The sequence below is a fragment of the Uloborus diversus genome, chromosome 10 (assembly GCF_026930045.1).
Source record: "Uloborus diversus isolate 005 chromosome 10, Udiv.v.3.1, whole genome shotgun sequence".
In the NCBI taxonomy this organism is placed as follows: domain Eukaryota; kingdom Metazoa; phylum Arthropoda; class Arachnida; order Araneae; family Uloboridae; genus Uloborus; species Uloborus diversus.
This window is the reverse complement of record NC_072740.1, coordinates 19,145,229-19,217,317: the sequence shown is the minus strand read 5'-3', so window position 1 is coordinate 19,217,317 and position 72,089 is coordinate 19,145,229. Positions and strand designations below refer to the sequence as shown.

Below are 72,089 nucleotides of genomic sequence, written 5' to 3'. Positions count from 1 at the left end.
GGGGGCGTCCTTAAGAGGCCAAACTGTACAAGAAGAAAAAAAAACTGGGTCTAAGACTTATTAACGTTGCAAATATACACTACTGGCCTCAGGGGAGCTGCCCTTCAGATTTTGTTGCAAGGGCGCACGAAATTCTTAGATCCGGGCCAGCATGGGAGCTTTTCTAAGTACTGCCGTAAGAAGGTTAAGGAAAAATTTTCAAATGTTTCATTTTTCTTTTCTTCTTTTTTTTTTTTTTTTTTTTTTGCATTTTTGTCATCTAACTTACTTTCCCTTTATTGTAAAAGCTTGCTTTTTTGGTTTCCGCTGAAAATAAAGCACGAACAAAGCGTCAAATACCCACATTTTCCTATTGTTAGTGTGAAATCAAAAACGCGTGTCTTCAAATATTTCAACTATATCAACTTATTTCTGCAGATACTGCTCTTTTCAAACCCTCAGCAAAGTAGTTCATGATATTCCCACTGGATACAGGTTTTAAACCGGATCAAAACCCCCATTATTTAATAATGCTTGACTGTTCCGTAATACCATCTTCTCATTTATACACTTAAAGCTTAAGACATTAAGAGATTAATGTCGCTCTTTGCTGAATCTTTCTATGAGTTACAGAAGAGAGTGGTTGCAAAGAATTTACATTACTAAGAGGACTACAAAAGTGAAAATTATTTTTTCCCATTATTTATTCTAACTCAAAACTGTATTATGTAGAATATGTTATTATTTTAAACATTAAGTTACCGCTCTCCTCGGGTAATTACTTCTTGTTTATTATCTACTAGTGGCACCCGCACGGCTTCGCCCGTAATAGAAAAATTAAAGGTCTTTTGGTTTGCCTGTATATTTACAAATAATGTATGGTGAATTTTCTCGCCAATTGGCTTGTACCGACGTTACAGTTCCACGTTATGATAATTTCGTATCTCGCCAATTGGCTTGTGCCCATGTTACGGTTCCACGTTATGATAATTTCGTAATTTATGATAGTTTTTTTCTTGAAATTGGAATTTAAAAAAACCACATCGAATTTTCGAAAAATCGCTTCGAGGTGCACACCCCCATGCTACAAACTAACTTTGTGCCAAATTTCATGAAAATCGGCCGAACGGTCTACGCGCTATGCGCGTCACAGACATCCCGACATCCAGACATCCTCCGGACAGAGAGACTTTCAGCTTTATTATTAGTAAAGAAGCTATTACCTTCAATTTACAAGTTGATATTTACCATTACTTGTGAGCTCTCGCTGGTGTGCTAAATTTGTTTTAGCTACCAGTTTTCTGGAAATCTCAGCTTCAATGAGAGGACATCTGACTCCAGCTCAGTTATTGACTAATCTGGACTGATGAGTCCATTACAGGGACGAAACTGCTGTCTCAGGATGTCGTAACCGGGCTGTTGTTATTGATTTGCTTTTGTCTCTAAAATATGACGCGTTTTAGCTCTCGTGGAGTCAAGAACACTCACTCAGTGTAGGGGGCAGCGAGAATATTTCCAGGTTTTTAGGAAAGTCACAATAACTGTAAATTTTCACCTATGCCTTATGGTTGAGAGCCGACCGAATGGCATAAAAGTTTGGCGGTGACCTCAATCCTCGTAGGCTTTGGGTGGTAGATTCAGAACCTGCGGTCTAAGTAGTTCGTAGGTGGATTTTTGAAAGACAGAAAACCGTCTGCGCCAATGCAGCATAATTATGCGACATGTTAAAAATTTCTTGAGTGCCTATTTAGCTTAGGTACTCCTGGCCAAATTATGTTCCTAGTGAAACATTGCATCTTTAAAATGGTGCCAACCATCTGGCCAGATTCAGGGTGTAAAAATTCTCTGTGTCATTAACATCGACGCATTAATGGTAGCCCACGAAAGACTGGATGCAGTATTAAGCGATTGCAATTGATCTGCAAATGGCTAAGGCCTCTTACGCAGCCCCGATGAGAAGAAAACAAAATGGTTGAGAAAAAGATTAAATCTGATTTTCGTGGACCAATGATACGACAAATGCTGGATTAATTTTGCAAAATAATCAACAGAAGATTTACCAAATTGACTTGTCGATCAATAGTCTTCGTTTAAAAGCAATCTTTGCAATCTAAATAAGCGTAAAACCCCAAAGCTCAGCTTAAAAGAAAACGAAACAGCATCGCTTCTCGTAAAAAAGGATTTGACTCTTTTCCATTTCGTCAGCGAAGGGAACGTAAACAGTTCCCTGAAGAAGAAGCAACCAGATAACCCATCACCTCACATCTAATCTTAGATTTTATATTCTATGACCCTCCGTCGTACTACTGTTGTCACACCTAAATGTGTGGATGGTAGCAAAGTGGGAGAAACACGTGGTAAAATCCTGCGCGCGCATCATCACCCCATCGGAAGTTGTAACCCATATTGTCGTTTCTTCTGTCTGAAGTCTTGACAGTCTGCTTTAACTGTTTCTGACCTTGTGTGAAAAGTAATTGCTAAATATCATTCACCCCAAGCCCGGCTGGGCATTTAGCCAGGAAAGTCTAGGACTTTTGTTGCTTTTCCGTCTAGACCAGCTCTTTCTAAAAACAATGTCTAAAAAAAATAATGCTCTAAAAGTGTAAATCGATGCTACTGTGTGATTACCATATCTTCCATTTTTCACAGTAACTGCAGCTTTGTACATTAGTTTCTTTTAAGAACGAGATTTCAGTTGTTGTTTTTTCCGAGCACTAAAACTTACCGTGCTTTCTGTTGACTGTGCCAAAAGTGACGTCTTCAACAACTAAGACAAGCAGGAAACCATTTGCTATGATACAAAACATAAACACTGAAAATATTTTCCGTTGACTGCTTGCATAAAAACGATATTATATGCAACCTGTTAGCATTGATCTTTCTTCAAGGTATCATATGACAACAGGTTGCTCATTTGATAAATGCTGCATGAAATAATGATGGATACAGGTTCTTTGACCTACTTTGTCTTAAGTTGCCTGAAACGTAAATCAGTAACTTTATGCAGCATGAAGTTTGAGCGAAGAAAAACGTACTTGTGGTCTTCGCATTAAACCTTCTGTGCACATACAGCGCCGGCAAAAAAAAAAAAAACAATCTTTACATGTGGGTGGCAATAAAAACCTGACATGCAAACTTCTTGTCACGATTTTACTTTTCATGCTCACCCTATGGTATGAGACGACTGGACTGAAGCACAGTGTAACTGGCCAGTCATCTCACACCACTAGGGTGAACATGCAGCGTAAAATCATGGCAAGAAGTTTGCATGTCAGGTTTTTAATTGCCACCCACATGTAAAGATTTTTTTTTTTTGCCGGCACTGTAGATAGATATTTACATGAAAAGTTTTAACAGGAAAGAAAAGAACATCTCACGAAGAACACTACCGTGGGCAAGTAAAGGGCAGTAAGTGCTAATTTTTCATTTTTCACTTTTCGCGTTTTTGCCATCTATTGTAAGTTAGCATTATTGTACAAGCTTGCTTATTTGATTTCCGCTGAAAAAAAAACGTCTAATTCCAGCCTTTCCCTATTTTTAGTACTGAATCTAAAATGCGTTTCTTCAACTATCTCAAAAAGTCATTTCTGCAGATACTGCCGTTTGTCTGCCCACGACAGAACAATACTAACCATGAAAGTCATTGTCAGAATTCTTTCCGAAAGAACGTATTGAGAAAATGACAAAAACTACGACTAGGGACATATAATCATTTTGATTGCATAAATCTTTGAAGTGTTTAATGTGAGAAAAAAAGAACGATCCCCACGTGTGAAGATCAAGATCATGAAAATTTGCCAGTTGCAATAAAATATTTTCCTTTTCCATCGCTCTCAAGTCTTGTAGTTTATATAATTTTTCTCAGTCTGTGGCTAAGGAGGTGTGAAGGTGGTTTTGTCAGTCAAGATACCATTATAGAGCAACTTGTTGCTCTACACTGCTTCAGTCTGTTTACAAAATGGGTGTTACATTTTTTTTTTTGACATTTTAGATCTATAAATATAATCTTCTGAAGTACGTTTTTGTTCTCATTACTATTGAGCTATAACTAAAAATATTTACATCCTAATAGTAGTGCCCTTTGTCGTTATCTTTCTCTTTTTGATTCTTAGTGAGAGTATGTAAAAAAATATTTGAAGAAACATCAAAAACTCTGCATCAGTGTTTAAAAATCCCTTCATCACCAAAATCTGACCCTTCTTTACAACCATCTATCCCTCCACTACTCTAGAGATCAGTAATATGCCTTACCCTTCTCCCAATGATTGGGAAATGAATCATCGTTAGGTTTGCTCTGGATCCAGCAGTAGAGGAATACAAATAGGTTAGGAGACGTTCGATGGCTTGCTATAACTGTCAAGCATACGTCGAGCAATCTGAGGAAATGAAGATTCATGGAGAAGTGAAACTAAGAATTTAATTGTTGGGGAACTTTTACGATGCAGGGGCAAGATTGAATAAGGAAATTGCTCCCCCTCTCTCTTTCTCTTTCTGTGTGGGCTAAGCATTCATATTTTGCTCTCAGTCTGCAGGGGATGCCATTTTTTAAATATTTTCTTTTAGCAAGTGAAATTTATGTGATAAATAGGAGTAAAGAGTTGAGGATCGCTAAAACTCATTGTTAATTTCACCGTTAAACTTTGCCGTTCGACTCACCGTTAGATTCACCGTTAGACTGTCTTAAAATATTTTAGATATTTCTTATAATCTTCTAAGTTTTATAAGCACACTTAAAACCGAATTATAAGTTATTTATAAAATAACTTTTTTCCGCAAACAACAACGGATAGATTGTCGAAAATTGAAATTATTGATTGAATCAATAAATAGTTAATTCATCAAATAATGTGTTACAAGATCATAACATAATCATTTTTACACACACCATAAATTCGACATGCAGTACACAGTACACGCAAAGCTTATATTGAGAAAAAAAAAAACTCGTTTTACTAAGCCACATAACGTAATCTTGGTTACGCAAACGCGAAAATCTTACACATTAAAAATTTGTGCTTCTTAATTCCATAAAATTTTAAGAATTCATTAAAGTATTTGAAGTAAAATTATGTTTCAGAAATTGCATTTGAATCACTGACGGAAGTATAGATTGTGTGGTTCGTACATTGCGGACGTGTTAAAAAAGCACTCAGTTTACTGCATCTTTTGTAAAAAAATCCATCACGGAATCAATGGAAGTTTTCTGAAAAAAGAGTGCACTTGAAAATAAACAACAGTATGTACCCTTGAAGGGTTTGTAAGCTATAAACATTTAGTATTAGAAATTAAGAAATATTTTTACAGCTCTTTTAAAACGGTTTTCTTACTCTGCCGAACAGCATAAAAAATATATGTTTAACTGATATTACTGTCGAACTCGAGGAGCCCTGATTTTACAAGAACCCGAATTTAGCGAGGAAATCAGAAATACTTGGTTGGCACAATGATAAGTCTACAGAAGCATAACTTGCTTTTAACGAACAAACCCCGCTTAAAGCGAGCGATATTTTTGTAATTCATAAAAGTTCTATTGATTTACAGCTCAGCTTACCCTCTTTCTGGTAAATTTTCTTTTACATTCAAAGTCAACCAAAGTTAATGATAAATCATAAATCCTGAAAACAAACGATAACAGCACTTTTTTTTATTTTGTGGAGTAAAGATTAAAAATTATATATGTTTGCGAATGTGTATTATTCAAAAAAAAAAAAAAAAGACATAAGGAAGAGACATTCAGCCAGTTCAAAGCAAAGTAACCAGCTTGTTTAGTACTGTACAGTAATTAAAAAGAAGAAGAAAAAATAGCAACCATGAAGAGTTTTTATCATTTTTTTTTCACAAACTTGTTTTTTACGAGTGCTCGGTTAAAACGAACAAATATCGTGGTCCCTTCGCGTTCGTTATAAGTGAGTTCGTAAGTATAACGTCATCAAAAGCTTTATAAAACTATTGTTGTTGTATGCATAAGTAGTATTGAAAAAAATAGACGCAGCATGTTTTGAAAAAATAACTTCATTTAGTATAGTGAAGAAATCATATGTAGATGAAGCATACTCCTCCTCTCCCCCCCCCCCCCGGGAGTGCGTATGCTCCCTGTATTTTAAAATTAAGGTATCAAGTAGTAATTTCACTTATCTGTTTTATAAAGATACTACTTAAAGATAACAAAATAGTTTAAGATGGTTACTTAAATTAGATGAATTTAAAGGAAGTTATCTCTCTTTGCCCTATAAAAGGCTAAGACAGCTAGGGTTCAAATCTTCTTCAAATCTGAAATTTATCTCTTGTTTCTCTTAAACCAAATTAAAATACACATAAAATCTTCTGTTAAAGAGATGAAATTAAATAAATGATTTTATTTCCGCTCATGCCTTCTATATGTAATTAATTATCAATGCTCTTTGGCTACTTTTTATGTTGTCGAGATCTGTTAAACACTCTACAGTAACGGGATATACGTACAGTTTATGTTTTTAAATCATCCGGTTACCTTACTTAATATCAGGGAAAAGTTATGAAGTTCAGACTAAAAACATCTCGTTTTCAATGCCTGAATGTTTGTTTTGTAGTTATACGTGAGGTACGAAGCAACTCCGCAAAAAATTTCTGTAAATGTAGCTTTACGGTCTCGCACTCAAAGCATTACAGGTAAACATGTTACTGAAAGACTAGCATTTTTCTAATTGTTTGGTCAATTCATTAGCGTATTACAGCGATTAAAAAAAGCTTAAAAATGTTTTTTAAACCTTTCTCGTTTGCTTGTTTAAACTGGCATTTAATTAGCGGTTTTTTTTTTTCGACTTGTTTGGGCTCAAGGTCCAAAGTTCGCAGATTTAAGCAACTAATTCCCTTTCAGGGTCTTCATACAGACCATTGATGATTAATTAATATTAATTTCAAAGAGTACATGAGAGTTAATGTTTTAGTAGAGTGCTTTGAAAAAAAAAAAAAAAAAACATTGAATTAACTAGTTTTCGGTGCTGATCAAAACCAATTTTCGGTTTGAATATTCACTTTTTTTTTTGTTCTATTATTATCGTTGAACACGAGATAAATTAACTATGCCCGCCTTTAATAAGAAAAAAAACATATATAGACTGCTTAAAACATTTTTTTTTTAAATTCCCGCAGACATGGTTCTTCACCGTCTAAAGGCTTCCTTTAGCTTTGTAGTGGACGAAGAGCTCTAAAATTCCAGTTCTGATTGCCTAAGAGGTAGGCCTGTGAAAATTTATTGCTCCTCAATTGGTTGAATATGGGGGGGGGGGGGGACATATTTTTAAGCGCTTTTTGGCGTTTTCGCCCCACTGTGTGGCGCTTGTCTGGTTGATGTCTTGTTCACTCGTGACTTTTCTGTTGTGCGTTGAGCTTTTGCACTAATTAAGGAGACGACACTATAGTATTTATTCCTTTTATATTCATATTTCTAATATGCTTCACAAATAAGATTCTTACAATTTTGAAATACCTATTGGTCAAAACATTAGAGTCTTATACCGGTTCTTTTCCGGTTGATGTCATGTTCACTCATGAATTTTCTGTTGTACGTTGAACTTTCGCACTGATTAAGGGAGCTATTACATTATAGAAATAGCTATTTCTAATAATTTCTTTACAATTTATGCTTTATTTTCGGCACTTATTAGTTTTAGCAACATTTCTGGGACATACCTTCGAAAATTCATTTTCTGAACATGTATCTTTTCAAGAAAATAAGATATATCTAAAACTCTTTTATATCATATTTATGAAGTATGACTTTAAAAGGAAGTTTTAAGAAAGGTTTATGGAAAGCCTTTTTTACAAATTTCACTCTTATTTTAATACTGCACAAGATATGTTTTTCAAATGAAATTCTAGTTCATTCGGAAAAATATGTTAAGAATTATCTCAACCCTTCAGTATGGAAGTTTTCAAAATTGTGTCACAAATACTTTGTTTAAATGCATTAAATAATAACTCAACTGTTCAATTAATAAGTTTACATGTGTTGTCATAAACACGCTGCTTAAACATATTTAACAATAACTCAACTCTCCTCTACATATATTTTTTTAGGTTTGTGTCATAAATCAGTTGTTTTTAAACATTGCATTAATAAGGCAAACTTGAAAATTTATGCATTGAAGAGTTGTTTTTTTTTTTTTTTTTTTTTTTTTTGAACATGTTTTTTAAAAAAAATTACAAATCTTATAAAAACACACTACTTTGTGTCACTTCAAAGCAATACAATAATTGGACTGCGTTATGCAAAAATGAGTTAACCCACGAAAATTACAAAAAATGAGTTATTCACTGAAATTGGTAGATACACTGACATAATATAGGATTCAAAAAAAAAAAAAAAAAAAAATCAAATTCTGCATTACTATGCCATCACATGTATCAAATGTCAACTAACTTCTATAAAACTAGACATTGATGCTCAACTTTTAACTCAATATAAAACCAATATTTTTGCATAACAATGTCCAATTAGCCAAAATATTTCTTTAGAAAAAAAAAAGATTATTATTTTAAAGATTATTAGACGTATTATCTAATTTTATGCAGCTGAAATTACAAGTGTATGAATGAATAATAATATTGAAATGTTTGATGATGAAAAAGGGGCAGACAGAAGCATATAGTATGATAAAAGAAGAGCAGTGTTTAGCTTCGAAAGACATATTTTGCTCCTTCAAAATTCAGGGAAGTAGCTTACTTTGTTTCACTACCCTTTTTCGTTTTGTAATCTTAAGTGTGGAGCTAAGTTATAAGGTTTCAGAGCTTATTACTTCAAGCTTGCCCCTCCGAATAATAATCCCTCATAATGAATCTCTCAACTATTTTCTTTCTTTCTTCCTTTCATTTTTCTTTCCATTGAATGTTACAACAAAAGTTGCGTTTTCGGTGTTTTTCCCGATCGACATATTTATGACAAAAATACGTTTAAATAGGCAATATCAGTGTAACATTTTGCGAGGGGAAGAAATGAGTCATAAGTGTCAGCTATCTCCTTCGCGTGGACTTTAGGCTGAAGAAAACTAATATGGGGAAAAGGTTAATAAAATTACATATACATGCTACGAAACCGCCATCTATACTTTCGTTACTCGCTAGAATTAGATCTGCGTACAAACACATCCAACTCACACACTAAAAAATCAATGAGAAAGCATGTTACTCAAATGTAGAAATTAACGCTGCTGTTACGACACATTTCTAGCGTTTGTTGAGCTTCCTAAAACAGACAGAAATTTTCCTGGCTCTTTTTTTAATCAAGATGCACATGCATGGAAGTCCCATACTAGGTTTTCCGAAAAGCATTCACATGTTTACACTGTAAAAAAAATCCGGAACGTTACTGGGTATTTCCGTGTCACGTTTCGGGATTTTAATGGTTTTTATCCACTTCCTGGAAAAATCAAGTATCATTCTCAAAACGTTTCCTGAATTGCTACTAGTTGCACGAATGCAGACTTTTCACTATTGTGAAAAATATTTTTAGCTCCCAGTTTAAAGATTAACTGAGCGTATTTATAAAGTGTATCGGCTTCGCTTCAAGTACGGCCCGTCCATGCTATTTAAGCTTCCAAAAGGAGCGAAAAAGTATGGACTACGTTGCTTTGCAAGAATTGCAGGCAAGTAAAATTCTCGTTACTTACTTGCAATTCTGACTTAGCTTTGTCAATGTTTGCAATGAATGCTCTTTTAACTTCCTTGATAAATCAAGAAGATGTCAAGATATTATTTCCAGAAACACGACTGGCTTTAAACGGGAAGATTTCTGAATTTTTCTGGAGGCTTCCAGGATAATATCAGGAAGGTTACTGAATTTTAGCGGAAAACGTTCCTGGATTTTGCAAGATATGTTACTGGCAGAAACTGGGCACATCAGCTGCCCATTATTTGCCAGGATTGTTTCTGAATTGTTTTTACTGTGTAGGAACAGGTTAAAGTCGGCCTTCAACTTTTATGATACCCTTCGTAATCATGATGCATAGCCGCACACCAAACAGTCGTACTTCCATTTTTATTCTAAAAAGCAACATAATTCTCTCAAATCTGGCAGGTTCATCTGTATTGTGTATGCTTAGAACAAACTGCAAAACCATTAATTGAAAAATTAGTTTCAGAAAAATACTTTTCAAAAGTTTACTTAACAGTTTAAAACCAGCTTTGGTGAAAGTTCACTGTGCAATGCTTGAAGGTATGAAAAACTACGTGGAAGCTAGAACTAGAATGAAATGAAACTAAAACTTCATGAAAATCACAGACAAAAACTAGAACTACAACACGTTTAAATTGTCAATCGATTAACTGTTGTTCAGGCCCTCTTACACAAAGACAAGTTTCAGCCAATAGATGACTCCCAAGAGTAGTAGTGAGAAGAAAATCTTCTTTCCGGCTCGTTGATTTGATGAGACCTTTGGGAGATTTGAAGACCTGTAACTGTTGATAAGGTGTGAATAGAACTCTTTCGTAGAAAATGTTTGATGGGTTAAGAAAAGTCATTATTTAAACGATAGATGTTTGTATAAAATATTAAAACTTTAATTACGTTCTATGAATTACTCTGCCGAGGGCAGGTAAGTGGCAGTATCTGCAGAAATGAGTTTTCGAGATAGTTGAAAAAACACTTTTTAGATTGAATACTAACATTTGGGATAGGTTGGAATTAGACGTTTTTTTTTTCGCCGCTTTTGTTTTTTATTTTTTATTGGAAACCAAATAAAGAAGCTTGTAATAGTAAAGCTAACGTGCAATAGACGATAAAAATGTAGAAAAAGGAAAAAATGAAAAATTTGCAGTTACTGCCCTTTACCTCCCCACGGCAATACTCATTAGCAGATTTTAGAAACCACCTTATTGAATTGAAAATTTGTTATAAATGTATAAATTCAGTTGTAACAACGTCTACAGCATGTGTCAATTAGATACATTGTTTAGAGACTTTTATACTGGCACGATATTTCTTGACGAATCATTTCTAGTGCTGCTATGAAAAGAAAATGGTATTTTCAATCCTATGATTTCAAAATAAATTTATAATATTTAAAGAGACTAATTGATGAAAAGATATGAAAAGAAAAAAGTACTGACATTTACCTGCCCACGGCAGTACTCATTAGCATATTTTAGAAACCATCTTATTTAATTGAAAAATCTCTTATAGATGTATAAATTCAGTTGTAACAACGCCTACAGCATGTGTCAATTAGATACATTGTTTAGAGACTTTTATACTGGCAGCAATACTTCTTGATGGATAATTTCTAGTGTTGCCATGAAAAGAAACTTATTTTCAATCCTATGATTTCAAAATAAATTTATAACATTTAAAGAGACTAATTGGTGAAAAGATATGAAGAGATGGAGGAAAAGATGGAAGAGGCTTGGAGAAATTGTCATTATAAATATAACTAAGCATCAGTTAAAGCATGCTAAAAAGAGTTTTTAAGGTACATACATCCTGAAAGCTCTAAAACCCAACTGAAGCATTTTATATAGCTAAATGTTAACATAAACCCGTTGCCCAGAAACTTTAATGCTTATAGAATTCTCTCTCATAAATTATTTTCACATTATTCTGAATATTTGCAATGATAAGATAGTTTTTTTTTTGTGCTGTTACATGGTTAAATCTCAGAGAAGAAAAAAAAAATTGTTAGCAATAATGAAACAAAGAAAGAAAAACTCTTTTGAAATGCTTGACAGCGGAACCGAAAGAAGTTTTCAACATCTATTATTTATTTATCGCTCAAACTTTTAAAAATTCAATATATGCTTTGTGTTTTTTTCTTTTAGGATGGTCTCTCCTGCCAAGTGTTATGAATGTGAACAAAGATGATATGCCTTTAGAATTATTTGGTAAATTTTGAATTTAGTAACTTTATCTGGTTTTCTTTTATTCAATTAATATTTTGTTGCAGCTCTATTTTTGTCTTTGCGGCACCATGTTTTTATCTTAAAAGAATTTCTCCTGTATTTCCAATCTCAAAGAAAAACAGTGAGCTGCTATTTTTGGTACAATAGGGAAGTTCTGACCATTAAAATATTCCTTCCTTGTCACTTAGACATTGTTACAATTGTTACAAATCTCTAAAATCCATGAAGCGTCTAGTTCTAAAAATTAAACCTTTAGTTTCAATTATTTTTGTTGCATGGCTTATCGTATAGATTTTGACGTCCCCAAGCCTATGATGCTTTTGCTCTACGTTGTTTATTACGTTCGGCTCGCAACAGTTTTGCTTCCGTTTTAGTTTTAGTACAATAATGCTTTAAATTGACTAGCATAATTATGAATAATCATGAATTTTGCCTTTGCAAAAGCTTCATCAAATAACATTCTAAAGTTAAGTGGATGATGTTTACTTCTTCGGGAAGGGAGAAAAGATTCCATTTTTCAAAAAACTAGAGGAGTTAAGTTGTTTTCATTATTAATACTGTAGAACTACTTATATAAGTATAGAAATACACCCTGTAAAAGTTATCATTATTGTTTCTCACGTCAAATTTATTGTTTCAATCAATATGATGCGTGTTTTACTTATCATCAAAAGCCATTTGTTGATGAGCAACTATTTTAGAATTCGAAAATGTTATGATACCGACTTCGAAGAATGACTGTTAAAGAAGCTAAAAAGTAATACACATTTTCTATCCTTTTTTTTTTCGAACTCATTGGAAAACATGGATAGTGAATTCCTTTCGTAGATGAAGTCAAGACAGTAAAATTTCCTTATCTGTCAAGAGAAAAGTTGAAAAAAATGGTATCAGACTTCTCATTATGGAGATATTTCCATTACAGCAAATAAATGATGTTGTTTTTCAAACGTAACTGCACAATATTATTAATTCAGGTGAGACTCATACTATTTATATTGTCTGCTATCAATGTAAAAAAAAATGCTAATAACTGAACGCAGGTTTTTCAAACTATGATGCCACAAAATTTACTTCAATTTTTCCCTGCACTCCTAGGATGAAAGATAACAAGCCATTTTTTCCCTAATATTCATATCAATAAATTAAAACATTTTACTTTTTTTTTTTCAAGCACTTCAATTTAAACCAACTACCCTGGTTTTTGTGATTATTAGTACGTGTCATCACATTATCTGTGCGCTGCCTTACTCTCTATTATGTGCCTTTCGAATAATGTTATCTGGCTTTCAGGCATTAATATAAATCAATCATTACTTAATATGGCATGTGCGGTGGGGGGGGGGGGGGTGTAGACCACTTAAACTCTCATTGCACCGAACATTTTATCTAAAATTTGACCTGGTCAAAAAAATTCGAGATTTCTAGAGTAAATACTATTTTTACGTATTATATTGTAACATTAGCTCATTACAGTGCATTATAATGACTAAACTAGAAGAAAGAATAGAAATAAAAATTTTCTTTCTACAAATGAGTTTGCATTTGCAGCTTGTAACCACTGGTAGGCGATATTAGAAATCCCCTAATCGGCACTTAAATAGCACTCTCTAATAACTATAGTAAGAAATTATTAACAATTCGGTAGTACTATAATAACATTCAATCTATATTACTCCTAAAAATGCCTCGATCAATGTCTCGAAAATTAGTACTTTTTTTTTTGTATGATTCGCGGTATCAAAATTATTTACTTTATGTTTAGATCGATACATTCACACACACTGACTTTGTGTGTGAATGTATCGATCTAAACATAAACTGCTACTAAGTAACTTACAAATTGGATAAACTTTCACATCCTGCTTGTTTGCTAACACGTGCGGAAGCGACCATCTGCCACAAGAGAATCCAAATGAATTGGCATCAAAAATGAATAAAATGAACGAATCTGTTCAGCACACGTTTTTCTTATTCATTTCTTTTTATCTGTCCATGGCACAAAATCCAGTTCCGTTGGCCCGTTGCAATCCAATATCCTGCGACTAGAACTTTATTATGCTGCCTTTGTTCCGAATTTCATCAAATTTGTCCGTTCCCCCTACATTTACGGCATATCAGACAATGTTCTTTGATGTCATTATCCCGGAATCGATAAAATTTAACGGTTTTTCAATGCTGGTTTGCTTTTTCCTCTTCGATGGATATATATGCAATATTTAGCAGGAAATTCCATTTGCAACCAAACAAGGTGCAGTGATTTTCCATATCCTTTCCGATGTCTACTATCATTAGATTTCGTCTAATGCATTTATAATGGTTTTATCATAGAAATTTCATTTTTATGGGTGGAGCTCTTGTAGCAGGTAATCCGTATTACTTTCTCAGAAATATAGGAAGACTGCTAGTCACGGAATGTGTTTCTAGCCAAATAAGTATACGCTTTAAAAAGCATATGGGTCTCAATTTAATTTGCAAGATGAAATTAAATTATGCATTGAAACATTTACATACGTAAAAATTGAGTAAGATTTTTTCCATATTTTTGATTAAAAAGATGGAAATGACAGTCTTACAGGAATAACTACACGCAAGCTGACTTCGCGTAAGGGGACAATCCTTTGCTGAAATATGAAGTAAGGAAGCTAAATACTATACCATCAAAACATTAAGCACTTTATACAAAAGTTAATTAAAAGGTTATAGTACACTACTGGTCATTAAAATTGCTACACCAAGAAGGAGTTGTCAGAATGAAACAAAATTTTGCACATGTGATGGCAACATTGACACTAAAAAACGATTACAAAATGAAAGCAAAATGATCATTTATTACTGGTAAAATCTCACATGAATGGAGGATAAGTGCCCTGTTGCGCCACCTCTAGCTGGAATATAAGATTCGATGCGGTCGAGCATTGAGGTACAGCCGTTTCGTACGATGTCCTACGTCCCCTCGTACCACAGTTGCTGTAAACGTACCGCTTGTTCGATCAAACTTACCGGCTGTCCAACTTACCGTCTCAAGTGATCCCAGATATGCTCGATTTGTGACATATCAGTGCATCGCGCAGACCAGTGAAAGTGATAATGTGGAAGAGGAAGTCCCTTGACACCCTTGCCATGTGTGACTGAGCATTGACATGTTAAAAAATGGCTCCTGGGAGTCCCGTCGTGAGTGCTAACACATGCGTATGAGTTTGATCGAATGAGTGGCACGTTTACAGCAACTGTGGTATGAGATGACGTAGAATATCGTAGGAGACTGCTATGTCTCAATGCCCGATTGTATCGCTTCGTACATCGTACATTCACGCTAGAGATGACTTAACAGGATGCTTAAACCTCCATTCATTTGAGATTTTTCTAACAATAAATGATCAATTTGCTTTCATTTTGTAATCACTTTCTAATGTCAATTTTGCTATCACGTGTGCAAAATTTAGCTTCATTCTGGCAATTTCTTCTTGGTGTAGCAATTTTAATGACCAGTAGTGTACAAAGCATCTTCTTGAATGCGTATAAAATTAGAATGTGTCCCCCCCCCCGCCTCCTCGATCTTGAGTTTAATCTAACATTTGTCAATTCCCTTTTTATTTCAGCAGAATTAGATGTAGTTGGAAATACTTTCTTTAACCAATCTTTGCTTTCATTTCTCAGAGATTTTCATCTTTTCTGCATTTATGTATTTTTTTTCCGTTTTACTGGTCCATTTACGACTTATTGTTGATCTTGATTTTAGGCACACTAATCTTGCAGAATCTTTAACGTCTTCCAATAACAACTCTTTAGGTGTATGTTGGTTGTACAAATTAAAGGAGGAGCTTCATCTAGCCTGAAGAGAGCATTATAGCAAACTTAACACTGGAGCGGAAGACATGGTTAATCTGCATGTACTTGTTTATTTTAAGGTAAAGCCCTTGTATACTACTCAAAGTTTTTTGCTACTTAAGAGTACTCGGTTGATTTGGGTTAATTTCCTTCTTAAAAGTTTAGTAGTTGAAATTAGCAAATAAAGAAGGTTTACCCCCCCAAAAAAAAAAGTTTCACACCTTGGTATGCGTGGTAGACGTTTGATTAATCTGTAAACTAGAAACTTTTCTCAAAATAAATATTTAGGAAACAAAATGACGCCAGTTTTAATCAAACTGTTGCTGAAAAAAATTTAAAAATAATAATTAGAATAATTTTTTTCTATAAGGCAACTATTATTTCCAACAAAAATTAAATCGTTCATTGTACTTTTTTACACGCCCTCAAAAGTTTTGGATTTCTTATTTCTACTTTGCATAAATCTTAAGTCGGTGAGAAAAATTTTCCCACATTTTGTTCATAACTTCTATTCTCTGACTAAACAACATTAAGAGCACACACAAAGCTGATTAAGTTGTTTTGTAATTCTTCGTGAAAAAATTAATTGAACAGCAACCTAGATATATTTTAGATAAAAGGTTTTTAACTGCAACAGCAGAAGTTTAGGTTTAGCACTTTAATTAAGTTTAACTTCTCCTTAAGAAAATCAAGTGAGAAATGTGCTTTCAAAAATCAAAGAATATTTCTTGAATATTTTATTCAAACAGGAACCAATGGATTGAAATTTTCGCAAAAAATGTTTTGGTAATTGATTTTTATTCATTTATTTATTTATTCATTCATTTATTTATTTATTTATTTGTTTCGTTGATTTTTCCTATAAAAAGTGGAAAATAGTCACAGAAATGAAGCGATGAGACGGGGAGTTTTCAATAAATAAAGTGATATCCAATTCTAAAAACTCGTATAAAAATTATGAGGGAGGAGAAATATAGAAACGGAATGACTGATATTTTCTCAGTTTAATCGCCGAAATTCAGTTTAATTTTGCTTTGAATCACTAGTTATATTTTTATTTGTTGTTTAGTGATGTTTTTACAGGAAACAGCTTTCAATTATTTTATTCGGTTTGATTCATTTACACTCGCAGAAAAGTGAGCCGATGTTTGAAATGTTAATTCAATGGTGCTGATCAAATGAATGAGTTATAGCAAAGGAAGAGAGAAAAAAAGTATTTCCTTTTGTATTATCAACTATATATTACTGGTTGTGTACAAAGTTATTACACACAATATACACCGTTAAAAAATTCCTGAAATTTTACGGTTAAAGTTACTGGCATCCATGTTGCCAGTAAACGTTACCATGCGTTTACCATAAAATCCTATGTTACTGTAAAATTTTGCGGTAGAATAAACGAGAGTTAGAAAACACAAAATTCAAACTGCAGGTTCGATCTCGAGACCTTCGGGTTGGCAGTTGGCTTTGCTACCCACCATACGAGTTAGGACACATGAGGTAAGAGAAATACGGTGTTGTCCGCTTTGCACTGTAAGTCACGTGGGTATCAATTGGTGCTGCATTCATTTATTTTTTTCGGTACAATTACTGTAATTTTTTCTGTACTGTAAACGATCCGTTTTGCAGTAATATTTACCATTAAAGTTTCCTGAATTTTTAACAGTGTAGAAAAAAAAACTGTAGAAACCAGAGAAAAAATTATGGATCGCAGCATAATTATTTAACACAGCCCTAAGTAACATTTCAAACCTTTAAAAAATCTTTAAAAAATAACTATTTGGGCGTTTCTACGGATGATTGAATTTATCTACTTTAAATCGTTTATAAATGCAACCTATAAAACCTATTACAATGGCGGCAGTGAGAAGCAAAGGGATGTAAGTGGAAAAATTAAACATTTGGAGATAACAATCTAAGTATAAATAGTAGGGGAACCTCGCCTCTGTCTTGGGGCAAGTGATAGTACTAGTAGCCCTGGTAAATGTTGCTGTACAGCATGATTTAGGAAAAAAAGTCAATAAAAGCTTACCAATTACATTATCTTTAAACGCGTTTTACTCAAAACTTGAAAATGTCCACTTACATCCCTTTGCTTCTCACTGCCTCAATTTATTTAGTAACCTTTTTATAGGGAACGCAATGTTTAGTGTTGAATGACTAATTTAAATGTGCAAAAAGTTTTTTAAAGAAAATTATTATTTACGTTGATATCTTTTAATTGGTAGCTCTAAAGCCTTTTTTACTTTTTCGCTATGCTATGTTTTAGATACTATTAAATAATAGAATGCTACCAGATTTCCTACTTTTTCTTCTTAAGAAAAAAAACGATTCAAAACATGGAATTAAAGTAGACACTTTACCGGATGAAAAAAAATGCCAAAATCACAGTTTGACAATCTTCTATCCGGTCCAGCTTAGAAATTGTAGCGTGCGGAAAAATAAACATAATACTAATATAACTTCCGGACACGGTATTGATTTGGATTGACACGAACATTAATAGATATTGAACATGAAGGGCAACCCCAGATTTCATATTTCGTGTTCACTTACGTAGCCACCCCCAAAGTAATGTCCTTGCACGCGATACTGGTGAAGTGTATTTGGAAGTGTCATGTACATAAGTTCAAATTCCTGGATATCTCTGAAACGAATTCTTGTCTGAAAGGTGTCATTGGTTTTCTAATATTTACGTAGTGATATTTTTTATGTGTTATATGTCACTACCGACAACTTTTCTGATGAAAATGGAAACAAATATCAAGCAACGGTACAGCATTTTAGGTGGATGAAAAACAGTTCTTTAACGTCAAGATGAATTGAATAGCTTTGTGAAATAATGTCTGAAAAAACAGTTTGTGAGAAAAATCAGTTTTGAAATTTTCAACTTGCTATCATTTTCAGACTTATAACGTAGCATCAGAACAACAGTAAGATATCTAGCCCCAGAAATAACACTAAGATGTTTTACTGTTGGTCCGAGGCGACTATATAGTTAGTAGTTTTATTTAACTGGATCTCGTATTTCTCGTAAGTGCACAGAAGCGATTGCTTCCTTTAGCAGAATATATTTTAGATCCATGTAGAGAAGCGTTATTATGATATCCAAGATGAATCGAAAATTTTTATGGATGTATAGATGAAAAAATCAATTAAAAAAAAACAGTTTCAAGGATTTTGATTTTTTCTTCCATCAGACATAATTAGCCGTTTTTACTACAGAAGTCTACACATAGAACTTCTATAAATGTTGTCGGACTTCTGTTGGACGATGTCATTTCCTAAATTCTTATACAATCGACGAAGCAGAGATTTCTTCCTTAAGTCAGAAAAGGAAATCACGTGAGCACACCTTCCGAGTTATCGTCCAGAATCTAAATAGTATGCGTACTTGGAACGCTTATAGTTTTTGTGCTACTGAAAATATCTGAATCGCAAGTATCATCTCAAGTATACCGCCTATAGCTTTGCTACTGAATTTTTAAGAAACTCATTAAGGACTTCCAACCGTGTGTGCTTTAAAAAGAGAATGTGAATAAGTAAAACTTCAATTGAAATGAAACCAAGCTTAAAATTCAAAACATTGTCAAGACCAAAGGGGTGCAAGGTTCTCAACACTGTAGCTTATAAGTTAAGATGTGACGCTGAAAAATTTTACTTGTTTTTGTTAAAGCAAAGGCCTAAATACAGGAATACGTGAAGTTAAGGCAAAACGACTGATCGTTTTGGCTATTGGAGGGTATCACGTTCGAACCCGAGAAGAGAAAGTATAGTTACTTTGCCGTTTCTTGTTTAATAATGAAAGTAAGGAATTTGATTAAGAGCAACTATAAAGTAATTGGTTGATTATGTTAGGATTTTTTTAATTTAAATCTTCTCGACAGAAAAGACATAAACAAATACTTCAGAAAAAAATCATATTTTATGACATAAAGCATGACTTAAAAGTTTTGACAAAATTTTCCTTACGTGTTCTATTTTAGTTAGGGTGTCAAAATATGTTTTAACACTTTTACTTTCATAATTGCTATTAATTAGAAGAGAAAATCGGTAGGTAACTATGAGCATGATTTCCTTTTTTACTGATATTCCCCCCCCCCCTCCCCCATTTTAAACCTGTTCACGCCTTTTATATCAACTGTATTTATTAAAAACTTTTGTCGATTTCTTGAATAGTAGTTATTTTCTTTTAAATTATTCATTTGTTTAATAACAAAGAAAAAAAACCTATGTGAGCGTTAAGTTACAAGTCCTGACGAACGGGAAACCAACCAAAAACTATTTAAAATCATTCGTAACTCCATAACCTACTGTTCCAAGGCAAGTTTTTTTTTTTTTTTTTTTTTGCTTTAATAGAAACTTGTCAAAACAATTTCGGGTTCATATCTTGATCCAGGGACTACAGTGTCGGTTAATTTGTAACACATCACTTGCTTTTGACCCATGCTTTTTAATTTAAGCTTGATTTGGCTTCATTAAATTATACAGGTTCACGTTTCCCTTTCCAGGTATTTTTTCAGCAAGCATTCAATGAAAATTATGAAAACATAGAGACAATCTTATTACTAAAGAAAACAAATTCTACTATATACACTATAGACAAGTATGTAAAAGTCGGCTGTTTTTCAGCCACACTAGGAGAAAAAAGAAGTCATGTGAACTAGAATTTTTAGGAACTTTTTAATCAAATTTTTCTTTTCTTAATAGCATTTTAAAAAAATATCTTCAATCCTCCATATGTGCCCCATTAAGCAGGCACGTGTTAATACGTATGGGGCACATATGAACAGGATTAAGAAAACAGAACATTAATCGTATTTCAAAACAAAAACTCTTCAATGTGAAACATGTACACATATATATTATTTCTCAAAGGCTTTTTTTTTTTTTTGACCGCTCCATTACTTTATCAATACTTTATCAAACTTCATAAGTTAAGCATTGTTGTAAAGATTTTTTCTCCACTTTCGGAAAAATTCACACATTTTGGTGTTTTTCTTTTTTTTCTTCTAAAAACCAATTTATTCTTTTTTTAGTGTAGCTTAACAGAAACCAGCAGAAGCCTTTGACACATTTTAAAAGATGAAATAAGTTTTCCTTACTTGCTTGAAACGTAAAAAAAAACACATTTTTTTTTTCAAAATTAAACACTACAGAAAGAACGTTGTAATAGCAATATTTTAACAATTTTTTTATCATAATTCCATAAAAACTAAGAAAATAAAAGCAAACGACTTTTCCTCAACAGTTGAAATATTTCAATTTAAATCGTTTTCAATAAAAGAAAAGGATTGATTGCCAAAATAAGTACGTTTTTTAAAATGTTAAAAAAAAAATCAAAATGAGTAAAAAAACGTAACCATGGTAACATACAAGTTTAATTTCCACTTTGAAAATAATTTCCATTTATCTTTCATTTTTGATTCTATTCTCGAGCTTAATCATTTAGATTCGTTTGGATTGCTGAAGGTAAGCCTTGGACTTTGGTTTTCTTTAAACGGTTCCTACAGCTCTCCTAATGCTCGTAGAAATTTCGAACATATTCCTTCTTACCCAGAAAATTCCAAGTTTTTGAATTACTTAAAACTTTAAAATGTGAATGAATTATTTCTCCCCCTTATTGTCAAGCTTTTGTGAAAATGGGCTTAAAATTGGAACAGAAAAAGAACAGAATCGATTTTTTGAAAAATCACTTCGAGGTGCACACCCCTAAGCTACAAATTTATTTTGTGGCAAATTTCATAAAAATCGGCCGAACGGTCTTGTCGCTATGGACGTCACAGAGATCCAGACATGACACATCCAGACTTTCAGCTTTATTATTAGTAAAGATTTATTCATTTATTGATTCATTTCCTTTTCATTTATTCTAACATTATTTTATTGATTCATTTATTTGATTAAAACTATCTTTAATAAAATCGAATAGAAAATATTTCATTAGAAAAATATTTTATTTTTCAGTTTGCCCCCTGAAAAAAAGAAGTGAAAATTTTCCACCTTTTTTGAAGGCATAAATTTACTGCCAAGAATACAAATAATGTTTCAATGCAAGTTTTATAATAAAATGCATTGTTTTTTCTTTATCTACCGTAATTTTCAATTCAAATTTCTAACTTACTTATTTTGAAAAAAGTAAGTAATCTTAGCTATTTCACTTTGTCTCACATTCCCCTACTACTTTTAAGTTTCATACAAGGTATGATGATGTATCTTAAGCTGATCTGAAGCTTACGTTTTTAACTAAATTATATTATTGTGTGTCTTTTTATTTACTGTAGCAGTTCCAGTGCCGGATTTAGAAGTGTGGAGGCTCCGGGGCAACGAAGGAGTGGAGGTCCCTAATCAGGGTTCGAAAAGATCATCATATTTTCGAAAATATCCGATACTTTGATATATATCCGAATATTTTGATATATATGTATATATCCGATATTTTCGACCCGTGAAAGTTAGGATATTTTGTAAAAATTTTACTGTAGGGCCCCTTTTTTGTGGAGGCCCCGGGACAGTAGCCCCGCCTGCCCTCCCCTAAATCCGGCCCTGAGCAGTTCTATAACACTGAATCTTTAACTGATTAATTTTGGAAACAATCTTCAAGCATTAATGAACAATAAATTTGTAAATTTGTTATAGAAAAATGATAATTGTATATGTTTACAAATTTTTAAAAACTTATCATATATATAACAGTAATCTTAATATCAAAAAGAGGCACATGTGAACTATTTACATCTACCATAGATGCTATGTTCACAAATACCCCTTTAGGACAAACTTGTAAAATAAAGAATTCATAATTCCAAAAAAAAAAAAAACTAAACATTGCCATAAACGTATCAGAATGTTCATACAATGGTTTGCAACAATGAAGTAAGCTAATTAGTTAGCTAAAATTGTGTCTTCACGTGAAGAAAACAGTGATGAAATTGTATACAACACCTGCCAAAACGAAGAAATTACCACCACAGAAACAAAAAATGGCTCATAGCTCTTAAGATTTTTCAAAGAATTAGGACTGATACTGCTATCATTTGAGGTAATTCACTATTTTTTACTTCAAATTATTTTAGTACAACGCACCATGCTCACATTTGCCCTCTTTCTCCTAACTAATTCTATTGTACGAAACGTTTTACACTGTTATGTTCTATCGTGAAAAAGAAGTTCATTACAGAAACTTGCAAGGGACCGACTCGTCGTGTCCCTTGCAAGTTTCTGTAATAATGGGTTATGTTGGTTATAACTAAAGTACCGGAGTATTAGAAAATCTCAAAGTTCATTCTTTATTATTACAAGTCATCAAGACTAATTGAACAGGTAATTTTATTTTTTCTGTTCATATAAAAGATGAAAGTACAATCTGATAAAATTTATTGATGAATCAACGTTAGATTTTAAAAATGCGCAAGAATTCTCGCCTTATCTGGTCACACATATTTAACTCCGATATTTCAAAAAGTATTAATTTTAATAAGATACGTCTATATACTTCCAATTTTGAAAATTGAAATCATCATTACCTCTGAAGCACTCACTTATAGTAATGAGACGAACTTCCTATCAGGTCTCTCATATGCCAGATACCTCATAATCTAAAAGCTCTCAATTATATGATCAGACATAATATCGATTTATCGAAGATATTTTGTCCTCCACTAAATGAAACAGCACTTTCATAAAAGATAGCCCCCAAATGGTCAACAGTGCACTATTTGTCTAAAAGCGACGTTTGACGTCGACGTTCTTCACTTCCGTCGACAAGTATCGATCCCTGTTCTTTTATCCACGAACGCGTAACATACATCTAACTATCCCTAAATCTTTTTTTTCTTACATTGCAACAAACAGCGAGGGAAAGTCATATTAGCGTTGCAAAAAATCAAGAGCGAATCGTCTTTTTTGTACTTAGAGATGTTCTTGTAAAGCTTTCTTTGCCCCCAACCGTTTAACAAATACCAGAGTTTGTTGTTTCGAGAGCAATTGCCTCACTAAGCTTTCAATCTATTTTAAAGAGTGACTGAATATGTTTTCGCGTTCTTGGGATCCAGTGGTGTTTTATTTTGCTGCAAATGAATTTCATAGAAAATTGATGCTCGTTCCGATTTTTCCTTTTTTTATATTGAGCAGCCAATTTCTTTTTATACAGTATTAGGATTTCTTCTAAGAACAATATTATACATGTACGCTGAAAAAACTTCTGCCCATGTCAAAGAAAAAAGAAGTTCTGTCCAAATTGGAATTTTCTCAAGTTTGAATTTAAAATTGAACTTTCTTCAAATATTAGTGAACAAAATAAAAGATTTTAACAAGTAACGCATGGACGAAGATTGCTTTTATTTTGGCTACCACACATTCGTTTTTCTTCATAAATATTTGATGGAAAAATTTAACTTTCAACTCAAGTTGGTGAAAATTTGAATTTCGGAATCAATTCTTGATTTTTTTTAAGGGATCAGGCAAATTGAATGATGTCAACTCTATGTAACAGCAATTTAGCTTCTTCCTTTACTTATCTATTTACTTATTTGATGTATTTATTTATTTCATTTATTTGTTCATTTATTTATTAATTTATATATCTATTTATTTATTTAATGTATTTATTTATTTCATTATTTTGATCATTTATTTCATTTATTCATTTATTCATTTATTAACATAGTCAAATTTGAAGGAGTGTTGGTTGCCCTCAAAATTTCATCATAATTTCAAACAGCAAGTAATATTTTATGCGCTTTGTCAATAAAAGCTAATGTTTTGAAGTTACTAATATGTATGATTTCATATCTGCCAACATTGAATAGCACTCAACAGATAAAATGAAGAAGTGAACTGGATGAATCGGCCATGTTGAATCTCAGGTGTGTACTTGTTGTGTACATTTTAATCTTGTTCCATGTTTCTTGTTCTGTTAAGGTTTCTATTTTAAATTATACCTTTGAGAATAAATGTAATGTTGTAACTAAGTGTCACCTCTCTTCCCACAACTTCGATATATGGTATCCGTTACTTACTTTCCGGTAATTTCAAAATACGTTTCGTAAGTCTCGTATAATCAGTGCCGCTTTTACGTATAGTACTCCCCCCCCCCCCAACGAGAAGGAACCACATGCCACTATAAAAAGTGAACTTTCAGAAATAAGTGCATTATAATTGAGTTCAGAGTATTTTTGTGCCAGAGGGCCCTTGGGCCGTTGGATGAACAAAGAGGATTTTAATTACTTTAATGAAAAAAGAGGAAGTGCAATATTACTATCATAGTAAAGAAGATAAATTACTACTGCGCTGTCTTCTTCAGCAAAAAAAAAGCAAATCTCAAGAAGAATTTTGACTATGAGCTTTTTCCAAATTTTGACTGCGCATCAGTTTAACACTCACTATTTTACTCCTGTCAACTAATAGTTAGGTTTTATTAATAATATTATTTTTTTAATCTATTATGTTTATGTCGTAAGTCTAATAGATGATCTTTAGACGAAAAGAAGTGTTTCTCGAATAAATCGAAACATGCCTTTCTCGTTCCTTTTAGAAGACAAAATATTGGAGGAGAGAAAACTATTTATATTTGGGAAATTGCATTGAAATAAATAGTTGAAAATTAATGCAGAATAACTGTTTGCACATGTAGCTTTTATCTTTTTGAAAGCAGTACAAAAAAAAAATCATTAAAACAGAAAGTGGTATAGTATATAAAGGGGACGTCACGATTGGGAGATTCAACTAAACACATTTTTTTTATGCCATGTGAAAGTAATAATAATATGCAATTTTTCCCTTTCCAGTTCCATTCTTTATCGGTGACTGAAAGTGCAATAATTACCGCTCAATCGAAATTCTATTTAGAATATAGACTCTGACGTTGTCACGATCTATTGGGCATCATGTAAAATACCACCAGGAATGATGCGCCAGTTGGGCAGCGGAAGCACCCAAGCGTCAAATGACAAGCATGTGGTTGAGGTTTGCCTGGATTTCAGATGGGGGGGGGGGGGGGCACATCACGTAAGTGGAGTATCTTTGGGAAGAATCCATTGGTGATGTATGGATTCATTAATGACGCTGTAGGGGTCAGCTATTATGGAAGAAGGGGAGGAGTCGAGGGTCTGTTTTGCTAACGGTTCTCTTAAGGGTTGCTATAATGGATTAACCGAAGCAAGTGAATCTGAGCAGCTATTGGGTAAGAGTCGCCATTATCGCAAATCATAAGATAATTTATAACATAGTTATTAGCTTTATTTTTTTTTAACCAGCGGGTATGAGCTTCTGATGCAATTGGCTGGAGTTAATTACACACTGCCCGTGACCTTTCGAATTTCAAAGCAAGCATTTGTTTTTTTCCCCCTGTAAAAAGTTTATTTTTTTTTACAGTTTTTTTTTTTTTTTTTGATCGGAGAAAAACCATTTCCATAAAATATTTTTACACTGTTTTCTTTATCAATGACTATTAATAAGAATAGTGTAAAATTGGATTTGATGGCTATAGACAATTTATTTACAGAAAAATTGCACTTGCTAATGAAGAACTGTATAATGTTAAATCACATTTGCTAAAGACAAGCTATAAAGTATAAACTCGTGTTTAAGGTAACTGTATTGTGATAAGTCGCATTTGCTAATCACAAACTCTATAATGTAAATTAAAATTTGCAAGGACAAACTATATAGCGTAGAATCGCATTGACTACTTACAAACAGCAGTGTAAAACCATATTTGCTTATAAGAAATGTATAGAGCAAAATCAAATTTGTACATGGCAAGCTATGCAATACTGGTAACATAAGTATAGCGAAACGTAATGAGGACTTATGTTTGCAGATGAAATCTCAATGAGAAAAATTAATTTCTCTATTCAAAATAAAAGTTAGTCAAGTAATTAAGACAAAGTGTCCTAAATTAAAATGCAAACTTCCTTGTTGGCATTAGCAAAAAAATATAGTTTAAAAGTCATGAAGTATTCTTCGAAGAAGGTTAACATTTTTTGGAAGCAAAAGGCAGGTTTCAAAGCCACCAACCAGAGCATAAGTCTCTTTGAACTTAAATGTCGGAACATGATGATATTTGCAACTAAAATAAACATCTGTGAGCGTAAACGCGGTATATGTTACAACGTATGTGTTATTTCTTAAAATAAAATGAATGCTTTGTATAATATTTACTAATATATATGCCATTAGCGGCGATTGGAGGCATTTTTTTCCTTTGCAGAAAAAAAAAAGCCCTCCCTTAGTGACATTTTACCTCTACTTGGCAGCTTTGTGCTGAAAAAATAAATTACCACAGGAATAAAACACAGAACTTTCAAACAATTGCATATAGGTTGTTTTAAATCAAAGGCCTGTTTAGAGGTTCCAAGGAATTTTTTTTACAATGCAAAAGAATAGGAGGTTTTATGGAATAACTACTGTGGTTCGAAAAAATATTCTAATAAGCGGGATATTCCATTGCCCTGTATCACATTAATACGCCGAATATATTTCTATTAGCATTTAACCCAAGCGAGCAAAAATTATTACCTAAACCTTTAGGCATATTTAAAAGTAAGGAACACTTTAAATATATTAAAATTTAGAAATCAGATGAAAGTACTTCAGTTTATTTTCGCAAAATAACTACAGTTATAGAAACTCATTTCCTACTAAATGAGTCGGATGTTTCAGATTGTAATCTGTTTTCAGAATTCAGTAGCTATTCACTATACTGTATTTTGCCAAAAAAAAAAAATCTTAAAAGAAATCGAGAAGGATCGGCGCTTTCAAAGATAAAAATAATTCATTCAAGTCGAAGAGATTCAAAGCATAATAATAGATTAACTTGGAAGTTTAACACAGAAACAAATTACTTCAGTTTGGCGCATCAAAAATTAATTACAATAAGCAGGACGTTCTTTAAACCGGTACCCCATTAAGCGGGCACAACTGAAAATCGCGTAATCTCGCTTTTTCTTTTTTTCTCCCCCCCCCTCTTTTTCCCCCCAAGTTGAAGAGCTGGTATCCAATCCACACCGCCGGCTAACTGATTTCGGAAATTACAGATACCATATTTATAAGTTAAGAATGTTACACATAAGCAGCATAGTTGAATCACAAATGCATACCAGCATATCACTTCCATACACTTTAATATAGTTTATTATGTGTTTTATTGATTTATTTTTTGATTTTTTTTTTATACAAAAAAAAACATTTTTGCAGATAAATATTATTTTACAGTCTTAGTATGTGATAAAAATGGATTCATTTTTCAGCGGTAATTTAAAAAAAAATTCTTAGAAGAACTAAATTTACATTTTTGAACAATTTTTAAGCCCAGGGAAATAAAAAAATGGAAGGAGAAAGAGGAAAAAGTCAACGTTTAAAACTTTCTTAAAATTTTAATCACACAGCAGAATTACATGTTCTGCTTTTTTAACGACAATGAATTTTGGAGAAAAATGCCAGCTCATAACTGACTTTCCTGTGAAAACCTTAAACTTTTTCAAAAATCAAGTTTACTTTTGTAAGTTTATTCTCGAAGAAAGAAAAAAAAAACTACTGAATAATTTAAAAGAAATAAAATGTAAGTAAGCATCGTAAAAAGGCTATTAACACGCAATATTAAAATTTAATTTGAAAAAAATCTGATCGCTTATGCTTACGAACCAAATCAACACTCATAATACAATAAGATTCAATCCGATCCGTCAACTAGGCCTGAAAACAGTAATTCAAAACTGAATTAACTTTCGCAAGCTGCTGTATTCTGTTTTCAGCGAGGCGTGCGCAACGGGGCTTGGCTACAACGCGACATCTGGGAGTAGCAGCTTGTGATGATAGCTCGCTTTTGCTCCCAATGGCCATGCATGGCTGGTCCCGTTGAGGTGTTACAGCCCAAACTTCGACTGACATGAAAAAATGGATAGTGTGCGAGCTATCTGATACTAGACAATACAAAGCTAGCAAATGTTCTGACCTTATGAACTCAAAAAAAAAACAGAGCAAAGTGCTCATGCTGTATTTATCCCCCTTCCCTCTGACTTTTTCCATATTGCATCTTTCAGGGATGCTTTGAGCATGTGGAACACTGAGTTCACTCAATAGGTACCTCCTCGCACCATACCATGAACGGGAAAACAATCATATGGGTGAGGGGTCGCTTATAGGGTGCTTAATTGTGACATGATTATCGTGCACGCTGAAGGTTTCTCGCATACGTCGAATGTCCTGTTTTATACTGCCGTGGGCAGGTAAATGGCAGTATCTTCAGAAATGAGTTTTCGAGATACTTGAAGAAATGCGTTTGGGATTCAATATTAATAATAAGGAAATGTTGGAATTAGACGTTTTTTCCCGCGCTTTTTTTTCAGCGGAAAACAAATAAGCAAGCTTGTACTGTAAAGCTAACGTACAATAGATGACGAAAATTCAAAAAATTGAAAACTGAAAAATCTTTTGTTACTGCCCCATGGCAGTATATAAGTTTGACTGGTATATATGGGTAGGGTGCATGTTCTATGCATGCACCCTACCCATGCTATAGGCATGCATGCGAAACATTTTTGCATACGAGCGCATAAAATCCAATGCTTTTGGAGTGCGATTAGAGATTGAAATACCGGTACACCAAATGCCGGTATTTCGCGCGATTTTGCAATTTCGTAAAAACGGTGTTTGACAAGGTAAAATACCAGTGTTTTAGGTTTAGCATTCAAATCAAAAAAATTCTCAGTTTTTAATTGAAATGTTTCGATATTTGCTGTTATTTTAAACACATTTGTTTCGATTAGATAGTTCCAAAATCAACCATCTGATTAATTTGTATGCTAGCATAATTGAATCAAAGCTTGAAAAGATTACAAGAAGATATTTTCATCACTAGATAATGAGATGAATCACATTTTCGAGCAATAAAAACACCTTTTTAATGTAAGGCATTTCATTTATTTATTTTTCATGATAATGTTATACGTTTTGTTCCTTCATTGTAATAGTTCCCTTTCGCCAGGCTTTTTTTTTTTTTTTTCATGTTATTAATTTTTCTGCTTTTATGAGAAAAAACAACATTTGCTCCTTCATTTTATATTCGTTCAAAAATAAAATTGTGTACATTTTCAAAGTTTATGAATTTTTATATAAAACTATGAAAACGAAACACTCATGTTTTTAAACATTTCTAATGCCGGTATTAATACTGTTATTCCGGTATCACGTTTAAAAAAATACCGAATACCAGAATTTTATTTTTGGTCCGGTATTCAAACACTAATTACGATACTGGTTTCCAGCATTTTTTCTTTCCTTTTTTTTATGAAATAATTATTTTATTATTATCCGTTTGTCGTAGTTTTCGTTTAAATTGTTTCGAGACTGCATTGCGACTTTGTTTATTTGCAATCAGCTTTCCGATCAAATAATTTTTCCTTCTGCTAAGCTTTCATTATAAGAAACTCCAATGAGTTAAAGAAAGTTAAAAGCTGTATAAATTTCTGTACTCTTGGGTTACATTGCCTTTTTTCAATATTTTTAGTTTTGAGATAAACTTCTTTACCCTTTGTTTTCTATAAGCTTCATTATTGTTTTCTAGTTTTATTACATATTCGTTTGGTAAGAGATCTGCTTCGTAATTGCGTATTTTTTTCTGCCAAAGTTTATTGTAAATAAATATTAATTAATTAATGATCAATTCGTGTAAAATTAACGTGAATGTTTCCTGTTTTTTTAAAAAGACTTATAATATTTGGCGGCAAACAAAAAAAAAAAAACTTTCGAAATGCTTCTGACACCATTCTTGCTGTTTCGTATGTAAGGAGACCCCTGAATCCAAATATGACCACCGTTTTTCCCCTTCATCCACCACTGTTTGGAGATAACCTCCCTAGTTTTTTTTTTTTTTTTTCAGTTTCCAACAGTTTTATGGTCTTTTTTTTATTTCGAGAGGAAGAGATCAATATATTAACCGTTAAGATTTTTCTGAGAGGCTAGAGAGATCAAAAGTTCATAAACACGAAACATGAACATTTGTAGCAAGATTGGAGACACAGGGGGGGGGGGGGGGGGGGGGTATTTAATCCTAAAATGTTTTCAAAAATAATCAAAAACGATTTTTGGTTTTCGGGGTTGGCTTTACAATATTTCCCTGTATTTTCCGCGTAAAATCAGAGTATCAGTTTCACTCCTATGAGCCCCGTTTCTAAAAACATTTTAAATTTAAGTACAACTTATTTTTTATTATTTAATCTTAAAAACATCGCATGTTGCATACGAGTCGCCCCGCAGATCTCCAGCAAAGAAACTTCTCATATTATTTACATTTACTCAAGTTACATTTTCAGGTATATTAAGATTAAAATGAATTTCAGCATGCTTTTTTATAGCATTAACGTATATTTATCTTTCTGGGGGATGCAATGCTCTCATCGTTTATCACTCTAATAAGAAGTGATATATTCTACTAATATTTTATTCCAATACAATTCACAATAATATTGAACGCTCCTATCTTCACAATGAAATCAGTTATATGTACCTCGCTTATAATACAAGGCAGTTCAGCATATTTCCTCTAGATCAAGTGGGGGAATGTGGGATAGTGAAGATAAGTTACTTTTTTTCATAATGAAGAAAGTTGAAATTTGTTTTGAAAATTACAGTAGAACAATGTATTTTATAATAAAACTTGCATTAAAAAGTTTTTTTGCCGTTGAATTGGTACCTTAAAAAAAGTGGAATTTTTTCATTCTTATATTTTATGGGGGAAAAAGTGAAAAAACAAAAATTCTAACGAAATATTTTCTATTTTATTATATAAAGTAGTATTTAAGTAAAAATCAGCTTAAAATAAATAAATACCGGACCAAATTTTAGTAGGTCTCATTTTATTTTTGAAATGTTCAGAACAAGAACTTTCGAATTTTATAATAGTAAAATAATTTTTAACTTGCAATAAAATACTAAAATATGAGTATAATATTTTGAAAAATGCTTGTATTACCATATGATTTGATCTTCCATTCTCCCACGTACAAAAACTGTTGATAATTTTGCACTTTCTAAATTTTATGAATTATATGTCATAAATACTCCAATAATACTGATTTTTTTTTTATTTTATGGAAAGACATTCAAAAATGTGAAAATGTTTTAAACATTATTTTTATTTTATTTTATTTGTTTTATTTTTGTTCTTTTATGTCTGTGAATTGTCTTCAATATTAAGCGTTTTTCTGTGTGTTTGAAAAGTAATAAAACCTTACTATTATTACTATCATTATATTACATGACATCCTTAAAATTGATGAACCCAAAGAATGAAGTCTCAAATTTAAGCAATAGCTATGGGAAACTATTTTGCTCTCTTTTGCTTGTTTTTTGGTGATAAACAATAGATTAAGGCAGAATAATCAATACAAATTTTGCATAATGGAAGATAAATGATGAGCGAAAAAACGCCTTTTCTGATAGATGAATTGCATGATTGTGGAAGCAAGCTACGCTACAGTTCACTTCCACAAGCATGAAATGGTGTGAAATTGAAAAGCAAGCCGGCATCATTTATCGCGAGCAAATCTTAAAATAAGGGCATCCCCCGAGACTTAAAAAAAAAAACATTTTCCAAGACAGAGCAAAGAAAAAGAATTACGCTTTCTTTTCTTCCTTCTCCGATCCATACGTCTGGAAGAAGTAAAAGAAGAAAAACTCTACACTAGACAAAAGAGCGAGAAGCGCACTTTCTGAGAGGAAAAAACGCAACTTTGATCAATCTTGTAACTTTAGCTCAGAAATAAGGGGAATGCTCGCTTCTGTTTGACTGGAAAATTGGCTTTTATCCGAAAAGATGAAGCTGCAGAGAAATAAAGCCAGTCTTATTTTCCCTGTGATTGAGTCCCCATTTTAGCTTCATCGTACTGGGATTTCCTTGTCGTTAAAGAAATCACAATAGCAGGGGAATTTTAGAGATCAGTTTCTATCTCCGTCTCTATCTCATCTGATGCATACAGTTGACGATTGTCTCATTTCTTACAATAGCTAATTCACAATACTGAGATTGACCGCAGAAACTAAGGTCGAATGAGGAAATGAGAATCTTTTTTAAAAATTCTGACACAATCTCGCTCTCCCCCCCCCCCCCCCCCTCGTATACACAGGATTGACAATTGGCAATTTTTTGCCACCAAAGTCCGTTTCAAAACGGTGTGAAATGTATAGCGCAAGCTGGCGCTAGCATCATTTATCGCCAGCAATCTGAATTGGGAAAACTAACCTCCTCAATTGTGAAAAATGCAATCGCTTTTATTTTGCACAGCTAAATGTATCGTGTAGACATATGCATAGTAGCGAGAAAAGGATCAATTTAACATTTAAAAACATGCAAACACACACACACACACACACACACACACATATATATATACAGGGTGCTCCAATTTAACCTACAAGACCTTTATTTTCCCAACCGTTAGTCATAGATGTATACTTCCAGTTGTAAAAATGTTCAAAATCTGTTGCACAGTTAAGATATTAAAAGTTTGAAGCAAAAAAAAAAAAAAAAAAGAGTCAAAAAAATACAAAACTTAACTTTTTATACGGGCCCTAAGTTCCCTAACTAATGTTTAGAGAAATAATCTCCATTAACAACTATTAGTGACACAAAAAACTTGACATTTGTGCTACCAAAATTCAAGGAGATATTCGAGTTTAAAGTTTTAAGGGATCATATAGAAGAGATAGGAACTTATCACCCTTTCAGAACAATGACAGGTCGTCAAATTAAAAAACAAGGTATTTATATTTTTCATTGCTATTCAGAAATAAAAGAAAATGTTACGCTGTGATACGCAGAAACACACTACAAAACCTTAAACAATTTGGAAAACAACACTCTATGCACACATATAATTTTGAACACTTGTTAACCGCTATATTTTCCCCCAAAAAGTGTTATTGACGGCGGGTGAAAAGCGGTGTAAGTCACAAAACGCTGCGTTTCATATCTCGGCGAATATTGGTTGTACTAATTTCAAACTTTTTGTGTTGGAATTATTTTTCAATGGAGATTTTTTTTCCCTAAACATAAGTTAGGGGACTTGGGGCCCGTATAAAAAGTCAAATTCTGCATTTTTTGACTTATTTTTATTTTTTCTTAAAATTTTCAATATATTAACTCTGTATCTGATTTTGAACATTTTTGCAATTGGAAGTATACATCTAGGACTAACGGTTGCGAAAATAAAGGTCTTGCAGCTTAAAAAGCTTAAAACTGAACACCATATATATATATATATATATATATATGTATGTATATATATATATATATATATATATATATATATATATATATATATATATATATATATATATATATATATATATATATATATAGTGTGTGTGTGTGTGTGTATTCAGTGGCGTCGCTACGGGGAGGGCGGTCCGCCCTCCCCGTACTACTACCTAACGTAACTGAGTAGGTTTAGTTTTAAAGACTAATTTCGCGTATAGTTAAATTAGTGTTTAATTCAGGATTCGGTGGGTTGTCAGTTACGTTATGTAGTTGTTTATAGGAGGCCCCGACTTCAAAAGGTTATTAAAAATTAAGAGATCGTATATGATTAGTTAGGTATTTAAAATAATTCATCGTATAGTAATTTAAATTAGTGTTTATTTTATAATTCGGTGTTTAGTTTAGTTGATTTTTGTACTGGAATTGTAAAATAAATTTTATTTCTATGTTTGGGTAGGAAATAGAATGTAAGTGTTATTTTTTGCTTTTTAGTTCCTGGGTATTTTTTGAAGGCGGTTTTTTTTTAATTTAAAAGTAATTTATCCGAATTCAATTTATTTTACAACCATTACGGAAGAGACAAATAGATATGCTCAACAATGCATTGAAATACAACATATGAAGCCCAAAAGGTGGGTGCCTACAAGTTTCAATGATGTAAAAAGATCTCTGTTGCTCGATATTTTACAGGGTATCATTCATTATACCGATATCTCAATGTTTTGATCAAAAAAAGACATGCAGTGAAATTCCACACTTTCGGAATGGTATCTCCTACTACATAATAATCTATTTCTAACATGTTGATAATAATAACGAACCAAAAAAAAAAGGTTTTTTCTCAAATAATATATTCCACAGGCAAGGGGTTATAGACGAACGAAGTATTTTCCTCTGAAAATAGCCGTTAATTTTTTTATCACGACGTTTAATCTGTCGGAAGTAGATTCAATGCTTTTATTTCTGCGCTACGGAACATTAGAATACATTGTGTAAGAATCTGAAACCTCCAACGCTTTTAAGATCGTCTGATTGCCTTTCCTGTTGATAATCATTTCACCGGAATTAACCTTTCAACGGCGGCCGTTCATTTATTTATATTATTTAGTTGTTGGAGATACCAGATGATATTTACACCCACAGAAAGAAAAACGTAGGCGTCTTGTACCATGTATGCACGTTAGGGTGGCTCTTATTTTTCAACTTCGTAAAAAGTTAGCTCCCACCCCTCAACTTTGTTCCAATGGACCAATGTGCAAAATAATAGTTCAATCGGAAATATTTAAGTGCCTCAAAAAGCATGAAATTATCCAATTTTCGCATCATTTTTCAAACTAAAAAAAAAAAAAAAACTGTCAGATTTGCATTTTTATGGCTTTATTTCTTGTTACAAGCGTATTTTACTCGAACTACCTTCTCCTGTGACCTAATATACCATTCCGATTCCTGCTCAGGCTTCTTTTCAGGCAACAAAGCTTTTTCGCCAAAACGATGTTTCATACTGCTGAAATCATTTTTGAAACAATCTCACGAAAGTTTCCCAGTTAGTTTTTTAAGTAGAGTTATTTTTATAAGAACACATAAATTTGAGTTATTTAAAAATTAATTAGAAATATAATTAAATTAAAGTTTTATGAACTTTGTTAGCATGCAGTGTTTTGACATTTGGTTTTGTTAATTGAATGTGAGAAAACAATTGATATTTCCATTTTGTATTATGAAAGTAATCTATATTTTTTTACGAAATAAATCTATAATTATTTTCATATCATTAGGTAAACTTAGTTTCTAACAATTTTCATGAAATGTGCATCGTTTATTTACTTTCTTACCAAGTATAGCATTGCCTGTATCATTAATTGTTAATTGAGAATGGTTTGTGCGGTAACTTTATTTTTACAAAATCTGAATCTTTCACTTGTTTCCTAATCAAGTACAACATTGTCTTTTGTCAGTGATTTTCACTGACGAGTGGTTTGGGCAACTGGTTACTTTTGCCTGACTTTTGTAACGATCAACCAAAACTTGTATAATTGCACCATAAATTAATCTAAACTCCATGACGCATAGAAACAGTTTCAGAGTTTTTTTCTAGAACTCCAGCTACAAATAGGGAGAAGAAATCTTTTTGAAACCTGAAATTATGTATAAACTCTTCGACATTGTGCATGCAGTAGATTCTTTGAAAGAGATCAAAAATGAGGAGGATAGGAAATTCCTAGTTTTGCAGAGCAAAAAGGACTCCCGGACTCCATGATTGGCGCTGAAAAAAGTAGCGCAAAAGTTGGAGAAAAAAAATTGATGGAAAAAGAAGGAAGTTTTTCGAAAGTAAAGAACTTGTGAAGAAATGAAATGACAAAGAATTTATGATTTAGTTTCAAGCAAACCGTGCAATGATGGTTTTGACAACAGTAAGTCCTTCTGTCATTGATAGGCAAATACCAGCAGCTAACACAAAACAGACATTACAAGCACAGGAATTACGACTCGAGCAGAAACACGAGGTATATTGCAATTTCTACTCCTCGTTTTTCTGAAGTATTACTGATGGACATGACATTTACACATTGGTCGCTGCTGCAGAAGCGTTTGGGCATCATACAAAGGATCTAGATATAAATCGAACTTGTCTTCAGTGCCTTTGAAAAATATTTAGGAAAAAGAGACTTGAACAATTTCTAGAAAAAATTAACCTGAACGATTGCCAAGAATTAGTGCTACCCTGGGATGGAAAATTGCTCCCAGTATTCACAGGTGTTGAGAGGATCAATAACTTGGAAATTATTCTAATTTTTCAAGGCACGTAGCAATTGTTGGGAGTTCCTGAAATTCCAACATTATCAGGAGGAGAAAAAGTCGTGGCTGTTTATCAAGCATTCGAAAAACAGTGCTTAACCGATGATATTCGAGCAGTTCGGCCAAATACAACAGCAAGAAACATAAGTGACAAAGACCCTTCAACTTGGAAAGATGACTCTGGTTATATAACTGGAACTGGAAAACCTGACAAAATAATTGTTGTGATTGATTCTGCAGAAAGGTCAGGAACACAATAATATTCTCACAAAAGATGAAAGTGAGAAAAGATTTGTTTTACACATCGTTACTAAACCGTCAAAACTGTCCTACTGTTACTAAATCCTCACTATGAAAAAAAAAATATTCAACATTCGCTTGTTCACACTTTGTTTTGGTTAGTCTATAGAAATTATTTGACACAATAATCTGTATTTATTCTCTAGAAATTGTTGCGTTATTGAAGAAAAATGAAATCTTGTAAAAAATTTTACCAAATTTCTGGACCTCAAGACATTTGAGGCACCCCTAGAAACAGTCCAAATGAAGGGAAATTTTGTGCAGCCTGTTTTTTTTTATGCATTTTTTATTTTTAACTTTCGAAAAGTGCCTGTGAATTACCGAATCGGCACCGCTTTGAAAACTGACTATTATACAAGTGTTGAAAAGTAATAACATAATCTGATATTTTACAAATGATTCCGTAGGAAAGAGCTTTGCATGTTTATGTTGTTTTCTTTTTTTTTTTTTTTTTTTCTTTTCACAGGAAATCTGAAACATAAAAAACTATATCCCTGTTACGCAGAGCGGGATTACTGAAATTTACTAAACAAAATAAAATAATACAAAGAGTGAAAAACTAAACAGGAGAACATAAAATGTGATAAAATGGTGCAAAAGATAAAAACGCTAATAAATATTTTCTAAAGAAAAAACTGCGTTTCTAATTTTGCTTTCGGTTTTTCGCAATTTCTCATAGCGCTGAGAAATAAATTTTCAAAAAACTCTGCTTCTGGCTTGACTGTACTGATTTCTGTTTGGTTAAGCAGAAAGTCTGCAGAAAGGAGTAGTTATGCCCTTCAGCCTTCACTTTTGTAGCTGTCACATTGATTTAACATCAATGTGACTGCCAAATTAACACAATAGCTGCCAACTGAGGTGTGTGTGTGTGTGTGTGTTTTTTTTTTTTTTTTTATCATTTTTGCATTAGAATTTTTCTAATATAATAATAATTACCACAAAGTCGTTTTTGAAATATCCTGCAATGAACACTTGAGGGGAAACTATTTGGGGACATATTCGTGAATGCGATATGACTTAGAAATTCCACAAAACAACACCCAGCTTCCTCGTCATCAATTTGTAGAATTTATGTGGAAATATACATTTGATTTAAAACATGTTCCCTTTTTCCTTGCCCCAAATGTGTACGTTTACTTAATAAAGGTATGCAAATATAAATATTTATTGTTCTGTTCAAAGAAGCAAGATCTTTGCAGGGAAGTCAAGTTTTCTCATGGATTGGGAATAGAACCAATTAGAAAATAATATTTTTTTACCCAGAAACGAAACTCGGGTTACAAAGTGCAATAAGAGCTTTTTCTTTTGTGTTATTGATATAGTAAGGAAGTTGCAATAATAATCTTCGAGTTTTGTGTGTTTTTAATTTTTGTTTAAATATAGACCTTTCAAAATTTCTTAATTCAGACACATTTTGTGTCACCAAAAAGGTTGATCTGAAAAGTTTGCGAAATGGAAAAACATTCCTTGTTGTTACCACGTTCAGTACAAATTACGTGGTGTCGCGTGAGAGCAAAAAAATGCTCCCTGTTCAATCAGTATAGCATACAAAGTGTGTTTGTAAACACTGACGTAGCGTGGAGGCAATTTATGGGTAAAAGCACATTAACAGAAGAAAAGAACATTTCTTATCGCATACAAAGTCACTCAGCATATTTTCAAACTAAAAATTTCGAATGAGTAGTATAAAATAAATTAGAGCTTCATAATAAGGTAATAACTTTCACAGTGGCGTGCCTAGCATGGTTGACACCCGGGGCGGCAATTTATGGTGTCACCCCATCCCCGCCTCCAACACACACAGACACAAAAGAAAAAAAAAATATGTAAACATGAAAACATGACATTCATGCAATTCAAAAACAACTACATTTGTGTTATTACGAAATTTTAAGTCTGCTAATGTAGAAAAAGCAGATTAAAGTGGGGGATCCGGGGTTTTACCCCCGAAATTTTTTCAAATTTGTAGTCTTAAAAATGCATTTTAGCTTCATATTTTTCAAAAACTTGCAATTCCACTTAGGGTGTCACCCCCCAGACGGGTGACACCCGGGACGGACCGCCCCCCCCCCCGTAATGACGCCACTGGACTTTTAAATATCGGTGAACCTATCGGTCTTAATTTCTTCATTTGATCATCTTTCAAACAACCAATGAAAATATTTCGGTCTGAAAGAAAATAACTGAAGATATAAGAGCCAATTAAAGCACGCGCAAAAAAGTGCCACTTATTATGCATCATTAGTATTACATTGTGATACAACTAAAGCCCGCAATAACTAAAGTCTTTGAGAGATATCAGAGAGAAACTGACTCACTTTAAGAAAGTTATTTTAAAATTGTTGCCGAACGTTTCATTTGCGTCAAGCTCAATGTTTAGGGACGATCACATGACCATGAAATAAAAATTTCCGCTACCGTAATTCCGTTATAAGAGTTTAGGCGGAGAGCGTGTGACAACTGTCAATGCATTTTGCAGGACATAACAGATGGATACCTTTGAGAACAGAAAAATCGTTTTGAAAGAAGCCACGCCCCCCTCACAGCTACTGACTGATGCTACGTTACTCACGGACCCATTACAATTAAAACTACCGGAGCAGAACAAACACATCGAATTCCCATAGATTAACTGTATTTTTACCACCAGCAATTTCATGATTGCTGAAGAATATCTACAGTGTGTGCATAAAGCCTATCGCAGTAAAACGGAGGGGGGAAAATACTCACACTGCAGTATTCCTGGCGTGCATACTGTGGAAAAATAATCTTAAACTGATAGATTAAAGGAATGACAAATGCTTCAAAATTGTTTTTAATGCCTCGAACATAATTTAGTTAATTTCGTACAAAGTTGGCCTCTACAATAACAAAATCGGAGGGTTCGCGGCATTTATGATGTTAAAATCAAGGTTACGTTATAAGCGATGTAGATTTCAAAGGAGGAAAAACAAATTATAATAGGGTAATTCCAGGAGCGATGGACCACCGTGTGAGATGGATCAGTCAAAAATTTCGTTGCCTCTTAATAGGTGGAAAACCTATCTCAGTCAGGTACAAAAGAAATTTCATATGGCATGCTGCTGTTTGCTTCTCAAAAACCATAATATTTTGTCTGCTAAAAATCATTGTTTCTTTTGGTACGTCGAATAATTTTTTTACATGGTCCTAATTATACAATCTAAGCTTTTGTATAAAATGTAATCTATTTGCTTCTGGTGCTGTAATATCCGGGTACATGCCGGCTTCCTAATATCCTAAAATGGCAACGTGAAGTTCACAGTGAAGGATTAGAGGGGATTGTACTTTTCCTCCAGACAATCGGGAGGGATGGACGACGTCTAGACTGGAGAGATGGACCCTATACAATTTAGAATTTTTAAAATAATGATTTTCAAAAACTGAATTTAAAATACTAAAGGGTAGAATTTTTTTGTTTTCAGAACCTGCCAACTACCTGCAGGGGCGGACTAGCCTGCTAGGCCCATGATCCCGTGGGCCGATGCGTCCTCCTGCCTGTGCGCCCTCTCTTTTTTTTTTCGCCTTCGCTTCCCTCTCCCCCTTTTTTTTGCAGCCCTCAAACCTGTGGACTTCGTTTTTTTCTTTCTTTCATTTTTTATTTGCACCCTTGAACCTGAATGGCTTTTTTTTTAACCCTCGAACCTGTGCGCTTTCATTTCATTTTTTGTTCCCTCAAACTTAAGCGCCCTCGATTTTTTTCTTTTTTGCGCCCTTGATCCTGAGCACCTTCGTTTTTTGAGCAATCACGATTGCTTATTGTTCTCACTTGACTGCTTTTGACGTTCCTTTGATTTTTCGCACCGCCACCCTCCGCACCATCACCGTCGACGGGATCCTCACAATGCTGCTCCTATAGCGAAAGCCGTCTCCAGGTTGCATCCATGTCCTACACAGACGCGCATACATACACAACTACACACACACGCGCACACATACACACACAAACACATGCACACACATACACCTACACACACTTACGCATACAAACATACACACACACATACACACAACTGCCCACACATTCATGCCTGCACACAGACACAAACACATATGCCTACACACATACACATACCCCCCCCACACACACATTCATACACACAACTACCCACACACTTATGCCAGCACACAGACACAAACACACATGCCTACACACACATACACATACCCTCTACACAGAAACACACATACCCCACACACAAACACACACGCCTACATACACAGACTCGTGATTGCGAAAAACATAATTTGAATTCAAGATGTCAAAATTCAAATTATTATTTTTTCTTTCTTTCTTTTTTCTTTTTGCACCCTCAAGCTTGTGCAACTCGATTTTTTTTCTTACGCTCCCAACCCCGTCTTGGTGAACGCTTCGGTTTTTTTTTTGCCCTCGAACCTGTGGCACCTTTTTTTTTTATTTTGCACCCTCGAAAATTTTCATTTAATTTTATTAGTGCCCTCGAACGAGTACGCCTTCGGTTTTACTTGAGTTCTCGAACCTGTGCGCCCTTGTTTCTTTTTGCGCTCTCAAATCTGTGCGCCTTCGTTTTTCTTTCTTTATTTTTTTTCGCTCCTTCAAAACTGCGACTTCGCTTTTTATTTATTTATTTATTCTTTATTTTTTATTTATTTATTTATTATTTATTTATTTATTTATTATTTATTTATTTATTTATTTATTTATTATTTATTTTTTATTTTTTTATTTTTGTTATTAATTTATTTTTTTGCTCCCTTGAACCTGAACGCTTAAAACGCTCAAAGGAGCAAAAAAAAAAAAATATACAGCTGAAGAACTATACTAAAAAAAACTACTCAGCTGATGAACTATACAGCTGAAGGACTATTTTGAGTTTTAAAACTACTGTTAATCTTTCTATGTGTTTTGGCGAATAGTTTTAAATTCCAAAGAGACATTAATAGGTTTTTTGAAAAGCTTTGTACGCGAATCTTAGTTGAAGAAAAATGATCATTTCACATCAGAAATGGGGGGGGGGGCAGGGGGGACATTTTTTTTTTTAATTCAACGGATCCTTAAAATCTTAGCACGGGCATCACCGTGCGGTTACTGCTAGTTAAGAAATATATGTTTAGCTAAGTTTTAGAAACAACACTGTAAAAAAATTTGTGTAACCTTACTCCATAAAATCGGTGGCAGCTTAGCTACCTACACTGTTCAGAAGTAACTTAACTGGTATAACTGGTGTAAAGTTACACATCTTTTGTGGAAGGTTACACCAGGGTAATGTAACTATAGCGTAACGTCTCACTCATTTCTGCGTAAGGTTACACCAGTATTTTCTGTATGCTTACAAAGAAATTGCTTGAAAGGTTACACATTAGTAAAAATTAAGCTTTCAGATGACTTTCTTGAACGATTTATCAAGTTCATGCTTTTTAACAACCAATATAAACACCCAACTACTTATTTATTCTAATATACAAGCAAGACATTCTACTGAAACCATATAGTGCAAAGTTCCTTCAACAATTCTTCCCACTTCAGAATTTGTGTAATATTACACACATTAATGCTGGCAACCTAAAACTTTTTTTTTTTTACAGTTCAGTGTGAAATTGAACGTTGAAGTAATTTGAAAGCACAGTTGGAAAAATAATAATTAAAAAAATACAACAAACAATAAAAAATAAATTTAATGGAGAGAGAGAGAGAGATTTAATGTCACACACACCCATTATTTTTCAACAAGACAATTTTTTGAAATTCCTCTTTTTCGATAAAAGCTCTTATTATTTATTTGCATTATTTGTTGGTACGTTTGTTTAACGCGCGACGGCGTAGTAGCGTTTCCCCATCTTATATTATATTAATCCAAAATGTGACTTACTAGGAGAAAGTGTTTTGAATTGAAAATATTTTTGTTTTTTAATTGAAAAAGAAGCTTTTAATGGAAAAGCTTAAAAACTTTGTCGTTATGAAGATTTTTATTTTTTTACAGAATTTATGTTCTAGTGTGAAAAAATTCTTATCTATTGGGCCATTCCACGAAAAGTCAACCCTTTGTTCCGCACAAGACGGTTCATATATTTAATTAAAAATTAATAATTTTAAAGGGCAATGAAGAAATTTATTGCTTAAGAAATCACACATAAGTTTGTAATTTGTTAAGCAGAAAAAAAATTGTTCATAAATATTTTTAAGTATTATTTTTAATAGAATATATGAGGCGTCACGTGCAGGACAAAATGACTGTTTTCCGTGGGATCGCCCTAATGGATCTTTGTACCCACCAACTTACTGCTTGAAAATCAAGCGTGGTCTTTATAACCCCAAGAACCCAAAACTTACTTAAATAATTGTACAATCTGGCATCACTTTTATTATTTTTAAAGCGATTTATTATCTTTTATATGATTTTTTTTTCTTTTAATTCTCTTTTTTTCTTCTCCGATGAAAATTTCATTAATCACTTCATAAAAAGCCGCGCTTTAAAACTTCTTCTCTTTTGTCCTGGAAGCATTTTTCTGATAGGTAATATTTATATCAAAAAGAAAAGATTCAAACAAGGCGTATTTTTCTTCTTTTATCAAAGCAAAACTGAACAAAAGTGCTGAAAAAATCTACTTCATTGCAGAAACGGCAAACTTTGATACAAAATGACTAACTAGACGTAAACCATTGCATATGACACAGTAATGATGCCACTTTATGGATAACATTGAGTCCATATTTTAAACTATCGACTAATAATAAATCAGATTTTTTTTTTTTTTTTTTTGAAAGCTACAGCAGCGTTCAATTCGGCGCTGCTCATTTTAGTTAAAAGTGTAAGTGAAGTAATATAAGTCATTGCTTTTCCTGCAGATTGAGTTGAGTAATTAATCAATCATTATATAAACTCATACATTTCTCATCAAGAATGCAAATGAGGCATTCAGAAGCAAAGGGATGTAAGTGGACATTTACAAGTTTTGAATGAAACGCGTTTAAAAATAACTTCCTAGGTAGGCTTTCATTGAATTTTTTTTTCTGAATCATGCACCTACCATACAGCAGCACCTACCAGGGCTACTAGTACTATCTCTTGCCCCAAGACAGAGCAGAGGTTCGGCTACTATTTGTACTGGTTATCTCCAAATTTTTTATTTTACTACTTACATCCCTTTACTTCTCACTGCCTCAAATGAATTAACACGTAATGTTGTATTGTTATTGCATGCCTTATTAGTTAGACGGATATTTGACGGTCTAGCAGGAAAGTGGCATAAGTCAAATATTTTACAAAATGAGTTAAGCCTGGATATGCGATCCTCTTTTGTTCCTCTTTTAAGTGCAAGTGCACAAACTGTGCAAATAATACTAAAATTTATTTACCACAAGTAGTACTCGAAAATTGTCCACTAGCCGGATACTGTTGTTTAGTTGGGAATGACAGATGCGTAAGTCAATTTCTATATCGCTGGTTAGCCTAGCCGCTACATTTTCTGACAGAGGGAGCATCGCTGACTCGATTATTTTAGAAAGTTGATACCTCATATCTGTACCTCAGAGCCAGAATAATGTAAGTCCAAAACTTGCGATTTTCAGTTTATTAGTGCATTGTATGTAGAATTATGTTCCGTATCGAGTCAAATGAACGTAATTCTAAAAAAAATGAAAAATTAATTTGAATTCTGAAATTTTGAATTCAAATTATGTTTTTCGCAATCACTAGTTGCGGCAGGACCCTACTCATTGGAGTTATTGTTTCTGGAAACTGCTCCTGTCTCCCCCAAGCCTGCCCCTCCTCCTGGGCAATTACGCGATTACGTGTGTATAGTTGTGTGTGTGTGTGAGTAGGCGCGCGTTCGTGCATGTGTAGGCTTATGTGTTAGCGTAGACCTGTGTGTATGCACGTAGGCGTGTATGTATGTGTGTATAAGCGTGTGTGTGAGTGTATGTGTTGAAAGGTTGTGTAAAGCAGAGATTCAGACAGCTGAACATAAACAAATACATTTAATACGAAACATGGGGACACACATACAGCAAGACATGTAGAAAAGTAGTGAAGCCCTGATAAACAGACTGCGGCTCTTTAAATAGAATAGAGGGCAGATTTTCAGCATCCAATGATGTTTCTCAAATAGCAATAAGCTTTCTCCAAAGTCCGATGGTGGATTAAAGAAGAGATTTTGCGAACTCCGTGGAAAGCTGCAAATGTCTCTTCCAATAAGATGTAAGCACAGTTCTTTCTTTTAAACCAATGGAGAAAGCGATTACATTCAACAGTATGAGCATGTGTGTGTGTAGGACATGGACGCCACCAAGAGAAGCGAATTCCGGGGGACAGTGCTCAGGACCAGAGGAGCCGCGCCTACAGAGGCCGGTAGGCGGTTGTGCTGCAGAGGCTCTCGGTCCAAGCTGAAAAAGGAACCACAACGCCAAGGACGGTCAAATGAAAATAATTAGCAATCGTGATTGCTCAAAAAATAAAATGAAAAACGGGTAATTATTTACGGGTGTTAAAAGAGCGCACGTCTCATCTTTTGCATGGACCACGCAAACGTTTTCTCTCTCTTTTGTAATGTAGCGATTGTGCGACTTACGTTGGTATGGCTCTGAGGCACAGATATTATAATACCTAATAGTTACTTAAATTCGAAAATTTAAAAATTAAAGGCAAACATTTTAAATTCCTAGAATGAAGTGCAGGCCGGACAGACTAGAAGTGAGTCCTAAAGCCCAGAATGCTTTGGAGGCCCCCTTCTCTGTGTTATCACTATAAGTCAATTTAAATTAATGTTTAATCTTCGCAGTCCGGCCCGGATCTATAAATTTGCCCCCCCCCCCCCCTGCAATAATATCTGTAGGTCCCCTCCCTAGAGGCCGACAGTGTATATCTGTAACGTTAATAAATCTTAGTGAGGGTTTTGTTTCCAATTGTTTCTTCAATTTCTTGGTCCGTTGGGCCCTTTAAAGGCGTGCCCCCCCCCTCATCACTCCGCACAGCGGGGTGTGCGGGTACGCAGATCCGGGCCTGTTCGCAACGTAGGTGATAGCTCTTTTGGGGAGCTTGTATATGGCGCCGCGGGCTCAGTGCAATTACACTGTTTGCAAATGCCTTGCACCACCACTGATATATTTAAAAAATTGATTCTATAGCTTAAAACTTTTTTAGTTCAATTAAATAGTCAAGAACATATTGCCTCCTCACACACACAAATATTCAAAAGAAAAGAATTAGGTTATTTACAAAGCAATTCTCTTTTTTCAAGAGTCTTTTTAGCTTCATCAGTCATTTTATTTATGAAATAAATAAATAAATTTAAAAAAAAATAATTTGAATTCTGAAATTTTAAATTCAAATTATGTTTTTCGCAATCACGAACTGAGACAGGACCCTATACTCATTGGAGTTATTGTTTCTAGAAACGGCTCCTGTCCCCCCCCCCCCCCCAAGTCTGCCTCTCCTCCTAGGCGGTTACTTGTGCATAGTTGTGTGTATGCGTAGACCTGTGTGTATGCACGTAGGCGTGTGTGAGTGTATGTGTGTGAAGTCGTGTGTGTGTATGTGTGTGAACGTGCGTGTGTGTAGGACACGGACGCCTCCGACCATTAGAAGTGGATAGCTCAAAACCGGAGCAGCCGCGCCGCCAGCAGAGGACGGTGGGCGGTGGTGCTGCAAAGGCTTCTGGTCCAAGTTGAAAAAGGCACGGACACCAAAAACGGTCAAATGAGAACAATAAGCAATCGTGATTGCTCAATAAAAACTTAACATTGCATGAAGTTCTCAAAAAATAAAGCTTCTTTCTCATATAAAAACAACTAAATAAGAGAAATACTAATAATGTATCGAAAGAAAGTGTTTTTCAATTAATAAACCATATATTTTTATTATTTTCTTAAAAATATACATGATTTTTTATGATATGCATGAATTTTTAAAGCATGCTGAGCCCTTTAGGAAGATGGGGTGCCAGGTCTAGGCCAAGTGCAGTAATCCGACCCTGATGAAAAGCAAATATATGCATAAAAATGTGACGCCCGTGCACAGGGATGGAGCAATCTTTTATAACGTTAGTTAAAAAAGATAGCGTTTAGGACCTTCCTCTGACAGTTTTCGGAAGTCGTAAAACCCCAACTTTAGGCGACCCTTGTGACGTTAAGGGATGGGGGATGGGGGAGGGGGTCGAAAGATGCCTGAAAGAAACACTACTCGCGAATCCTAATAAGCACATTTTACACAGAAGATATATGGATTGTTATAAACTAATTTTCCCTCTCCTTCTAAGAAAGAACAAATTTTCCCGCTGAAAGCAACACTGCCCTAGAATCCTAACAAGTGCATATTACACAGAAAAAATAGATTTTTATAGACTAATTCTCCCCCTCAGTGCCAGATCTTGGGGGCGAGGGGGTAGATGAGCACGGGTATTTGCCCCGGGCAACAACTTTTGAGGGGCGGAAAATTCACTCTATTTCGGTATTTATTTCGTAGAAATTAGATATAAAACTTTAAATTTTTGCCCTGGTTCAGAAAAATCTTAGATCTGGTACTGCTCTATTCAAGAAAAAAAAAAAAAAAATCGTGTATCTTTATACATTATCATGCTTCTGTTATTATAGTAAATTGATCATTTATGTCTGCATCAGTTTTCAAAATTCTTTGAAAAAATCAGAGCAAGAGAGAGAAGAAATTTGTTGTGTTTTAAAATTTTTTTTATCATTTTTATCTGTTATATTAATTTTATAATATTTTAATCTACTTCCATTTTTATTTTATTTTTATTTTATTTTAGTATTATTTCAATTCATTCATCAATTTGCTATTGTTAAAAAATAATAATTATTATTATTATTATTGGCTTTTTCTTTTGTAATTAATGCTTTCGAGAAATATCTAAACTGCTTTTTTGTTTCTCGTTTTAATCTAGAAACTGAAAAAAGAGAAAAAAAAAAAACAGTAAAACAATCACTTACTTTGCTTTTTGACGGATAGATGGAGTCTCTGTACATATCCTCTCCTAAAGCTAAATTCTCCTAGGCTACGATACTATAAGAAAAACAATCGCATAACATAAAGCGAAATATCCTTTTCCTTAATAAAATTGCCCTCTTTGTTTAAAAATTAAAAAGCACGAAAATCAAAACCTTAAACAAGGGATTATCACATTTTCTTGAGACGACATTTCGATTTGGGTTTGAAACAGTAACTGAAGTTCATTTTTGTTTTTGACTTTCGAAAAACTTTTTGAACATTTGAACTGTTTTAAAAATCAGTTATGCAAAAATATTGTGTCATAATTAGTACGTTTAATTATTTATTTATTTTAAACTGTTCTTGAACAAAAAATTTCATGTTTTGGCGATTATACAGAACTGACTATACGCTTGGTATTTTTTCTTCTCATAGTCGCATTTTTAAATTTTACGTATTTATATTTGCTTATTAGTAACTTCTCTTTTGAAGCGCTTTGGCGATATGGGTTCTCCCCCTGGATTTTAAAAACTGATTGTATTTATGCATTTTGAATTTTTATTCTTTAACAAAATGCATTGAATGTATATACTCTTTGAAATCTTCCTGGAAATTTTTTTAAATGATGGGCCTGGTTTCAGTTATAATCCGAATTAAGCTGTAACATGTGCGATGTTGAAATGTGCAAAAGAAATCTGCAGATCAAGCACTACATTGAGATGAAACCATAACAAAAGAAAGGGAAAATTATTCCTGCCCCGGGTGAGGATCGAACTCACGACCTTCAGATAACTCAGAGAGTTGATTATGAGACTGACGCGCTGCCTACTGCGCTACCGAGGCACACCTTGTGGAAGAAAATTTTGCTACATGTTGTTTTAATTTTCGTCTTTTACAAAGGCTTTTGATGATATCGCATTTAGGAGCGCGCTGATCGGGTGTACGGCCCTTACTGAAATTGTTTCTTATTCGACAAATTTTGGCTGAAAATTCGGAACATTTGGAGGCAGAATTGTAATACTGCAGCTATTTTTAACTTTTTTTTAGAATTATAAAATGTCTCTTAGTGCAGGTATATCTTGTTTTTTTTTTTAATTATTCGGCAAAATTTCGCTTTTTTATTCGGTAAGTAGTGAATTCCCCCTCCCAAAAATTCAGGTCCTGTTCGCCCCTGCATGTCATCTTTTTTTTAACTTAAAACCCAATTTATTTAAACAAACACACATGCCTTGGGTGAGGATCGAACTCACAACCTGTTCTACAAAGAACCCTTGCTTCCGAATTTCTCAAATTTTTTTACTTCAGGGTCAACGCTCAACGAAGCACAGGCACACTTCTCTCATTGATCATGTAAAACAAATTGAAGCAAGTTAAAAGCTTCAAATTCCTTTAACCATTTAACTACAGAATGATCACTGCATCCAACATTTTTTTTTTGTTAATTTTCCAAATCAAATCTTAGAGCATTATGTTATCAATATTGTGGTATTTTATCATTATTTATTTATTTTTTACTACAACTATAAAAAAAGGAAATAAAGTTAAAATTTCTGAAGCTGCTATTGTAATAATCTTTAACATATTGATGAATGCTTTTTCAAATGAAAATATTTTAATGTTGCATTTTAATATCATCATTCTTAAAATGCAAAAAGAAATAAATGACACTTGAATTCATCATGTTGCATGAAAATTTGTTCCAAGCAATTGTTTTTTTTCTCGCATTTATTTCTTTCGTGCAGTTATCATTTTAATTTTATAAAAATCTGAAAATAAATTTTTATTTACAAAACAACAGCAAGCGCTTAACTTAATCGTCCAAATGATCGAAAACAAAAAATAGATAACCGAAGACGATTGACATTCATAGATGGCAGCACAAGCACATATAAATACGGAAAAATGTAATGTGTAGCCATGTTTCAAGAAGGTAAAAAAGGGTTAAATGAGTTTTGAAGTTCTAGTTTGTGAAATGCGATGTTTCACGGATTTTCTTAAAGAGCCAAGTGAGAAGCAAATGAATAAATAAGACTGTTAAGCTTTTTTCATTTTAAGAGCATTTTTTTGTAATGTTTTAAAAATCTTTTGCCACCAAAAATTGCTTAAATTTTCAAAAATTAATAAAATTATTATTATTATTTTTTTTTTTTTGAAATTTTTATGTTTCCCTAATATTATTATTTTTAAAAAATGAAAAAAAGGTAGAAGAATAGAAAAACGAAGTGCCTTTGCTTGGGTGCATTTTCTGGGAGTCAATAGAATATCAAAGCCAAAACTTGAAAAAATTTAATTTGGATTTTTTTTTCTTTAACTTTATATTCAGTGCTTCTGCGTTTTTCGAGCATAGCATAACATAAACGATTGTAGAAAACAATCCAACCAACAAATAAAAGAAAAGAATCGTTAACGTTATCCCCTACAAAGTGTGGGCTGCTTGTGTACGGCAAGTTATTGCATTCTTAGAAACTAAGAAAATTAATTTCTGGGAAAACTATGAAAAGGAAAGAAAAATTTCTCCATTGATGTTGAATTTCTTATACTTTCAAATGTTTTCACACAAGTATTTTTTCATCCTCATCCTTCATTTAAAGAACTATTTTTTGAATAATATTTTTTATTATTATGGGAAATTATTCTCTTACAGATTTATGGGAAATTATTCTCTTTATAAGTTTGGTGTTTGAAGGTTTAATTTACAGGGGGAAAATATATTTTGTTTCTTTCTTTGATTTGCTATTATTTCAGGATACAACTTTTGCAGGTTCCTGGGAAACCATTCCTGGTATCCTTTTTTTTTTTTCGCAGCAATTTAATGGACATTGTTTAGATTTTAAAAAAATTTGTGTTTTGTGTACAACTTCTTTAGCTTCAATGCAATGCGATTCATGCGATTCAACTGATAATTTCAAAAAAAGAAGGGGGGGATTTTCTTATTATAGTTTCTTTTACTCGAATTTTGCATCTGAAATTGCAGAATAGAATTTACCAGGCTATAAAATTAGGGGCATCCGCAAATGATATCATGCTTTGAGAGGGAGGAGATTTCGCAAAATTGTGACAAGGGGGGGGGGGAGGGAGGGAGTAGCAGTGTGACATCAAGCATTTTTTATAATAATTTGCTTATGAAAAACATAGTGTGACACGTGACGAGGAGGTGTTGGAAAGGCGAAGTGTGATCCTTTGTGACATAAGGGTGATGATGTCATTTCTTTTTTAATTTTTTTCTTGAAACAAAGTGTGACATCATACCAGACCAGAAATAAAATCTTGAGCCACGATTACAAGTCAATTAATCGCTTTCATATAATTTTTAGCAAAAAAAAAAAAAGGAGACATTTAAAAATTGCAACCATAATTATATACATATTTATTACTGCGATGAAATTCTTGCCCCGAAGTTTTTGGGATGCATGCTGAAATCAAATTCGAGAACAGGAAGGAGGTTTCTATCACGTGCCATTTATTTTTTAATGGGTGAGGAATGTGAATTCGATTACAAAAAAAAAAAAAAAAAAAAAAAAAAAACATATTTTAGATATTTATTTTGGACGACACAGTTGGTATGCATTTATTTTTATAATTACTATTACTGCATAATAAAGTCACATTTGAAGAATATTCTGCGAAATTTTCATTAACTTTTGAGAAGCAATGAGCCGACGAAGAAACGGCGGCTCTCCGTGGTGGAAGTGTCACAACCAAAAGAAGAAAAAAAAGGTTAAGAAAAAAAAAAGGTTTATAACTCATCACCAGTGGCGGATCCAAAAAATGTCAGTTTAATATAATTTTTGTTGAAAGTTGATAGCTTGAAAGATATCGTTTGAAGTTAGTAATGTAATTTTTAAAATTGCGATAAACCGATGTGACAGTGATAAAAACCAGAAACAGTTTATTTTAATTCCATTACGAATAAATCTTTATAACAAAAACCTACCAACACGAATTTTACAATTAACTAATAATGTACTTTACTTTTATTTAATGTCAAATCAAGAAAAATGCTTTTAAAATCAATATAGTGAATAATAATGTACACTTGTGATAGCGTACCTGGAGATAAAGCCCGCACCTAGTTGAATTGACCACAATTGAGTGAGAAATTATCACCAGGTGGAAGATTTTCCTTATTGTTACACGAAAGTTCATCTTGATCATTCTCTCCAATTACGAAAAAATGAAGTATAGTGCGCCACAGCATTGTTGGTGCTCGGTGGGGAAGTTAAAAGCATCGAACTCATAGGAAATGGGGAGGGCAATAGGCAAATCAAGACTTCCACAGTGAGATGTGAATTTTCTTTTGAGATTTATTTTCAATTGTAAATAAACAACAACTTTCCAGGGGGGGGGGGGGGCGGCAAAGACAAATTTCGCCTCCCTTTTCATGCAATTTCAATTTTAAAATCAGAAATGTTCAATTGACTCTTTTGTAAATAAAAATAATTTAAAAACATTACTAATATGGGACGATTTTACAAAAAGTAGTCCTGGCATAATGAAATACGTTTTTTTTTTACATTAAGTGCAAAAAATTCTTAATATTAGACTAAAAAATGTCTGTTCTTTTCAATTTCAGCATCAGTTTTGAGATCAAAAACATTTTTATTTTTCAGATTTTGGCCATATCGGACAGCACACAAAAAATTGCACAGCAACAAATAAAGAAAAAGAAAGAAACGCATTGTCAGTGACATAAATTCAAAAGCCATATTTTTCTTTATCATTATTTCCCTTTCGAAAAATGTATGACATACCCTTAAAACAAATGCTTCACCATAAATGCCTGTCATAAATTTATAATACTCTTTATAAGTTTTCAACCATAGAAAATACTCAAGACCTTTTTTCTCAATCACACACGTTTAACGCATAAAGTAGTAACGTTTTTCTCCCTAGTTAAACTGGAGCTCTAAAAGAAAAATACACTTAAACCTGTTTTTTGTGCGGTATGTGAAAATTTTAATAAACGGGGACGTAAATAAGTTTCCCATTTCTATAAAGCAAGTGCGAGGTAGGTACTTCAAGTGACGAAAGTGATTTTGAACTAGTTTACCACAAGGAAGTTCGCGTGTTGTACGAAAGATAAAGGTTATACTTGATGCAAACTTTTGTCAGTAGAAAATAAGAACAAATGTAAATAAAACTATTAAAAATGTTCGCATATACATTTGAAAATTGGATTATAAAAGGTTTGGAGATATTCAAAGTAGCTGCCGAGTCTTGAATTCGTCTTAAGAAGCAATTCCTTGTTATGTCGTAAGGTTTTGGTTATGTTCTACGTGAGACTTTTTTAACACGGTCCCTACTCGCCGCATTATTATTATTATTATTATTATTATTATTATTATTATTTTCTTTTGGGGTGTGTGAATGTGTGTTGCGAAAACACCTTTTTATAGTCACTCGTAAAGTTTTGGGCGATTTTTTTTTTTTTTTTTTTGTTATGCGGTTCCTATCCAACGCACAAAAGCAGATTTAGGTGAAAACTCTTTTCGACAAAAAATACAGAACCTACAAGTAACTGTGAACTAAAAGAACTTACATGAAATACACCGCCAGCTCAATCAATTCCAGCCGAGGACTGTTTCGTGCTTATTAGCACTCATCAGCCCAGCATAGGAGTAACTGAGCTGGAGGTGGAAAACCTCTTAAGGAAGCCAAGAGTGTCAAACAAATTGGTAGCTAATACAGAATTAGCACTGACCAGACGAGTGACCGAAGCAATGGTTCGGTTCAACTCGAATATTTAAGGCAAGGCATTTATATTTAGTAAGTTTCCGCCCTATAGCCGGAGCTAAGGCAGAAATACATGAAATACACCACCAGCTCAGTCAATTCCAGCCGAGGACTGCAGTTTCGGTATTTCTGCCTTAGCCCTGGCTATAGGGCGGCAACTTACTAAATAAAAGAACTTAGTTTTGGATGGGAATGCTTTATTCTTCATGAAAACCATTTTGAAAGATAAAGTTGCAAGCTTATGAACATTACTAAGCACTGCAAAAATAACAATAAAATTTTCTTCAGAAATAAAATGTATTCAAAATAACTGTATCATGTGAGTTCATTATATGATTTGTAGGACTATAGGTGCTTTTTGTTGGTCTTAATAAATTAAAAAATATTAATAGTGTTCAAACTACCGAGACCAGTGCAACGTGCTCCGTGGTCCAACGAGCAACGACACCCCTTAAATCGAAATTTTCTAAATTTTTTGCCTCATCGTATATTCTTGGATGACTTTATGGTGAAAAGATATTAAAAACATAAGTTTACCATTTTTCTTCACTGGCGTAGTAGATATCGTATACTTTCTTGTGGCTAAGTCAATTTGTCGATTTTTCAATTTCGTTGAAGTCCTTGACAGGATTAAAATATTTTTATGTGAAAAAATGGAGCTGAATTCGGGATGAATTTTTACATAATAATGAAGGTTAAGAAAATATTTTAGGAATAGATATTCCTAAATTGCGTTTCTGTGTCTCGTTGGAACAATCAAAAAGGCAACAGAAATCAACTACGCCATGCTGAAGTGAAATGAGATCAATAAGCAATATTCTCGATATTATCCCGACTGCATTCAACATACAGTCAAGCAGTCCCGTATCCCAGATGATTTGGGGATGTATTTCTGATCAAGGAGTTGGTGGGCTTCACTTTGTGCAAGGAACAGTATACGCTCAGGTGTATATTGGCATTTCGGAGGAGAGGAGAAATTGCTTCCTACTATCCGGGATCACTTTACTTCAGTTCCAAACGTCATTTCCCAGGATGATTCTGCTCCGTGCCATAGGGAAAAACTGGTAAGTAACAATTTAAAAACCTTTATCCTGCCATTCGACCTAAATTGACATGGGGTTAAGTAATTTTTTTTCTCTAAACTCACACGCAGATTCAGAAATGGAAAAATGAGCATAGGGTCAAAAGTTTGCCTTGGCCCGGAAACAACCCCGATCTACCTAAACAATTATCGGATTCCTGCTGTTAAATGTTTATTTCATAAGTTTTGCAGAATTTCACATACATTCATCGTTAATCGGTTGACCAAAACTTCTCACATAATCCTATTGTTATGAAAATGCGAGGGCGATGCAATTTTTTTTACCAGCACTGTTGGATTTGGTCCAAATCTGTTACAATGTACATTTATGTCATTTAATTTCTTTTGTGAAATGTTAAATCTGATTTAATATCTTATCATCCTTATTTGCTGAGAATTGCAGTAGAACATATGTAATGTACAAAATTTCTATCCATTGGGAAGGTGGAATAAACTTTGATCTGAATTTTGCTGGGCCACTTTTGTAAATAGGATTTGCCGCGCTAGTGAGTTTTGTATCAACGTGCCTGGAAATTTTAGAAAAAATTCCCCAAACGAAAAATGAGGGGGGGGCCTGAAATGAGACCGAGCTACCTCTAATTTCAAAGGTTAATCGAGCCCTGTGCAGATGGAGCCCCCATGGTTCACTTTCATTTTAACTTAAGTTCTCTTGTTAAAAAGGAAGACTACATCCCAGAACATCTTAGACAGTTGGGCTTGGAAAATCTAGACCACATTCCTAACAATGCCATCAAAACTTTTACAGTCGGTAGTAAAATTGACATCCTTGCAGGTAGTGACATATTTATACAGACTCCTCATGCCAACTTGACTCTTTCTCATTGTAATCCCGGTCACTGCTCCGTCTTCAGAAGGGCAATAGACCTTGGACTAGAAGCTATTCTTTCTGAGGAGGATTATGGTGACTTATGGATCTTGTCTGACAGCCGTAGTTCTCTCCACCATCTTAGTAATTGGCTTCTTGTTGGTGACAAGACCAGCAATTCCATCCTACTTAAATTAAAGCTCATTTCTGTTAAACAAGTTGTTTATTTGCAATGGATACAATCTCATGTGAACATCCACGGGAACGTAATGGCCGATAATCTTGCTAAGGAGGGTTGCAGGATTCCAACAGCTCCATCATCCACACTTAACTTTATGGAGTTATATTCCCGTGGAAAATCAAAAATCTTGGAGGAGTGGAAAACACCCCCCCCCCCCCCCCACCCATGATTGGTACAAGGGATCAAAACCGACGTACCCGGACTGCTCTCTCAAAACTTGCTAGTGGTCACATCAAGTCTTGAGAGAGCAGTCCGGGTCCTTGCCTCACTTCTAACGAGAGCAGGAAAACTTTCGCCGCCTGCACCATGTACCCAAGTCATCAGTCTTTTCCAGTTCACATTTTGGATTGCATGGGACAGTCTAGGGAGGATCTCTTTAGGAATCCTCTTTTGGTCTTTGACTTCCTTTCAGTCAACGGGATCGTAGATCTTGTCTGACGGAGTCAGACAGTGTGGATAAGCAACAACAACAACAATATCTTTTATGGTATAATCTTTTTGTCTAAGGATCCATTTTACACCCGTTTTTCAATATCATCCATATATTATCTCAGTTATTTCCTCAGTTATTTTCAATTTTATTAATTTTGCTGCAAAGAATGGAATTTTAAAACAATTTATCGCATTTTTAGGAAGAAATACTTTTGCTTCCAAAGTTTTTTTTATCATTGGTCATTTAGGCGAAAGTAGAGTAATGACGCTTAGCGTGGATTTCCGCTCGTCCAGATACTATCTCTAAACACTGGAATAGAATTGAAAACTCACATCTGGTACCACCATATAGCTAACATCACTGAAAATTTGTAGTAAAAAAATAGTCATAGTCGGAAAGAAGATAATTTGTAACTTAAGTAATTTGTTTTGTTATAAAATTGTGTAACATTTTCAATCCTTAATTTATTCATTACGGTTATTTAATATAGGGGAAACTAGGGAGACTTGGCCCAATTTTTAGTTTTACATTTCCCATTTATTTTGTAGATACGAGGTCTGTAAATTAAGTAATGAGACTGGCAACATTGCGTTTGATCTGGCAACACTGGAAGCGCGGGGCTTGGTGGGGCGGCAGAGGAACATGTTATCCACCTTCAGTACAAGTTTGACCTCGCTCGAGTCATTTGGTTGTGCGTAGCGATTGTTTTTTGGAAACAGTTTTTTCTATTGTGTTCTAAAAATGAATGACATCAATTTCGAGCAACGGTGTGCTATCAGGCTTTGCTTCAGACTTGGGCACAGTGCAACAGAAACTCTTCTTAAACTTCAGCAGGCCTACGGAGATAGTGTTTTGTCAAGAGCCCATGTTTTTCGGTGGTTTAAGGCATTTTCAGAAGGAAGAGAGTCGATTGAGGATGAACCACGAAGCGGAAGGTCTTCATCTTCAAGAACCGATGAAAATGTAAACAGAATATAGGATCTTGTACGTTCAGATCGTCGGTTGACAGTCAGAATGATCGGGGAAGAGTTAAATTTGACTCACACCACCGTTCATCAAATTTTGAAGAATGAATTGGGGATGAGAAAAATCTGCGCAAAAATGGTTCCAAAAAACCTTTCGCAAGACCAGAAGAACATCAGGTAGGAAAGGTGCCTTGACTTTTTGAATTCAATTGAAAATGACCCCCATTTTCTAGAACGTGTCATTACTGGTGACGAGTCTTGGGTGTTTGAGTACGATCCAGAAACCAAGCGCCAGAGCATGGAGTGGCACACTTCAACCTCTCCGAGGTCAAAAAAGGCAAGGATGGCGAAGTCAAAGATCAATTGCATGCTGATTTGTTTTTTTTTTATATTCACGGAATCGTCCACAAAGAGTTTCTACCTCAAGGTCAAACGGTCAATCGACACTTTTACCGAGAGGTTCTTGAAAGACTTCGAAAAAGGGTCATTCGTGTGAGACCAAACATCAAGAACAAGTGGGTGTTGCATCACGATAATGCTCCTTGTCACACAGCAATTTTAATAAACGAGTTTTTGGCCAGTAAAAACATTCATGTGGCTCCTCAGCCTCCTTATTCGCCTGACTTGAGTCCTTGTGACTTTTTGCTCTTCCCAAAGTTGAAAAATCACCTTTGGGACAGTCGAAAACATTCAAACGGCTGTAACCGACCAGCTGAAGGTTATTCCAGTATCGGAGTTCCAGCACTGCTATGAGGAGTGGAAGAAACGTCTCCGGCGCTGTGTGGCCTCAGAAGGAAGTTATTTTGAAGGTGACAATATGGAATTGTAATTCTTTTTTGAATAAAATTTTTTAAAAAAATCAGTCTCATTACTTAATTTACAGACCTTGTACATACATTTTGTATGTATTTTTAATCAAATTTTTAGTTTTTAGTTAAAAATAAAATTTTAATCGTTATTTCTATAGAAATTAAATTGCTAGCTTTTAAATAATGGGTATTTGTCGGGTCGCGATAACTTTTTAAGTCCTGAGACCCCTTAAGCGCAAATATCTTACTATGTATGGTATCTCTCAATTAATGACCTCTCAACAAATGGTGTATTCAAACGATAATGTAACTTTTATGCAAATTAGTTCATTTCTAACTCCTCTATGCCTTTGTAGTTATATTTCGAAAAGGGATACATTGATTTATTTTGTGAATTTGACTAACTCTTCCCTAAAGTGAGCGGCATTCCCCAACTTTCCCCAACTTAATCTTTTATTTCAACCATATTTTTAAGGGGCTCTATGGGAATATGGTTTGGAAGTCTGGTGTTTCTTACCTCAATCTGCATTCTACAGCTTTTCTTCTGATTTTAGGAATGTAAGAAAAAATAATAATTATATATATATATATATATATATATATATATATATATATATATATATATATATATATAAACAAAAAACCCAACTCCGTAAAAACCAAAATAACTAAAAAGAAAAAAAGTATAAGACCAGTTGTTTAGAATGTTATTAAGTACTACTGAATAACTACATCATTTAAAAGTTTTATAATCGGTACACACCCCCCCCCCCCATAAGACAAATCAAAAATTCAAAAGCAGAATAGAAGGATAAACAGTCGGTGCCCATTCCTTTTTAACCAATCATGGAGCCCCGTAAAATTTGAATGGGCCCCGACAATTTATCCTTCTAATACGTATAGTTATTCAGTAGTACTTAATAACATTTTAAACTACTGGACTTATACTTTATTTTATTTTTAATTATTCTGGTTTTTACGCAATCCGGTTTTTTGTTTTTATTTAATAATTATATATATATATATATATATATATATATATATTAGGGTGGTCCTTATTTTTGAAGTTGCAGATATTTTACGCGACGCCCCCTCAATTTGTTCCATTGTACAAATAAATGATCCTTGCAAAATTTCAAGTCATTCCATGAATATTAACACGTGCCCCTAGGGCACCCTTTTTTGAGTTTTGAAGAAAAAATTGCGGATTTTCTCATTTTTACGTAAAAATATTCTGACTTTTTATATTTAAAGTAATTTTGAACCTCAATAGGTGCTGCTACTTCCAGACTGAATATTCTCTCACTTTCATTCAGTAAAATTTAACATGTTACAGAGAATAAAATGTACACCAATGGCCTTGGGTCAAGCGTATTGCTCTTCTGCGCTTGTTCCAACCAAGCGGCAGGAGAACGTTTCTTCCCATCAAGAAGGACACAAGGGATTCTATAGACCATTAATGAACGATCTTTGACAATAACAAATTGCCTCCCTCCAGGCGTTGGGAGTGTTGATTTACGAAATTCCCTGTGTATGTAATAGGTGTGGCAAATAGAGTCGCAAGGTTTCAATGCTATAAGTATAAGTAATTGCAATTATATTTTAATTCGCTGTTCTTTAGTTATAAACATACCTAAATGCTTATGCATTTTTTAATTTTTAAAATATAAATTTCGAAAAATCCTCGATTACTCCTAACATAAAAATATACTGCATTTTCCGTAGCTAAAATATAAATTTTAAAAAAAAATATCCAGATCGGAACAATGTAGAAATCCATACTTTAAATTAATTTTCTTCTATTTCAGTACATAGTCCTTTATTATCATCAAATTCTTGCAATTCACAAGATTTAGAAACCGATATGGGTATCTATCCTAACCTGTTGAACTTTTGTTTTCTACAGCTGGTCTACCACAATGCAAAAAAGCTTGACAACTATTGATATCTGCTCGCCTTTCATCACTGTTAGACAAATGCCATATTAGGGATAAATATGTTTTTAATTTATTTAAAACCTATGTAGATGCAGTAAATTTAAATCCAAATGACCTAGTGATCAATCGTGCATTCCTTAAGAGAGCAAAAGAAAATCTTCGAGAGGTAAAATTAAATTTCATGAACTTCAATTTAGATTTTGTAGTTATTCACTGGGATAGAAAGCTACCTCCAAATGTAACTGGAAAAAGAACGCCGACAGGATTGCCGTGATAGCTTCAGGTCCTAATATTGAACAGCTACTCGGAATTCCTTAGATATTTCTTCAGCTGTATATGATATCTTAGATGATAGCTCTTTATTGCTAACTGTTCTAGCTGTAATGTTTGATACAACGACGTGCATGAAATTTTTTAGAGCAAAAACCGAACGGTGATACATTACATTTCGATTGCCATCATCATGCACTTGAAATCGTACTGCAGAGTGTGTCCTTAAAGAAGTTCTTGCCTTTCTTAGTTCTAGATCAGATATTCAATTATTTAAGCGCTTCAAAATTTTGTGAAAAGATTTCCATCATTCAGAATGATTGAATCATTCTGAACTTGAGATTGAAGTGTACTTGAGAACTGACTGAAGTGAAGTGAACTGATTGAAGTGAAGTGTCAACTGATTGAAGTGTACTTGATTGAAATGTTATAAGTAACATTTCAATCAAGTACACATACCACTTAAATTCTAAAAGACGAAGTTGATAACATATTATTGTTCGTAAAAAGCGGAATTGAGAAAGATTACAAAGAATTCTCATAACTTGCAATAATATTTCCTTATCCCTGAGCCACATGGGTGGCAAAAGGAATTTTTGTTTGAAATTTTTTACATTCAGAAACAATATAATTGACCTTACATGAAAAGAAAGCCTTTCAATGCTAATTTACAATTAAATGCTGTATGAAGATATGGTTTTTTGCAGCAACCCAATCGAGGCTCCTTTAATAATATGTCTAAAAAACTAACAGCGTACAAAATGACGACAAACATGCAGCAGAAGCAGTGATTGGAAAATTCATAAAGCACTTATGGTATTTAGGGGATAAACTAGTAGCTTTGTCCGTATTGGATGAAGGAATTGACTTTGAAGATAGGAAAAGACTAGTCCAAAAAATGGTTGTGATAAGGAAGACGTGTCTGATGACTATTTAACAAATTTCAAATAACAGTAGATGATTTGGAATACTTTCTTAGTAAAGATCTCCCTCTTTATAGAATCAGTTACGAGTCAATAAAACTGTTTAATAAATTACAAATATAAAAGTTTTTTTCCTATTTGATCCTGATTCACGGCAAAATGAAGGAAGCTATATTAAGGGAAGAGAGATTGTTAAATTACTGAAAATTGTGAATGATGCAAGTGAAAGAGGAGCACAATTAATCGAGGAATTTCACAACTAATTTACCAAGTATGAGTCACAAAGTAATTTATTTTACAGACCGTCCAAAACTATCGGAAAAAAATACATACTATCGAGATACACTGAGAAAAGCGTACGATTAAGGAAAGTTTCTAAAGCATTATTTCATTCTTATTCAACGTAAAATCTTTAGATAATATAAAGTAATTAAAAAGATTAATTTTAGTGCTACCTCACTGTAAAAATATTTTGCAAACCTAGGAGAAACGATGTATTGGGTCTGAAGTAAAAACTCGGAAGATTTGTGAGAAAATTATCAAAAGTGTTAAAGTTCAAAGGCCTAGGGGCACGTGTTATTATTGATCGATCGAGTTCAAATTTTGCACACATTACTTTTTATTATAGTGTCACAAAACTAGGGGGCGTCACTTGTTGAATTCCGAAATTTTTTTTCCCATATAAATAAGGACCACCCTAATATATATATATATATATATATATATATATATATATATATATATATATATATATATATATATATATATATATATATATATATATATATATATATATTAAAACCTGTGCGCGTCTCTCTGGGTGTCTGTGACCCTCTTTCTTCCGACTGTGAATGTTTACCTAGTCACTGATACCGTTGGATACAGGACATCCAAGGGAAGCCCTGTCCCACCACTCGAAACTTTAAGAATCAGGGGATAAGAAGCCGGACATCCTGGGATAAAATCATTTAAATATCTATTGTACCCTGCCGTAGGCGGCATTGGGCCATCGTAGGTGGCAAAAAGGGGTTGACAAGCGTAGCAGTTAAGGGATTTAAAATTAATTTCTGGTTAATGATATTTTATTTACAATCTTCACTAAAATATCAGAGGATTTTTTTCAAGAATTGTTGAGCATGATCCAGCCCGTAATCCATGTGAGCATACCTCATAATTAATTAAAAGTTTTTGAATTTTTCGCTCCAGAACTTATTGTTTTCTTGTTCGCCTTCACGTGTACTTTCGAAAAAAGCGATCGCAGACTTTTAATTTTCCTTTTCTTTTTCATCGAATGACAATGGTATTTCTCTACCAGCCCTTTAGTAACTCTGTCAGGAGACAATCTACAATTTATAATAAATCGTTAAACACTATGCAATCCCGATACGCTTCTACGAAATGTGAAACAACTGAACTATTTGAAACAAGGAAAATATATTTCTTAAGTAACTAATCCGGCCTTGAGGAACATCGTAAATGTCTGGTTGCATGTACAAGTCCAGCCCTGAAATAAATTTGCATTAGAACGAAAAGTAGGAATGAATGAAAGAACACTTAGACGATATGGTTGGAATTTCAAGGTTAGACTAACATTTTGTTGAAACCCCACAGTCATGAAAAAATTAATTGCTACATTTGACTTAGAAGTTTGACTGCTTCCTAATAAGTGGTGCCATTTTCTTATTTAGAAACAATGTAATTGTTTGATTGTTTGATCTATTCCTATAATGAAGCTAAAATAGTTCGCTGTTGAACATTCTAGAAAACGAATAAAAGAAATAACCTTTTTTTTTCATAAATTTAGTTTTAGCATTTTTTTCTCATTTTATAAGTGCAGTTGGTCTTCATAAATCCAATGTGTATTCTTTGACTTTCAATGCTAGGCAAATATTTTTGGCAGAATGCTGATAAAAAAAATAGCAATTAATATAACAAATCGGCATTGAAAATTGCGTTACTTATTTTAATAAATGTGGGTTACGTCATTATGAAAACTGAGCTCTGAATCGGGGTTATGGGCAATATGACTGCAAACTATAAATTTGTATGCCTTTTAGATTAGTTTATCAAACCTTTCATTTTTAATTTAAAAGTAACAAAATGCTATTATTATAAATAAAAAATGCTCCAAACAATTTAATGCATTGATATGCTTTGCGCAATATATGAAAAACCTTTGCTCATCATAATGAGCAAATTAGGAACATTTTTGTAATGATATAAAATTCAAATTTTTTTCCCGCTCAATTACAGATTCTACGCCATGCAATGTCAGCAGCTAATAACACTATTAGTTGAAAAAATGATACGTAAAATGCACGTAGAATGTAAATTAAAAACTTAATTTAAAAATTTTTTACAAATCATAAATTATCCATCTTGGCAACTTTTATCGCAACGGATTCATTCTGCTTTACCATGATAACACCTACAATGAATACTGGTTTATCTCCCATCAAATTTATTCTTTGAACAAAAGGACAACATGAAGCATTTTGTTAATGTGACATTAATATTAATTGTAATCTTAGTAATATCAATTAATTTACAAAACACTGGATTAAAGAGGTCAAAATAACGTTTTGAAATTTTCTGTCATGCATTTGCACTAGAAATTAGGGTTAACTTTACAAAATATGAATCACAACAAAATCATTCAAATATTCGTTTATCGACTCAAAGTGAAAATCATCTGAATGAGAATCAAAGAAAGAAGACATAACATATTATAGGGAAGAGAAGAATAATATTAATAACGAGATTTTTTTTTTTTTCTAAAAGCAAGTAGTTGGTACAAATGGGAAATTTTGTTTGTCAGTTACCCTCTTTATCCCAGAAATTTTAATTGTAGACACAGACATAGGAAATTTTATTTTAAGGAAAAGTACAAGTATATCGTTTTTCATGCAATTATATTATGAATGGATATATGCAGAGTCCGATCCAGGTGGGGGGGGGGGGGGGGGGAGCAAACCGGGGACGGTTGGACAATGGAGTTGCTGAACGCTCGGCGTGGAATCTTCTTGGAGGCGGCAAATTCACCGTATTTCAGTGCTTTCTTCGTTAAAACTCCATATAATAACTTGAAGAAAGATGGGTAAGGGAGCTTGACTACGGAGAGATGGTGGATAACCTTGATGGAGAAGTATGATTTGTATCATTTGAAATTGGTAGAATCTACCAGAAAGTGCCGAGTAGTAAGAGGCGTGTTCTCGCTGATCCTATCTGTTACAAATAAAAAGAAACAACCTATTACAAATAATACACGTGATGTTTCTGCTTCAAGGTCATCCTCCATTTCTCCATGGTCAAGCTTTAGCAGTTTCAAGCTTTGTCTTGGAAAAATCGTAGATCAGGCACAGGGAATATGTATCTTTGAATGGAACTTTCATCCATAAATATAGAATACCTGTTTAATAAGCAAATTATTATACAAATGATTATTATTGTGCCTCTTTATGACAGCTGGAAGGCGTAAAATTGATTTTCGAGTACAAATGTGATTGAAATTTTGCTGCTGATGTTTTAGAAATCAGAAATGCGGATTCAACAAATTTTATCAGTAACTCGGGGGCTCTGTCAAATGTCTTCTAATCACGTTTATAGCCATACACATCAAGATGCGCTGTTTTTAACAGTTTTTTAGTCACATAGCCATCTTCACTTACTAGTAAATTTTCCGCCCGTCGCAAGTTTAAGCGTGACAATATTATTCGATTAAAGACGACAGCCCTAGACCTTCCACAAAGAAAAATAGAGAATAAAATATAAGGAATGTTCTCAAACCCTAAACCCAGAAGTGGATGCGATGATGTGATATTTATTTGAATTCAGTACTTTGCCTTTCCACTCTTTTAATCATATTCCCTATCATGTTGATGACAGCAACTCAATCAACAAAGTAAAATAGAATTTTCTACAGCCTCAGATATGAGTTATTAATAAAAGGCACTTGAAATAGTTCTATCAGACATATTCTGATACTAAAAGTTAGCTTTTTTTTTTTTTTTTAAATTCTTATCGTTTATTCAGGAGCTTATTATAATTCTTTATTTATATTTGCATTTTTTCAATTCTAAATTGTTGCTATGCTCTTAATCACACAAACTCTAAAAAAATAATAATAATTACGCATTTTGGAATTGAAACAAATAATGTCAGGAGCTCCATTGTTTTTAAGTACATTACATCATTGCTAGAATTTTTAATGCAATATCTGACTTTAAAGTTTTTTCTTTTAACTAAATCTACACTAGGAATTGTATTTTCTCTCTCAGTTCATGTACACTTATAATTTTAAATGAAAATTAAACACACACCCATACTCGCGCGCGTACACACACACCAAATTTACAGGGTGTCCTGAAAAAGACTGACTGTTTTCAAAAATTGATAACAGGAGAACGGTTAATAATGATAAAAAGAAATTCTTGCAGAAAATTCATGTGGTGGGAGCTAAATTTTTTTTCTTCAGAGTTCCAAATTTTAGTTCAAAATGTTTCAATAGATGGCGCTGCACATAGCAAGCCGCTAAGTCAAAAAAGATGAATTGAAATTCACCGATTTTTCCTCCGATTGCGACATGGGAACACAACCGACGATTGTTAGAAAATATTGTTTTGTTCTTTTGTTCATTTTTTTCGAAAAATTATGGTGTAATATTTTCCATTTTATTTTTGATTTACGGGCTTACTATCTGCAGCGCCATCTATTGCAAAAAAATTCAACTAAAATTTGAGACTCAAGGGAGAAAAAAATAACGGCCCACCACATGAATTTTCTGCAAGAATTTTTTTTTTTATCATTTACCGTTTCCCTGCTATAAATTTTTAAAAACAGTCAGTCTTTTTCAGGACACCCTGTATTTTGTAGTTTTAAGTTTTCACTTTTGTCGGTAATCCCATGACTGCCTAATGTTTTTTCTTAACTAGTTTCAATCGGTTTGATTTTCTAAATAATCATTTGCAACTCGATTGACTGCTCAATTGCGATGATCCTTATTGCAGAATTTCTTTATCAATTCAAAATTTTGCCGACGGTTTAAGGAGATCATGATTCCTTAAACCGTCTTCCCACGTTCTTATGCGCGGATACAGGGAGACGTTCCCCGTGTCCGCCCCTGACAGCTGCTTTAGGTTCCTCAAAAAGAAGAAGTGACGTTATTATACTGAATATTTCTTCTGAAACATCAGTAATAATTTAGTTATTTAGCTTGTTATGTTGGAATAAATTGCTCTTGATCTGCTAGTATTTTAGAATTAAATTGTATATGCATTTGCTTGGGTTTACAATGGATCATGCAGTTTTTGTGCGGAAAAGTTACCATTCTTTCCAACTATTTACTACTGTAATAAACTAAAATAAAATGTACAGAATGGCTTTTTCTTTTTGTCAATAAGCGGTACACACAACACTAATCCCAGAAGTGCAAAAGGTTACTTTTCACTCCAGGGTCCCCCGTACCTACCACTTACTACAGGCACGGTCAATCAGAGCTGCTTTCCCATGATTCCTTGCCACTGGCCATGTCTGTAGTAAGTGTAGGTACGGGAACCCTGGAGTGACTGAAACATTTTGTGTGACGTTGTTGTTTTTTGTGCGTCGAAAACTCTCATGTGCGCTCTTTGCGCTTTCTTTTTTTCTCGTTGTCCGTGATCACGCGTACTGCGTTCATCCGACGCGGCGATCAGTGAGTACAGCTGATGGTTATCAGCAAAGTATTCGTTGAAAAACGTGTGTATAACCAACGTATTTACGTATTTCAAGTATTATTTAGTGTTCTCGTTGTTTATAATCTATTTTCTTCATTAAAGAACACAATTTTGATGTGAATATACCTGAAACGTCGTGGCCGGGGACTCAATCTGGGGTCCGATAGGTTTGAAACTTAGCGCCCTATCGATTGAGCCACTGTGATTGTCATTCAGTACTATGTGAACGAAAACTGAGTTGAAGAAAACTACTGTCTAAAACTTCAGACAAGTAGTTGGATTTATGTTTCACTGTTTCAGTTAATAAAAGGAGATTATTTTATTCGTCCACCTTTGAAACAAGTTAGGTATGAAAATTGGAGTACATTTACTAGTAGAGGGGCTATGGTAGAAAATATAGCCGGAAACTGCATTTTGTGATAAAATCATGAATCTTGGCATGCATGTAGACAATGTACTAACAAACATTTTTGGAAGGGGAGGCAATTCAAAATCCCCCCCAAAACTCCCCTGGCAGCCGTTTTTGGTCAAAAATCCAAAACTACTTTTCTTTTTTATTTAAAAAAAAATACCCACTGTATCTTCCTTTGGGAGTTCTATTATGCTTACTAAAGCGTAAAAAGTCAGCAAAATATCTCTAAACCTCCTAATTATAAAATTAATTTTAAAAACTTGATTTTTTGAAACAAAATTTTTAGTAATCAAAGTCTTTAACATTTCTTGAGGGGTCGTTTGAGAAATGTTTTTTATGCATTTTGAAGCACTGTGTTAAGGAAAATCAATTCATTTACAGTAGAGCCCAATAATCCGAACCCCAAAAAATCCGAAACATCAGAAAATCCGAACCTATGTTTTAGAGTTTACGATTAAAAATTGATTACAAAACCAAGAATAAAACTAGAAATTAAAAAATATAAACAAAGCTAGTAATTTTTCAAAACTTTAAACAAACATTTGAATTGTTGTTTATGAATAAATACAGCACTTTGATTAGTTAAAACGAAATCAATTTTCATTATCGGTGAAAAAAAAAAAACTTCAAAGACTTGGAAATGAAGTACGCAATTTTTTGGAAGTTTCACTCTCATTCTGCAGTTTTATCAGTCATATGTGCACTTCAAATAAGGGGGAGGAGGCACGGACGTTATTTTTACAGAACTCCAATCTTTATTATTATTAAACGCTTTAAAAACAAGTTTCAAGTTTTTTTCTCATTCGACGATTTGAGGCATTTGTTCTATGTTTTAAACCATGTAAGAGGAAGAAATCTTTAATTGCTACAATAAGAAAATTAGTGCTATGTTAATAAAGCTAGCAATATTTTTACTATTAATAAAATTGTTATTTATTGAAATATAATTCACTGTTACAAAAACTACAACCAAATTGCAATACGAATCTAATTAAGTGATGCATACAACGATTATATAGAAGGCAATTTTAAACGTTTGAATTTACAAGTAATTTACACAAGTACATAACATTTTCCATTGCAGTATTTACACATAGGTGTTTAGATAAGTTCATTTTTGAAGCACCCACAAGTAAAATGACAGCAGGTTCTTTTACACTTGCATAACGTAAATTCGCTTTCAGCAAGAACTTGAAAGTTCGGGCAAACTCAAACAAATAAGAACGTGCTTTTCATCAGTTACTGTAAAACCCCAATCATAAATTGAAGTTATGGCTAAATACTGCCCCACTGATGTCCACTTTGACAAGCACTAAATAACTTGCCTTAGGGCTTCAGCTGTGGGTGGTAAGTTATTTATTGGTCATTGTTCGCTGGTGGAAAAAGTTTCCAGCTTCATTTACGGACGGCAAGTTGCATGTAGACGAGTAGTAGCAAAGATTAATGAATCGCTAAGATATTTGAAATTTTTAATTAGGTGTGCATTTTTTTTAGGTTAGGATATATATATGAAAATGCACCTATAACATCAGGATAGTCTTTTCATCATTTCCACATCGTCACTTTTTTCCGACCTGCAAGAAAAGATGTAACCATGAGAGTTCCGCTGAGAATGAGTGGAATTCTCTTAGAACAACTGATTTTTGCTGACCGAATTTGTACGCTAAGTCTTGGACTAATATAAGTCGAAAGTGTTTTCCAGCTCCAAAATCTTCTTTATCCCTTTTTTTTACAGCTGATGGATGCATCGTTGTCAACAGTTCCAACGAATATGCTCATGTGTCCTCTTATTGCAGCATGCAAAACATGAACGAAGATCCAGAAATTAGCTTCTTCGTGATTTTATGGCACTAGAGATGTCTTATTCGATGAAAATCACCGGCACATCATTAATAGCAAACATAAGATCATATAGCTAGTGCAATCATGGAAAACAATTCTCTTATCTGCGTTTAGTAGAAACTGAACCAGTTCTTAGAAAGCAAACCATTTTCTCTAAAATGATATCTTTCTCTTATTCTTCTTATATGTCTTACTTGTTGTATCCTGAAAAGAATGCAGATACTCCACCAAAAAATTTTCTGTTCTAGGTCGTTTTATGTGAATGATGAAAGAACCATCATAGACCATGGCGTCACAATGTATCTCCATTGCACTTATTTTAAAATTAGCATTCATCATTTGCATCTTCATCATCCCATCTTTACTCGTTTTCTTCTTCTCTCGAGTTGTTTTTATCAGTAGGAATACTATAATTTAACTCACTGAGCAGGAATGTTATTGACCAGACTTATTTCCCGTTCAAAGAGCTCCATTTATTGAAATCGATGGAGGGTGAGGTTGATTTTCATAGAGGAGAAATTCAATTAGGTTGAAATTTACGGTATTGCAAATAATGAAAAGCTTTGAAAACGAATCTGTATCGGATTTTAATCTTTTCAGTAAAAGAGCAGACTTACTGATTTTTCTGGAAAAATGAAATGCTAAAAAGTTATTGTTTTTCTACCCGTGAACATAAAGTGACTTTTGAGTCACAACTCTTTTCTCTATAAATTTGTTGCACTGTTCTTTCCTCAACTTGCCCAATCTTCATCAGTTGCTCCACATATTCTTCGTCTACTGCTACATTCGTCTCCAATGAGAACAATTCTTTCGATGACTCTAAAAATGGATCTCATGTTTAGCTATTTTTCTTCAAGACCTTTCTTGAAAACATGCTTTGGAAACTTAACATTTCTTCATTGCGCATATACAGCGTTTCTTTAAATCAGCAGAAGTAACTTTTTCAAACTGTGTAATTAAATCGATAATTTGAAGACCAGCCAACATCCATTTTCTTAACTCAGTTGGATCTGTGAAAGACCAATAGCCCCACCATCTCCTTTCACTATCGCATTGTTTTGCGAAGCATGTTCCGATCCAATTACAGAAAACACGTTCATTGTCTTTTTTACAATAAACGTTTCTTTTTCAAAGACTTTGTGTACGTCGTGGGTAAAAGAAAAAGATCTTGAATAAAAACTGGTAACCATCCAGCAGAGTTGCCAAAGTATATGTATAGCGTACAGCAATAAAATGAAAAAAAAAACACACACACACACACACACACAAACACACACTCACACACACAAAATCAACTCCTTCAAAGTTTCAGTAAAGATACTAAAGTTGGTTGATATCTATGACCTAATAAACTTTAATTTTAAAAGCACCAGCTTTAGTACGGTGCTCCAAAACTTTGTTTATATATATGTATATATATTTGTTTATATATATGTTTTTTTTTATATATATAAAATGAGAAAAAGCTTACTGATGATCAATTGAGTGACGGAGAATTAACAACAGCAACAATAGTAATAATAATAATGAACAGAAATTTAAAATCCAACTTTAAATTTCTCTCTATTAGAATTATGTTGTCTTGAAATTAATTTCTCCCTTTTTTCTTCAAGTCCTTATTCTATTATACCCTTCGCAAATAGTTTCAATTATGTATGCTCAGTCATTTAAAACGAGGGGCATCATGACCGGATAATTGGACAGTTCGGGCAATTAGAGTTCGGATAACTGGAACCCTACTTTGATATAACACTAATGTAATGTATCTTTAAATTCAGTAACCTGTAATTATGTTATGAGGGGAAAAATCACTTCAGTGAACTCACAATTTAAAAATATCTATTTTTTCAAAAAAAACACTTTTTGTAAAGTTATTTCTGAAATTAGACATTTTTTGGAGTTTTAAATAGTAAAAAATGTAATAAACATCCATAGAATGACACAATCAATGATTTAAAAAATTATAATAACGAAAATTCAAAAAGAATCACCTTTTTTGGTTTTGGACCAAAAATGGCCGCCAGGGGGGTTTTGGGGGGGGGGATTTTGGAATGCCTCCCCTTCCTAAAATTTTTGTTTATACAATCTCTACAAGCATGCCAAGTTTCATAATTTTATCAAAATTTGCAGTTTCTTCCCCCGTAGCCCCTCGACTATACGACATAGCAACCAGCGAGTATAGTAAAGTGTATTTACAAGCAGTTGAAACAAGTCTGCATCCAAAGCGTAGACAATGGCAAAAAATAACAATGGCTCTTTGAACTAAAATGGAGGATAGGTCGGCCTGTCCTCTGAAGCAGTTCTAGGACGAGCTACTAGTTCATCGAGTTCAACACATTGACAGGCAATTCAACCTTTCTCCCAATTTAGTGCTTCCCTGTAATATCAAACTTCAACTTATATCATGTGTCTTTTTTATAAGGATTTTATTATACTATTCTATTATTTATGAGTAACAGGTAATTTAGCACCCATGTGCGCCCATATGCAAAATTTTAAGTCAGAGGGGGGGGGGGGCTCAGATACTTTCCCCATGGTTTAGTTGGATATTTTCCCCATGGAAACCGATTACAGTACAGATCAGAGATATTAAAATTTGACATTTTTAATAACTTATTCATTAATGGCTGGAAAAGAAATGTTTTTACATTTTTGCAAAGAAAAAATAATAAAACCAAGGAAATTCTCCTTTCTAAGGGGGGGGGGGTCTTGAGCCCCCACTTTCCCCCCTATATGGGCGTTCATTTTATTTATCACCCCTGTTTTCGGTCATTAGGTAGTCATATCTTCAAGTATGAATATGTTCTTCATCCAAAACAGAGTCTGAAATCTGAGGCCTGTAAACAGATTTTGTTCGTTCCGCGGAAAATTTACAAACTGTGAAATAATTTTTTTCATTTGATAATATATTTCCTTCTAAGCATTTTTAAAGAAAA

At 33.6% G+C, this 72,089-nt stretch overlaps 1 non-coding gene across 1 annotated transcript; it reads right to left on the bottom strand.

Moving 5' to 3' along the window:
• Positions 1-48,724: 48,724 nt before the first annotated feature.
• Trnam-cau (transfer RNA methionine (anticodon CAU)) lies at positions 48,725-48,813 on the bottom strand. The gene is given in 2 exon segments: positions 48,725-48,760; positions 48,777-48,813. It is a non-coding gene; the product is annotated as a tRNA-Met (tRNA).
• Positions 48,814-72,089: the final 23,276 nt, after the last annotated feature.